At 37.6% G+C, this 72089-nt stretch overlaps 2 protein-coding genes across 2 annotated transcripts in view; one reads left to right on the forward strand and one right to left on the reverse strand.

The window, feature by feature from the left end:
- Positions 1-32873: 32873 nt before the first annotated feature.
- alx4a (ALX homeobox 4a) lies at positions 32874-54687 on the forward strand. The gene is made up of 4 exons (XM_038283905.1): positions 32874-33553; positions 44780-45099; positions 50502-50630; positions 53742-54687. Exons 1-4 carry the CDS (start codon positions 33202-33204, stop codon positions 54057-54059), a joined length of 1119 nt encoding a protein of 372 aa, XP_038139833.1. The 5' UTR covers positions 32874-33201; the 3' UTR covers positions 54060-54687.
- A 6881-nt stretch (positions 54688-61568) lies between these two features.
- Positions 61569-72089, reverse strand: part of ext2 (exostosin glycosyltransferase 2) — a 19241-nt gene continuing 8720 nt past the window's right edge. The window contains exons 10-15 of the mRNA XM_038283824.1: positions 68036-68225; positions 66279-66445; positions 65519-65662; positions 64003-64131; positions 63368-63450; positions 61569-62794 (exon numbers count right to left, since the gene is read on the reverse strand). Coding sequence (XP_038139752.1) covers positions 62656-62794; positions 63368-63450; positions 64003-64131; positions 65519-65662; positions 66279-66445; positions 68036-68225 — 852 coding nt within the window. The 3' untranslated portion in view covers positions 61569-62655. The remainder of the gene's footprint in view (positions 62795-63367; positions 63451-64002; positions 64132-65518; positions 65663-66278; positions 66446-68035; positions 68226-72089) is intronic.

A 72089-nucleotide genomic window follows, 5' to 3' on the forward strand; every position in this document is an offset into this window, starting at 1 on the left:
ATCTATGCCCATCATCTCCTTAAGGCTGTATAAGAACATATTTAACTTACATGTAAAACTATGTGTATAAGCATGTCATCAGAACGTTTGTTCAATCTAAGGAACTATGTAGACCTGCTGGCCAGCTGTGCAACATACCCATAAGATGAAACAATCTATATGGTATTTTTTAAGTTGAAGCATGCAGGCTTAAACATAAGGGAAACTATAAGAGACTTTATGTGAAATGAATAGATACTGCAAATGTTATTCATTTAAAGCAACCTTGTGTAGCTTTAGCCAACAGGGATGCTAGACCAGTAAATTGAATTTTTAGCCCCTCAAAGGCCAATAGCAACGCTGCATGGCTGCAAAATTAAACATGTTTTGGATTCTGATAACAGACCAGCAGAGTTTGAAGTCATAGAGTTGCTTGTAAAGACAGGGCAATATTCATCCCTCTAGATCAGAGGCCATCAATCTTTACTTCACGGGTGCTGAGTCATAGGAAGGGCTACCAATACTGACCTATGAACTGGAGGAGTCAGCGTTCATCTAAACTTCATACATAATAAACATTTTTTATAGTTTCTTTTGATTTTTTATTTTCTATTATATATTGTCATTTGCAAATCTCTATAAATGATTAACAAAGAAGAGCAACAGAAGTAAATTAAATTTCAGATTTAGCACAATGGTGAGTTGTTTCAGAAGACGCTCCATGGGGTCCTCGAGATACCCTTGGTGGCCGAGGGCACAGTGTTGGTGACCCCTGCTCTAGATTAACTCGTAAATGAGAGAACCAAAAATATATCTGATCAAGTGCTGTATCTGTTGGTATGTAATGACAGCTTTTAGTTTGCTAACTCTTGTGCTTGACGGCAGCTCAGACTGCTGTACAACATGGTGCATCGCCAAATGCACATTAAACTGGAAAATCATGAAATATATATGAACTTAAGGTCATACGTAGATTAAATGTTACACCGTGTTGCTGTTACCAATATAATGAATTTAGTCCATTGCACCTCCTTAAACCTCCCCCATTGATTTGCACCCCGATTATGACACGTTTTACAGTAATTACAGACTATAGGCATAGTTTCAAAGTTTTTTTACTTCTGCTCTGACCTCAATTAGAGGAAGAATAATGAAAAGTCATTAGCTTGTTGCTTTCTGCATGCTGCACTTTCTGGAGTTATGAAAGATTAATCCAAATTCTTTCACTTAAGGAGCATTCTCTCTTTTTTTTCATTCGTATTTTTGAAGGACGACTAATTGAGGTATGTGTCAAACCATCCCTTGAGAAGGCAATTAAAACTTTTAAGTATATATAAAAAAACACCTTTACGTTTATTTTCAAGTACCATTGTATGCCAAAAACTGTGGCACTGATGATCTTTATAATATGAAAGAATTAATTATCATAAATGAGGCATAATTATTTAGCTTGCTACATAACTGTAAATAACATAAAGTTGAGTGTTCTTTTAAATATTTTGGTGTCAGATAATGCAGATAATTTTTTTTTTTTTCCACCTGGGTTGCCAATACATGGGAAGGTTGTAGTAAAATCTGTTGCATTTACATTTTTTGTTTGTTTTCATTGCTCCTGTAGTTCATGTTCATGATCTGTGTATGATTATCATGATCAGTATGATGACCTTAGTGAGTTTCAAGTCTTTTAACGTTGCCGTGTCTTTAAGTAATTTTACCTACCTATTTTACCTGTTAGATCATTATGTACCACAAAAAGAGGTTAAGTAAAGTAATCTCATTGTTAAATCTGGAAATATACATCTCAATCCAAATCACAAGCTGGCTTAGTTCCTATTAAAGGCCCAAACAAAGCAATTTGTCAGGGATATCAAAAAATGGTTTTTATGCCACAACATATTCTTGAGGTTCTGTTTGCTGAAAAGCTACCGTATCTATTATTGCCATGAATCCTTGAGATAGCTTCCTGCTGTTATAGCATGTGTGAAAAAGAGGAACATGAGCCACTCACGTTAGAAATTCCACTCCACACCAGAGAGGAACTGGAAAATGTCTGTTTTGAAACATAAATCCAGAGCTTATCTTTTGAGTGAATCAAAGGGATGTTTTGAACATTATGCTGCAATTATTATCTACAGACCTCGGAGCTATCCAGCTATTTTGCAACTCTTTTTTTTAAACAGCCAGACACTCTGTATCCCGACCTTTTTTTTTTTTTTTACTCCGCCTGAGCTTAGCTTGTAATGTAACTGCAATCAACCACAACAAGATTTTAGAGGCCCAGCGTCCATCTTTCAGAAATCCCACCAAACATGAGTCGTATTTGAATTCCGGAGCACCATGCCAACCGTGAAGCCTCCCTGCCTCTGTGTGGAGGGGCAATTTTCCTCCGGCTGAACTTTTCAAAGCTGCCTCACCTGGAACCAATCTGTAACACAATCGAAGGGTCCTGACTTGAAAGCCTGTTTCTTCCCTTTGATAGTCTCTTCTTAGTAGCCTGCATGGTGCTTGAAACTGGCTCTTTTGTAATCTGCAGATACAAAAGAGCCAAGGATTGAGACAAGCATTTACCCATCATAGTGCATTATTCAAATAATCCAGAAACAGCTCAGATGCTCTTTTTTCTGTCTTTTTTTCCTCTGGGATGATAGAGACATTGGATTAGTGTTTGGAAATATCTACTTTTATTGTCAGTTTCTGTTTTCTGGTTTACCTCATATGTTAACTCCTTGGTATTAAATACAGTAAATGGAAATTATGGCACAAGTATAAATATGCCCTTGAATGTGAGTCGGGCACTTTTATTTTTTTAGAATCATATAAACTGCTCTTTTTACTTGCATTCTTGTAGGTAAGGATGTCTGAAATGTTAAAGCTGTTCCTTTCAATTCTTTGGGAATTTTTGTCTGAAGTCAACATTTAAAACATTACAGTAAAACTTAGTTAACTTTTACTTTTTTCAGGCACAAGTTTGTTTAAGTGAAAAAGCTTCACACAACACATTGCAACTCTATGTTTGCACATAAAGGAACCTGTTAATCCTCTTTCTTAAGGAACAAGCACATCAGTTATAACTCACAATACTAGTTCTTATAAAAGTAAATGAAGCAACAGTTGCCTTTGTGCTCATATCTTTGAAAAAGCCATTCGCTCATTCTTACATGTGATTTTAATTGAACGATTAGCTCAAATTGAATCAGAGGCAGAGGAGCCGAGCGATTAAAAGCATGAAATGAAAAGAGACATTTGTTCAGGGAGTCCTTGTTCTCCTAAGTTCTGAAGTTTTAAATTGACAAATATGTGTCCTTGAAAAGCTTAGAGTCTTTTTTTTTTCCTGAGCAACATGAAGTTTGACCCCAAAATAAGCAATCTTTTGCTTTTAGTATTTTCAGTTGCATCCCGAAGTAATTTTTTTTCTGTTCAACTTGTTATTTAGCTTAAACTACAAGTAAAAGTTTTGTCTTTATTTACTTTTATTTTATAGCAAGCATAACATCTGTCATGTTAGACTTTAATCATGGAAGAAGAATATTGCTGTTCTTTAATCCTCAAAGGATTTTGTGCTTTTTGCTTTTTTTGAACCCATGTTTTTGTAATATACTTCAAATATCTAACCTTTTGGAAATTAATTCAACCCGTCTAATTTTAATGACTCTGTAAAACAGTCATTTGGAAAAAAACGGAAAGAACACAAATAATTGATTTCATGTTTGTTCTTATTTTATGTGTTTTTTTTGTGAAGCATTTCAGTTATTTCCTTGTTTAATGATTTTCTTCGATTCAGTTATAAGCTTTGAAATGTTTTATCACACTACATTAGAGTTGGACATTTTTTATTTTTTTTTATCTAAGGAACAAATAGTCACAATGTTACGAAAGATAAGAAATATTATGCAGCCAAATTTTCTCTCAGAGTTTTTTTGAGCTCTATTCTTTGATGCTGTGCATGTTTCTGACCTCAGGCTCTTCGGTTTCTTCATTCATCTTTTCCTTCCTCTGCCCTCTAACACTGGCCGGCTTCTCTGACAGTCAGCGGATGTCATTTTTTACTTCATACAAATCGATTTGTCTTGCTTTACTCTGCATGCCCACACTGTGGCCAGATAAACAAATTTATAAACCGAACTTAGTTTCCTTTTGTCTTTTTTTGCTTATTTCAAAAGATGCATGGACTGTTATCAGTTGTAGCTGTGGTTATGACTTCATGTTTAAAAATTAGAATATGATTAAAAAGTTACAATGGGACAGATGTTATAAAGTCTCTATATATATTAAAATTACGATAATTTTTGGTTTATAGCTCATAAAAAAAAACATGACATTTAAAGTTAGAGTATTACATCAGATTAATAAGAAAGTTAAATCAGAAAAGTGGCCTTAAAGTGTTTTTAAATAGTATGTAGAATACCTGTCTAAAGCTTGTTATATTCATAAGGTACCTTAAATCAATCCGTAAAACAAGCGTCAAACATAAAATGGGGCCAGAGAAATGATTTAAGATAGAATTCTTCAATCACCTGTTGAAAAGAAATAGAAGGGAGACAAAAAAAACAAAAAAACATCCTTTGTATCTCTGAGCAGACTGAGGTCACAGTGTTTCAATGTTCTCCTCTTTACTTCTGAGATCACTCTCCTTTGTGCTTGACTTACACGACCCCAGCCTTGGTAAACAACACATGCAGCTTTAATTGGAATCACTTGGTCACCCTGAAGCTGGATGAACGGAGCTTTGTTGCCGGCATGGCAGCTTCCCTCTGAGGAAGCTTGACCATACAAACCATGAGTATATATATATTTGAGTGTATATATATATATATATATATATATATATATATATATATATATATATATATATATATATATATATATATATATATATAGATAGATAGATAGATAGATAGATAGATAGATAGATAGATAGATAGATATAGATATATGTGCTTCAGTTTCATTTGTCATGGGATTAAAAACTAGGCACAGCAATTGACAAAAAAGTAGTTTTTGGCTTTTGTAAATATGTTGGATACTTCGTGTTTCTAATTAATCAAATTATCAAGAGAACTTAATGACTTGATTGTAGTTCCTGCACCGGTAATCAATTTAATGAACCTTCAATTGGAGGATTTTACTTAGCATGAATAATTCCTGATAAGGGTAGTAAAGCAACGTTGCCACATGCATGAATTGGTGCCAGATGAAGCTTTGACAAAATCTTTCTTTTGGTAGGTAAAGGAATAATGCTCTGAAGTGTTTCATGAAAACAATATACAGTAAATGGTGTTACTTGTGTCCCTTTTCCCTTTTCTCTTGATTAATGATATGATGAATAAACAGAGTCTGGTGAGTTTTTAAGAAAACTGCTGACAAGCTTTTGTTATGTTACTTTTCAAGACAGGCGCCAAGTTATTTCTCACTGAAACACTATATTCTGTATTTGGATTAAATCCCATTGGTAAAATATTATAACATGAACAAGACTCAGTTATGTGAAAAGAATTCAAAAAGAAAACCACAGGGAAAGCAAGTTGGTTTACAAACTCAAGGCAAACTGCAGATGAACACAAAATTAAGACTTTGAGAAGTTTTTGTGGCTACAACAGTTTTGATAAAAAAAATTTTTTGCTTATTCTATGATACATTTTTAATGACATCCAAAACATTTTGTTCTAATTATATCAAAAGCATTTTCTTCTTTTTGCCAAACAGTGATTGCTTATGAAATATATATGAGTCATATCTGTATGTACTTACCAATTTAAAGAGATTAAATTCTGCTCTGATCGTCAGTGCTTTAGTCTATGTCTATGAAGTTACAACAGCCAAAAGGTTTTGGGAGTATTTAACACATTGAAGTAAGATTTCAGTGTTTTTTTCAAAATATACTTTCAATATGACAAATGAGCCTCATCTGCAGGCATCTTGTAATAAGTTGAATAGCAAGTATTATTTGTGCATGGGGTCTCAAACCCCTCAAGTAATTTAAAAGTTAAAGGGAATTTTCTGTCAAATTAAGAGAAAATCATGACTCCCATTAGGATTCTGTTGAGAGTTGAGTTTTTTTTGTCTTGTTTTTTTTTTTTTACTTTCACCATTCAGGACATTCCAGGATATTAAAGCAGTGACTGAACCCTTTGTTTCCTCTTGGCGTTGACCTTAGCTGGAGAGGTTACTCTGGTTTTAAAGATGGACAGCACTAGTTATTGTTTTGCAAGCCCAACATTGGAGAATGATCCATTATCGTCATGAACCTCTACTATAGATAAGCTGTTTTAAGACCAACATCAAAACCTGAAATCATAAACAACAGTCCTTAAAGGGGAACCCCAGTTTGTAGTTTGTGAGTTTGTGAGTAGAACATCATGTTCTACTCACCAATATGAGTTTTGTGTCATTTTGAGCTGTTCTGAAGATATTCCGTCATAAACGCACCGCTTTGTTTTAAAAAAAATATACATATAAAAAATATAACCGCGGATGTCTGGGGGACAGTGATTCGCCTGCATGGTATGAATGCTGGCGTCCCATAAAGAAGAACTTATGAACAGTTTAGTTTGTGCCTTCAACTCCTTGCCCATAGGAAGACGTTACTTGGATAACCTAACGAAATATATCTCCAGAACAGCTCCAAATGACAAAACTAATATGGGTGAGTAGAAAATGATGTAATAACGTAAAATCAAGGGCCCAATGTAAAAAAACGGCGTTCCCCTTTAAGAACCTGTTGCATTCTAAAATTCCACAATTCATCATGCCCTAAGTGTATAGGTAACTGGGATATTAAATGTATAAATCAAATATATTTTGCTTATCTTTGTATATTTGACCGAGTGTGCAAGATTTCTCTTTATGTTGAAATAAATCTAAACATTACATGTGATGTCTGTGCTTACCTTTGGTCTATTTTGGATGAATTTTCTAAATTTCTAAGCAGCACTGAAGAGGATTCTTCCTTGAAGAGGACAGATGGTGAGGCTTCAAATACTATAACCAAATTAAGTATTTCCTGAGGCAGCCTTTAGCAAAGGATGTCTCAGACTTACTTTTGAACTGACAGTTTTATTACTCAACATGATCCCCATAAGTGTTTTCAGATACCAACTTTAATCCTTCACTGATATGAACTGTATGCCTTTACTAAATCCTTATTCTTTAATGGGATTTCAAAATGGTCTTCTGGTTTTAAATGTTGGAATACAGAGATGCATTTAATCCGCATGTGTTCAATTCAGAAATGTATTTTTTATCTAAAACAACAGTAATTTACTGTCACATGACAGAATAATAGAAAGGCTTAAAATTACAGGATTTCTTTCTTTTTTCTTGTATGGAGCTCTGCCCTATTACACAATGAAGATCAGGCTTAATGTTAAATACAATGATTGTGGAAATGGATTTCACAATCTGTCTGAGCTTCCAAATATGCATGAATAAGAGCTGAGTCTAAAGGCTTGATATTATAATTTAACCTGGAACACAGCTATAAATGCACATTCAAATATATACACAACTTCATTTTTGTTTAATGTTCCTTGGTAAGTTGCATCGTGATCAAAGCCTTTTTATAGTCTAGGAGCTTTTGGAATAAGTATGTGGAATACTTGATTTCTCATGTTGGTGGACATAGTCCAAGTCATTTAAAGCAGTTCATTTCCTGTGACTGACCTTATTCAAGAATAAAAACCCAAGAACAACCAAAAGCTCTGACACTGGACACCAATATCATATGATGAAACAAATTTTAGATCACTATGATCTGAGAGACTGTTGTCCAAGAAAGAGAACATGTCTCTTATATTGTAGTCTGAAATCTGTGCAATGCGAATGATGGCTATGGTTAATCCTGTCAGCAAGGCCGCTCCAAGCAAAAAGCCTTTCGATTTACAAGCACCAATGTAAAATCAGTCCAAGGAGGTTATGTAGCACCAGAACTACTGCAGAAAGCACTTCAGGCACAATCTAAAGTGGCAAGACAATGACAATGAAAATTTAGTCTTTTTTTGTTCGGCACATGGCTAATATTTTTCCTTATAATATATACTGATCAAACTACACAAACATATAATCATTTTTAAGAAGTAAAGGTTTCTGAGCACAGATTATTTGAAAGAAAGTGTGAGGCAAAGTTAGCTAGCTAGACTGGTGCATATCCTACCATGTGTCTCTGCCAATTTTATTCCCCAGTTTGCTGCATAGAAAGGTCTCAAGTCTAAAAAAAAAAATAGGAAAGCATTTTCACTAATCCAATTTTAGGGTTTTATGGTAGGACCAATGTGCAGAATAGTATTCAAAAGCAGCATGACTAATGAAAGGTTTTAATAGAAACAGAAATAGCCCAATTACTTACAGTATTGCTCTACAAAATCAATAAAAATTGATGGAGCAACAGCCTTGGGAATGTGTAGAAGAAACAGGTAAGAAAAGGACCAACTTCCAAAAAACTATGGAAGGATGGCTTGGGAAATGATGAGAACCAATGACCATATATATATACAATCTTTATGCCTCAGTTACTGAATACATAATTATATGAACACTACAGCACATATAAGTTTGCCTCTAATCCAAGTATTTAGGTTATTTAACTAAGGATTAGTTTAAAGTAATAATAATTTAGCTTTTTTTTTGTTAAAAGTCCTGATATTTTATAAATTTCAATAAAGGATCATAACAGCAAATGTTTACATCATGAGCAAAGTTTGGGATCTATAATAGGAGGGCTGCTCCATGGCTGCAAAACAAACATTCACTTATTCACTACAGCACAGTATAAGGTATCTGTGCTGACATACTCTCTATGCTGTTTTTTCATTTATTTTTGATGGAAAGTTTTTATATAATGACATAGCAATGTTATATGCAAATCAATGTTTTTGTGTCTGAGATATACTTGGTGAGTTTGATACTACGATTCTGTTACTGCATATTTGATCTTTGCCGAATTTGTGAATTTGCTGAGATTTTTGCTAATGGAAAAGTTGGAAATGGTCTCATAATCTTTCTAAGCATAGAAAGAGTAAAAAGAGTCGAACGTCTTTGAAAATTGCTTTATAGCCCTTCTCAGATTGATGGTCAGCAACAACTGTTTGAAAACACCTGCAATACTTAAAACAACTACCAGGACTAGGGATGAAATTTATAGATTAATGAATTATGTTATGTTATTAATGACTAATTTGATAAGCTACCATTTTCTCAAAAACATGAGTTTTCTCTTGTATTAAGATACTAGTTAAAAAATATATATATTTTTTTACAATATGCTGAATTAAAACAAAACAAAAAATACTATCTTAACCATTTATCCTGCCAGCTGTATTAAATTCTCGCTGTCTTACGCATTATTAAACTTGTTTATAAGATATAGCTAAACAGGAACCTATTAGGTTACTGAATCAAAAATGATTAATATACTATGTGAAACCCTGTAGAACTAAATCATTAAAAGCAAAGTACACTCACCGGCCACTTTATTAGGTACACCTGTCCCACTGCTCGTTAACACTTAATTTCTAAGCAGCCAATCACATGGCGGCAACTCAGTGCATTTAAGCATGTAGACATGGTCAAGACAATCTCCTGCAGTTCAAACCGAGCATCAGTATGGGGAAGAAAGGTGATTTGAGTGACTTTGAACGTGGCATGATTGTTGGTGCCAGAAGGGCTGGTCTGAGTATTTCAGAAACTGCTGATCTACTGGGATTTTCACGCACAACCATCTCTAGTGTTTACAGAGAATGGTCCGAAAAAGAAAAAAACATCCAGTGAGCGGCAGTTCTGTGGGCGGAAATGCCTTGTTGATGCCAGAGGTCAGAGGAGAATGGCCAGACTGGTTCCAGCTGATAGAAGGGCAACAGTGACTCAAATAACCACCCGTTACAACCAAGGTGGGCAGAAGAGCATCTCTGAATGCACAGTACGTAGAACTTTGAGGCACATGGGCTACAGCAGCAGAAGACCACACCGGGTGCCACTCCTTTCAGCTAAGAACAGGAAACTGAGGCTACAATTTGCACAAGCTCATCGAAATTGGACAATAGAAGATTGGAAAAACGTTGCCTGGTCTGATGAGTCTCGATTTCTGCTGCGACATTCGGATGGTAGGGTCAGAATTTGGCATCTACAACATGAAAGCATGGATCCATCCTGCCTTGTATCAACGGTTCAGGCTGGTGGTGGTGGTGTCATGGTGTGGGGAATATTTTCTTGGCACTCTTTGGGCCCCTTGGTACCAATTGAGCATCATTGCAACGCCACAGCCTACATGAGTATTGTTGCTGACCATGTCCATCCCTTTATGACCACAATGTACCCAACTTCTGATGGCTACTTTCAGCAGGATAATGCGCCATGTCATAAAGGTGGAATCATCTCAGACTGGTTTCTTGAACATGACAATGAGTTCACTGTACTCAAATGGCCTCCACAGTCACCAGATCTCAATCCAATAGAGCATCTTTGGGATGTAGTGGAACAGGAGATTCGCATCATGAATGTGCAGCCGACAAATTTGCGGCAACTGTGTGATGCCATCATGTCAATATGGAACAAACTCCCTGAGTAATGCTTCCAGCACCTTGTTGAATCTATGCCACGAAGAATTGAGGCAGTTCTGAAGGCAAAAGGGGGTCCAACCCATTACTAGCATGGGGTACCTAATAAAGTGGCCGGTGAGTGTATGTTACTCTGACATCCCGTCAGACTACTTGCCACTTTGTTTCAATTAAGCAGATGCTAACTTAGTGTGACGGGGCAGCGCGGTCCCTCCCGCTGATACGCATGCACGCACACATACATACACAGAGAAATGCACGTGCGCACACACCCATTCAACTGCGAGTCCCTTCCCGTGTATGATAGTTACAGATCAATCGCTTTACTCACTTACATTTGCCTCTTGTGTGATGTGGCACGACCAAGGGTGCACACTTGGTGATGCTCATTAATCGGAACTCATACATTTACACTTAAACACATACACACGTTTGCACTTACCCATGGAGCGTTGTTTGAGAGAAAGTGGGCAGGGCATTTTCAGGGTTTTTCTTTCCTGTTTGTTTTTCCTCATAAAGGAAGTCAGTGATTTCCGCTGGCAAATTTAATTGTATTTTTTTTTAAGATAGTAACTTCAGAATGGAAACAGAAAATTATTATTATTATTTTTTTTCCCTAGGAATAAATGTTTTTTTTATTTTTATTTTTTATTTTTTTCCCTTATTATTAAAACCAATACTCAATTGTTTGCTGAGCTAATTGTAGGGCGGGGCTTAGGATTTATAAGGAGAGCTGCTGACCTTACTGAGTCAGTCTGGCCTGGTTACAGAGAAGGTAACATTGCTGTGCAGCACAAAAGGTATTTTTGTCTCAAATGATGTAAATACTACATTTGTTTCCATTTAATTTTTTTTGCATTTTCCCCTGCTACTCTGCTCTTATTTTTTGGGAGGTGTGAAATAAATATGATAAACTGAAGACGTCGACATGCCCTCCATGATTTTTTTCCTCATGATTTTGGAGTCAAGTTGACCGTATCGAGGTCTAATACAGAGGCTGTTAGGAAGAACCCACGACAGATGGTGTCAGAAGTGGGATGGCATGTCGAAGGAAAACCATCCGCCTCCCAAAGCAGAGGACTGGACTGCGCTCTCAGCAGCAAGAGGAAGCTTCCACAGAAACAGCATGGGAAACTCAACAGTCTACATCTGCAGATGAGAAGATGGAGCAGCCACAGACTTAATTTGGTGAGTCAGGAAAGGAAATCGTGTCTCTGCTGCAAAACTTCATGGAAGCACAGCAGAAAAAGGAGGACTCATTGATAAACATTCTTCAAGACCTGAAAAGGTCTATTCAGCCAACAGTACAGAAACCTCCATCGAGTACTGGCTCAGTAAGTAGTCCAAGATATCATCTGCCAACTCCAGCCTCACGTCGACCGCTTGATTCAAGCTCATCATCATCATCATCCTCCTCTTCTTCAACCCCAACTGAGTCCAGAAATACTCGGTCAAGACAAAGGTTTCTTTGGGAGGGTCATTCGGATCCAAAGATGCTCCCATATGCAGCTGGTGAGGATATAGAGGACTATTTAATGCGATTTGAACGTATTGCCAAAACTTGGAAATGGCCAGAGACAGAATGGGCATGCCGACTTGTTCCCTTGCTTTCTGGTAAGGCGTTAGCAGCCTACACAGCAATGGATGAAGACAGGGCCCACTGCTATAATGAACTGAAAGCAGCATTATTGGCAAAATTTGACATATCTCCAGAGAACTACAGGCAGCGGTTCCGGTCAACTGTGGTTCCACCTGATGAAAGCCCGGCAGAAACCTACTCCCGACTGAAGGGGCTTTTCCGACGCTGGATTCGACCTACACAGCACACTAAGGAGCAGATTGGAGAGGCCATCATTCTGGAGCAGTTCCTGCGAGTTCTACCGCCTGAGATGAGGACATGGGTGAAGGAACACGAGCCGAAAGATGGACAGCATGCAGCAAAACTGGCGACACAGTTCCTGAATGCCCGCAACGGAGGCGGCGGTTCAAACTTCATCAACAGGAACCGCAGGGTTACAGCGCAGCCGGTCCAACTGAAAGCTACAATAGAACGAAGCAACCGGGACTTTCCAGGTAACTTCTCCAGGGAACCAGACCACCACCAGCTGGGTAAGAACCTTGTTTGTTATTATTGCCAACAACCGGGCCACAAAGCTTCTGTGTGTCCAGTGCGCAAAGCTAAGGTCAGCGGGGCCTGTTATCCACCCCGGCTTGAAGAGGGGATTGTTGGGACTGAAAATATTGGCAGACACTATCAACAAATAACTGTTAATGGACAAAATGTGACTGCTCTTTTGGACACTGGAAGTTTCATCTCGCTCATAAAGCAGAGTCTGGTACCAGTGGGCCAGACAGATTATGGAAGAAAAGGGGACATTTTGTGTGTCCATGGTGACAAACATACATACCCAAAAGCAGACTTAACAGTTGTTATTGATGAACAACCATATCTGTTGACATTTGGTGTTACTGAAAACTTGCCAGTAGATGTAATTTTCGGTCGGGATTTACCAGTGCTTTTTGACTTGTTGAAGGAAAAGCAGTCCAATCAGATGGATTTTGATAAGGAGGGCAATACCCAAGTAAATGTTAAAATCTCTTGTCCAGTGGTCACCAGAGCCCAAGTAAAGGCCGGTGTCCAACCATTACCAGACCTAGACAGTAGTTTATGTGAGGGTGGCACAAAAGGGCCGAGAAAAACTCGAAGCCAACGGCGTTTTGAAAAAAAGCTAAGGTTAAAAGAACCTGATCAGATAGATGCATTGTGGGACATACCAGAAAACATTTCTCTGTTACAACAAGAGGATGAGAGTTTGAAACCACTATTCCTTAAGGCTCAAAAAGAAAAAACTGGAAATTGTGTGGTTGAACCAAGGTATGTTGTTGAACGTGATGTGTTGTATAACATTGAAAATAAGCACAAACGTTTGGTAATCCCCGCTAGATGTAGACCTCTCATTATGTATTTGGCACACACATTGCCATGGGCGGGACATCTGGGTCGCCATAAAACATATCTACGTGCAGGTGCGCGCTTTTACTGGCCAACAATGTACACCGATATTCAGACTTATTGCGCCACCTGCCCGGTATGTCAAAAAACATGTGCCACCCACAAAGCTGATAGGGCATTTCTTCAACCCCTGCCTGTCATTTCTACACCATTTCGCAGGATTGCCATGGACATTGTGGGCCCACTAATAAAAAGCAGCAGCGGCCATCAGTACATCTTGGTTGTGTCGGATTATGCTACGCGGTTTCCTGAGGCTTTTCCACTTCGTACCATCTCTGCTCCCATGGTTCTCCGGGCTTTAATGCAGCTGTTTTCTAGGGTTGGGATCCCAGATGAAATCATAACCGACCAAGGTACAAACTTTACCTCCAAGCTTATGCAACTGTTTTACAAACAGCTTGGTATTTCTCCAATAAAAACCACACCATATCACCCACAAACTGACGGTCTTGTTGAAAGATTTAATCAAACATTAAAAAGGATGCTCCAGAAGTTTGTGGATGACACTGGTAAGGACTGGGACCGGTGGCTGCCTTACCTTCTGTTTGCTTACAGAGAGGTTCCCCAGGCATCAACTGGCTTCTCACCCTTCGAATTGCTGTATGGCTGGGATGTCCAGGGGCCTTTGGACTTGCTCCGAAAAGGCTGGGAGTCACCATCTGCAGGTGAAGACAATAAAGGGATTGTCCAGTTTGTGCTGGAGATGCGGGAACGACTTTCCAGGTACCAGGAAGAAGCAGGACTCAACTTACGGGAGGCACAGAAGAACCAAAAGGCTTGGTATGACAAGTATGCCCGTCATCGTGAGTTCCAACCTGGGCAGAAGGTTTTGTTGCTTCTTCCTACCTCCAGCAATAAACTTCTAGCAAGGTGGCAGGGACCATACACAATCAGCCGGAAGATGGGTCCTGTTACCTATGAGGTACACCATCCAGACAAGAAAAAGAATCACCAGACTTACCATGTCAACTTATTGAAAGAATGGAAGGAGTCACCATTTCACCACAGTACCAAAGTTCTGATGGTCCATAAAGTTGACCTAGAGGACGATGAGGACACCGATCCAGAAGGTCTGATGACAACTGCTCCTCCTAAACTGGCACATCTGCAAGCAGAACAAGTCCTACAGCTCCAAGGTGTGTTTAAAGAAGTTTCCTCTCTTTTTTCACCCATTCCAGGCAAAACCACCCTGGCTCAACATGACATCAGGCTGAAGGATAAAACACCTGTTCGCCAGCGCCCTTACAGGGTTCCCCAGCAACTGGTGGGAAAATTGCAACTTGAAATAAAAGAAATGTTAAAACTTGGAGTGATTGAGCCTTCTAATTCAGAATGGTGCAGCCCAGTTGTCATTACCTTTAAGAAGGATGGGTCACTGCGTATATGTATCGACTTCAGAAAAATCAACGCAATTTCCGAGTTTGATGCTTATCCAATGCCTCGAGTGGATGAATTGCTGGAGAAGATTGGTACTGCCAAATATATCACCACGCTTGACCTATGTAAAGGCTACTGGCAGATTCCTCTTGAGAAGAGTTCCAGGCCTTATACAGCTTTCAGAGTGCCAGCTGGGTTGTTCCAGTTTACTGTGATGCCATTTGGGCTACATGGGGCGCCAGCCACCTTTCAGAGGCTGATGGACAAAGTTCTTCAGGGCTGTGATCATTGCAGTGCAGCCTACCTTGACGATGTGGTGGTCTTTAGCAATTCGTGGGAAGACCATGTCCAACATTTGTCCCTGATCTTAGGAAAGATCCAGGAAGCGGGATTAACCCTCAACCCTTCAAAGTGCGAGTGGGCACAAAAAGAGGCCCGATACTTGGGCTATTGTCTGGGAGGAGGAGAGATTCGACCACAAGTGGATAAAGTGGAAGCCATCAAGAACTGTCCTAGACCTCGAACCAAAAAAGAAGTCCGGTCCTTTCTGGGGCTGGCTGGTTGGTACAGACGTTTTGTACCTCACTTTGCAACTATTGCAGCTCCACTAACATCACTGACAGGAAAGGACAAAAGGAACCCTGTAACTTGGTCAGATGAATGTGAAAAGGCATTCAGCATCCTGAAGACACTGCTTTGTTCTTTTCCTGTGTTAAAGAGCCCAGACTTTGATAAAAGGTTCCTAGTACGGGTTGATGCCTCTGCAGTTGGCTTGGGAGCAGTTCTGGTCCAAGGAAACCCAGGAGATGAACATCCACTGCTGTATCTTAGCCGCAAGTTACACCCACGGGAGACCAGGTATTCTACTGTAGAAAAAGAGGGCCTGGCCATCAAGTGGGCACTAGAAAGCTTGAGATACTATTTGCTGGGACGTGAATTTGACTTGGAAACTGAGCACAGAGCCCTAACCTGGATAAACTCCATGAAGGACCATAATAGTAGGCTCACCCGATGGTACCTTTCACTACAACCATTTAGATTTAATGTTCAGCATCGATCTGGCAAAACCAATGTAGTGGCTGATTACCTGTCCAGGTTGCCGCACATCGTCAACCTTGGGGAGGAGGAAGATAATGTGACGGGGCAGCGCGGTCCCTCCCGCTGATACGCATGCACGCACACATACATACACAGAGAAATGCACGTGCGCACACACCCATTCAACTGCGAGTCCCTTCCCGTGTATGATAGTTACAGATCAATCGCTTTACTCACTTACATTTGCCTCTTGTGTGATGTGGCACGACCAAGGGTGCACACTTGGTGATGCTCATTAATCGGAACTCATACATTTACACTTAAACACATACACACGTTTGCACTTACCCATGGAGCGTTGTTTGAGAGAAAGTGGGCAGGGCATTTTCAGGGTTTTTCTTTCCTGTTTGTTTTTCCTCATAAAGGAAGTCAGTGATTTCCGCTGGCAAATTTAATTGTATTTTTTTTTAAGATAGTAACTTCAGAATGGAAACAGAAAATTATTATTATTATTTTTTTTCCCTAGGAATAAATGTTTTTTTTATTTTTATTTTTTTTTTTTTTCCCTTATTATTAAAACCAATACTCAATTGTTTGCTGAGCTAATTGTAGGGCGGGGCTTAGGATTTATAAGGAGAGCTGCTGACCTTACTGAGTCAGTCTGGCCTGGTTACAGAGAAGGTAACATTGCTGTGCAGCACAAAAGGTATTTTTGTCTCAAATGATGTAAATACTACATTTGTTTCCATTTAATTTTTTTTGCATTTTCCCCTGCTACTCTGCTCTTATTTTTTGGGAGGTGTGAAATAAATATGATAAACTGAAGACGTCGACATGCCCTCCATGATTTTTTTCCTCATGATTTTGGAGTCAAGTTGACCGTATCGAGGTCTAATACAGAGGCTGTTAGGAAGAACCCACGACACTTAGATATAGTACTCTGTTTTTAGTGTACACGTTCATTCAGTGCTAGAAGAAAAGTGTTGTTAGTAAGACTTTTAGACGAGGAGTTCTAGTTGCTCTCAGAGGAATGATAAACTTTGCTCTTTAGTGCATTCACTCATAAAAGCTTTCCCATCCACAGTGCTTATTGCTAGCTTGACTCAACAACTAGACACAACAGAGAAGTTATGCTGCAATACCATGCAGCACATCTAAAGGGGAGCTATTTAGGTGGTAACTTAAGCAGTTTATGAAGTGTCTATATTTACAAACAGAACCACTTAAAGTGCATGCTACCTCTTTGTCACCTTTTAAACAGTGTAAATAATCCTGACTGAACTCTAAATTGATCAGTCTTTCTGTTTCCCTCCGTTCTGGCAATACTTCTCTTGCAAATAGCAGGTAAGGGCTGGTTATACTCCCCGCAGCAGTGTGTCGCAGTGAGCTCGACGCAGATATTTTTGATTTATGCTCAAGTTTTGAAGTGTGGTCTGCGCCATGCCACAACACAATCATGAACTAGCTGTGGGTCTAGATACGGCCGAGGTGGTGAGCAAGTGGGGGCAAGTTCATCAGACAACTGAGGGACATGAGGGCGTAAAAGAACGGGGATCCGGGTGGAAAAAGGGTCCCAACGTTCTGGCGCACCACGCTTTTCTAGCTGGTCCAACTTCACGAGTCAGTAAGCAGATGTAGAATTGACAAATCACATGCCTCCATTCTGTGGCAATGTCTGCGGTCATCTACACGTTGGGAGAGGTGCAGCAGAGTGTCTGCAGAAGGGATGGGGACGTCTTTGCATTCACTGCAACAGCTACGCACTCAACCTGGTTTCGAAGTATAAATCAGCCTTTAGTCTCCACTTAAAAATCAACAGTGGTGTCCTCTAGTGGAGGATGGTAACATTACAATATTGAAAGAAATTCCTTTTAAGTGGACTTTATTTAAATTCTATTTCTTTTGAAAGAAAAAATTAAAATTTTAATTTTTGAAAGAAATTAATTTTAAGTGTACTTAATGAATAATTGAATGTAAGAAATTTCTAATCCAATAAACATTTAATCGACAATTAATTGTAAGTCATTTATTTTTTTTACATCTCTAACAAAAACAACTTTTTTAAATCTGTGATTTCACTTATTTAGAATCTTTTACAAGCACTTAAGCAACTTGTAGCGCCTCTTTGCTATTCACTTGCAAATAATAATTGAAGCAGCAAGAATGTACTGTGATATGTGGTTGTACCTGCATTCTCAGATTTTGTATGAAATTCAGTCAAAAAACATCTGTATGCCTGCTGAGCAGTGGCCCTGTCCTTTGACCTCCTGAACGGGTGTTCCACATGATGCTGTGGCCCTGGTCTCTAGAGTCAAAGTGACGTCCAGCACTCTGAGTTCGTAGGTCACAGTGATGACAGCGAGCACCTTGCTGCGAGACTTCTATCTGCCCACTAAAATAAACACTGAAAAGCCTGCTCCAACCCTCTGACAACACACCCTGTCTAACTCTGACTGAGCGTCTGAGATTAAACACTAAGGATGGACAGGATCCTGGCTTCTCTAATCAAAATACTGTCAGGGTCGAAGGTTGAGGCGGCAGATCACAGCCAACTTTTATCCCAGTGACATAGTTTCAGAGGATGTGGCTTTACCCCAGCAGTGGGGGTAGAATCTGTCTGTTTTCTTTGCTGCTATCCTGTTTTAGGAGGCTCTTACCACCACCTGTTTTCTTTTCTCTGATTACACATCAGCAGGTGTGATCCAGAGAAAGACCAAAAAATGTAAGTAATATCTAGTGACATAAATGACAGCTCATGTAATTGCCCAGTTCTTAAAATCCTAACATGCTCTAAGATATTCTTGGTTTATTACGCTTATGAGAATATAATAGAATATTTAATCAATGCAATGACGTCAAAACTGATAAACTAAAATAGTAACTGGTTTAATTTAGACAATGATTAAACAATGTGTAAAATAACTGCACGATTGCACATCTACAAAAATGTTCTTAATATGTGTGTGGAAATTATTTACAGCTCTTCCATTTTCCTATTTTGTCATTAAAAATGCTTTAAGTAACTTTTTTACACAAACTTTCTTATAAAATCAAATTTTAGAACATTTTACAGGTCAGAAACAAAAAGAAATCACATGTTAAAAAAATGTCATAGCTGTTTGTTGCCATTTACAAAGTTGTCTCGAAGCGACTCCTTTGATATCCTGTCTGTGTACTGGGGTGATTGTCCTTCTCAATAATCCTTAATTGCTCCATTTGTTTTTCTTTCAATCCTGCAGTTGTGCCTGAAACATTCCCATAGTATAACACTACCACCACCCTGCTTCACTTTAAGGATGGTGGTAAAGTGACAATTCCCTATTTCCTCACATAAGAATGCCTGGTATTTATCCAAAGCTTTAATCCTTGTCTCATCAGGAGAGAAATTGATAGCTCTTCATGATTTCCTGCAGTCTAATAAAAAGTAATCTGATGAAATTACAGTGCTGAATTTTATCATGTGATTAATTCTACCAGTGACAGAGAGCTTAGTCATGTCATTTATGCTCTGTGGCAGTTTGTAAAACTTTGTGCAAATTGCATACAATGCATAAAGTGCAGTAACTTACAATGTTAAAAAAGACAATGCATTGTAGAAAAGCTGTGACTCTAATCATCAAGGATAAAAGGCATGAAGTAAGAGGGATGTAAAACCAAAAATAACAAGAAAACAATATTAGCCACTTGTTTTAAAGGTGAAGCTCAATCCTTTAAATATTTTTAAAAGTTTTATTCCACCTTATATTTCTGTGTAACACACCTAATATTCTTCAATAATCATGAATGCTAGAATAATACTGCATTCTGTCATGTTTCAGAACAGAGGGACCCAGCATTCAGGAAAGACAGACAGTGGGATAACTTGAAAAGTGTTTATTTAGAAGTGGCGGATCCGAGTAGCAGCGGCTAGGGTGTCTGTGGCAGGAAACTCTGGAGAGAGGAAAACACAGGTTAGTGACCATGTAAATCTAACAGAAAGATTATGAACATGAGTCACTAACCTGGTTTGCAAGTTTAGTCCATGCCCAGAGAACAAGGTAGAATCCAGCCAGTGGGAGCCAACTACATGCGGCGGGTGCTGGTCATAGTGTCCCAGAAGCTACGGCCCCGGAGAACAAGCAGGAGTCTGAAGACAGGACAGGTAAAATGTTCAGATGGAAACAGACAGGCTCAGTGATCAGGTAATCAGAAGCACTAAGGTAATGCTAAAAACACTCTCACCACTGAGATCAGACGGGAAAAGGCAGGCTCAGTGGTTGAGAGGCAGAACAGGTCAGGATCAGGAAATCAGAAACACCAAGGAACTCTAAAAACACTCTCATCACTGGTAAGAGAACAAGAACAATCTGCCCTTAATGACTGGTTGCAAGCCCCTTAAATAGTGATAGGAGCAGGTGGATCAGATTAGCAGTGATTCGAAACAGGGCAGTGTTAGACAGGTGAATGGAATGAGAAATTAAGCCAGTCATCAGTGTAGTATGTCAACTTTTTCTTCTTTTATTTCTGCATTTCCACTTCTTATGTTGAGCAATGTCTATCTGGGTTACATTCATCTAATGTTAGTTTTAAAAGTTAACACCACACACTAGTGTAAACATATCATGATGTTTGTGCAAATATGATTGGGTATCATCAGCATAGCAGTGGTAATTAATTCTATATAGAATGAAATTACATTTTATATAAAGTAGGTGTGTACAAAATGACAATAAAGTCATTGCCACCAGAGCAAGTCAGGCATCTTACGCAAGGACACAACAAGTTCAGCAACCCTCCAGTTGCAGGACAAACTTTTGCATATGCCACAACTCCAAAGTCCAATGATATCGGCATATGTGTTTTAACATATAAGAGATCCTAGATAAACTAGCTTTCTGGGAAAAGTTCTGCTAAAATCCCCTCCTAACAGAGTTGCTTTAATTGAACTCCATGTATTAACACCAACGTTTTGGAGGAACTAACTCTCGCATAGTTGAATTAGACTAAACAAGTTTTGAGTTAACACAATTATTTTAACATACAACACCAATGAAAATTTAACTCTTTTGATTTTGCTGCGTAGGTTTTTAATAAAACTGGTCGATTCAATTCAGTTCAATTTTATATAGGGTCTTTGGCATATAATTTATGGGAAAGAACCTATTTTTTTCCAAAACTTATGTAGAGCAATAGAACATGACGATAATTAAAGTGTGAATTTTGCAATAGAGTAAAATCGAGAATAAACAAAAAGTAGCCTACATAATCCAGCAAGTTGCATCTAGAAACAAATGAATGGCGAGGGAGGGAGGCTAAAAATTATCGGACATTTGTGTAATTTATTCAGAATAGAATACACTCCAGGTTACAGCCTGCAACCTATTTGCACAGTGTGTCTCAGAAGTGGTTCAGCTGAATGAGGGGGCAGAAAGTGTCTTCATATTGACTCGGTTTTATCTTTTTTTTTCTCTGCGTTGTCTTTTTTTAAAGTTATGAAATACAGTTAATCCCTCAACTATATTATATGAAAGGAATCATGTTGCTGCACTATATAGTCAGTTATGATAATTGCCTTAATCACAGTTCTAACTGTAAAAACTTCAATGTGTTTGTATTATTTGCACTATTTCAGGTTTCTTTCAGCATGAAAAGTGCCACATAAATAAAGAAAAAACATGTTATTTCCTTGCTGTACAAATGATTGAAGATTTTTTTTTTTTTTTGTTTAGCAACCATTTTACATTAAGAAAATATGAAATGAAAAAATCCACAGTGGCTTAGTTTGTGTCATTGGAGCACTTACCACATCCATCCCACATTATCTTCTGTGGAGCTACAGTATGCGGACATATTTGTGGCTGTGGTTCGAAAACCAAAAGGATACATCGCTTTCAGCTTTCTGCCCATCAGAACCAGTACATATTCTTTTTGAGAATAAATTAGAGGTAGGGCACACACTAGTCAAGAGAGGATAACAAATATGTCAAGCATCAGGCACTTAAATGACCGCTGCATAGACAACATATCTAATTTATGGTTGCATCCTTTCTTTTCTGCGTCTGAAAAAATTCTTACATGTTGACTCAAGAGTGTCTGTAGAGGAGTTTTTTGTAAATAAATTGTATATAACGATTTAACTGGAAAAAAAAATATATAGGGCTGTTAAATATGTTTGCAACCTTACAGGTTTATGCTATTCAAGTCAACCTGGAACTAGTATTAAACAGTAATTGCCCCCTAGATGGAATGTCTGATCATTGGACCCGTGGCACCAACCACTGCCATCACAAAAGACAGTAAGTCTTTTGCATTTTTGTTGGGGGATTTTGTTCCGCTACTATTTACAGAACTGCTCTGATCCAACCAGAGCTTTAAAACATGACAGACCTGTTTCAGGTCACGCCCAAGTGTGACAGTTGAATTTATGTTTTCTTCGCCCTTTGCTTGTTTCACCAAAACTTAAGTTTTTATTCTGAGGTAGATTTGTCGCTTTGGATCATTAAAAACTATGGAAGCTAAACCTATTAATCTTGGAAGTCTGAAATATGTCAATTTTATCTATTCTTGGTTTTCTTCACATCAGGATATAATGTAATGTTTTGAAGATCTTTAAACCAACTTAATCTGAACTAATCTAATCTGTTCTACTTAAGTGAACAGTTAAATTATGAAATCATTATAATTGCTCATTTTATAGCAGCCTGATACTAAAATACTTTAATGTATAAATAAAATAATAAAACGAAGATGAAAAAGTAAAAACAGAAGAGCAAATAGCACTACTGCTTGAGAAGATCCATCTTAGACTTGTCTGTATGCTTATATGGTTCCATTAGCTCTCTACAGTGCATATAATTAAGGGAAACATATTCCAGGACATTACAACTGTTTTTCTTTTTTTATGCTTTTAGTATTATATTCACTCTGTTTATATTGTCTGTTTTTTTTTTTTATCTTTAATGACATCTTACTATAGCTCTTTGCACTCTATATAAGCTGCTGTAACCGGAATTTCCCTGAAGGACTAATCCCAAGGAATAAATAAAATTGAGTCTAAGTCTATCTCCAGCAGTCTTTGGGCATAAGGCAGGTATTAGGTAAAACCAAGAGGCAGAGTACAACATAAAAAAAAAAACAGATTAAAAAAAGTCAATGCAGAAAGACAGGTTCAAACTTAGGACATTGTCGCTGTACTACGGTACAAACTGTGCCATAATGCTTGAAAACAAAATCTATGAAACACTTTATTCTAAGGGAATTTATTCCACTTTTAAAGGAATAGTACACCCAAAACATGATTAGCCTTCATTTTCTACTCACCCCCATGCTGAACAACACCCTGGAGTACTTTTTTGATATCTCAAATGCATCTGGAGATCTGGGAGGCTTCTTGCTGTCTGCTGACATTCAAATAATGGAGGTCTATGGTGCCCGAGACAGAAAGGTCCATAAAAGTCCACAAAAAACGTGTCAATATTCCTCCATACTGGTCGTCCAATGTATTCCAAGTGTCCTGAGTGGGTAGCATCCAGAATTTACTCGACACGAAGTCATTTAGAATGTTTTTAGAGCATAAACAGTAGTGTATAGGATTTCCTGAAAGCGCGCACATGCGCAATCACGACGCTACGGAAGCCGGCAGACCAAACCAGATGAAAGTGCGCATTCAGCGTCTGCTCTTCCAATAATGCAACCGTAGAAGAAGAAATGTGCCGTTTACCTGTGCAAAGAAAGAAACAACGAAAGAAAAATGTCTGAGGACTTCAGTGTTGAGGAAGAGCATGAGTTCTTTGCCGAGCTGAATGCGCTGGTTTGGTCTGCCGGCTTCCGTAGCGTCGTGATCGCGCATGTGCGCGCTTTCAGGAAATCCTATACACTACTGTTTATGCTCTAAAAACATTCTAAATGACTTCGTTTCGAGTAAATTCTGGATGCTACCCACTCAGGAAACTTGGAATACATTGGACGAGCAGTATGAAGGAATATTGAAACGTTTTTTGTGGACTTTTATGGACCTTTCTGCCTCGGGCGCTGGGCACCTCCATTATTTGAATGTCAGCAGACAGCAAGAAGCCTCCCAGATCTCCAGATGCATTTGAGATATCAAAAAAGTACTCCAGAGTGTTGTTCAGCATGGGGGTGAGTAGAAAATGAAGGCTAATCATGTTTTGGGTGTACTATTCCTTTAACTAAGCCAAATCACCTTATTTAAAAATAAATGAAATACATGTTTAATAATAAAAAAAAATTCACCGAATTTTTCTTAACTGCAATTAGGATGTCTGCTCTTTTCAGGTTTTACCTTGACAATAATTTATGTTTTTCTAAGATGCCATGGAAATTTTTTTTATCTACATAGCAGTATACATATTCTTTTCAGTACAGCCACACATAACGGGGTAGCAGACTGATGCTGGAAACAATAATAAACCATTTAAAGACAACAAGCTTGTAAAAGAAACTTTTCAATGGACTTAATAATCACTTCCAGAGGTTATTTAGTTAAAAGAAATTGCCAACTCTATCTTTAACACTTCTCACCAAACATACTTGATGACACACATCTTTCCATGCAGAGTCTTTTGTGTGCATGCTGGGTGTGCTCTGAATTTGATGAAGCAGGATTATTCTCTCCAAGTGATCATATCAGTGAGGGAGGATTCCCAAGATCAACACCAGACTCCAGAGGTAGTCACATATGGGACACATTTTTCCAGACCTTAAAAAACCTTCATCTGTGGGTTCTCTGTATAGCTGTGGGGCCCGATGGGTTGAGTACCCACTAAAAAGTCAAAATTCAAGGTGCTTTTACAGCAGACATATGAAAGATAAAAACAATACGATGAACACAAACCTTGATTTCTCAAGATATGGCTTTTGGACTCAAAGATTTTTTTAGCAATGGTGTATGAAACATCTAATACCACCTTATGTAATTCCTCAGCAGCCCTCCAACTATTTTATGGGGCACTAAACTATTTACAACTAAAAAATAAATCTAGTCACTTGTCCTGCATAAAGGGTAATTTGATCAATTTTAAGAATAATATTGAGTAAGATCCAATTCAGTGTTTTGATTTAGTTCCATTTGACAACAAATGGATAAATTAATTCACAATACCATTCAGTCTGAGTAATAATAAACCAGTCCTATTTAAATGCAAATGAAATATAATAAAAAAAGAGGTTAATAAAAAAAAAGTTGAAGAAAACAGATTGCATTGCATCTTAAGTTTGCTATACACTGCAAAACTTATTTTTAAGAAGATTAAAACACCTTAGGCCTTCTTTCTTAATTTATGTCTAAAAAGAAAATATATTCAGAAAATGCAAGTTTTTTTATTGTATGAATACATGTCAAACCTCCATCTTGAGCTTCTCCTTTATTTAAATTAGTTATAAGGTATGGCAATTGTTTGTTCGAAATTGCAGAATAATAATAATGTTTATGTTGCTTTAGGAGTACAACATCTTATATAAATCCTTAATTTAGCAATTGGATTTCTTTTTAGAAAATTTGGTTGATTTCAAATAGTGCATTTTTGCAGTGCATTCCCACATCCTGACCGTTCATCAGTGGTCACAAATAGAAAAGCATCAGTTTTCAGGTTGATGATGGGTGACAGGAGGAAGACACACAGTTTTATAGATGTATGTAGAGAAAAGCAACAATAGAACATTAGCAGCAGTAACACCAAAATTTATAAGGGGAGAGTGAAGTGAGTAGAGGGAGGAAAAATGTAACTGCTTCTTCCAACAATTAGATCAAAAGCAGCATAACTATAGAGATAGATATATAATATATTAGAATTTATCAGTTTGGTTTGGGCAGGCCAGTGAGGTCCAAATTTTAAACAAAACTTCTGAATGTTCTGACCCAGAAACTCATGCTTTAATTTCAAATGTAGTTCTCAGAAGCAGAAACAGGCTAACAATTCTCTTACCTGCTATATTTGAACATGACGGTGGAGCCAGATATTCAAAGCTCCACCACAGGAAGTGAAATTAATATTTCCCTAGTACTTTAGCAAGATTGATTCAAACAGTGTACATCAATCACGCACAAACACATATCCAAGCTATGTTCTCTGTCATGATTTCCTCTATTTCACCCAATTTAATCATACAAATGTTTTGATGTAGAACGGTCCCCTGCTCAAGTGAAAGAACGAAAGAAGAGTCATCAAAGGATAAGGTTATCTTCAGAGAAAGACTTTTAACTGGGCAGAGATGTGGATCATGTGAATTAAAATAGCTTTTCACCAAAAATGCAGTCAAAAAGCTTATATTTCTAACTCTATAAGCTATAGCTATTTTCATATATTGCAAATTCACAAAAATATCACCACTTTCCAAAATAAATCAATTTGTAAACCAAATCTAGTATCCAACTTAGTTTAAATCAGTGCAGTCCATTCTATTAAAAACAATCATACAATCAGATGACAGTTCTGGTATGAACACATCAGTTCAATCCAAATTATGATAAAAATCAAATAAATCAAGTTGCCGATTTAATCCCAGATGGTAAAAAGCTATTTGTCAAAATAAGCCAATCAAAGTGGAGAGAAACCACTCCATCCTAAAAAGAAGAAATTCTCTACAAAGGACTCAATATAGAAAGTGTTTAATTTGCTTTAAACACATCAATAGTTTCAATTGTCTAGTTTGAATGCCCCAATACACTACACTTTTGTTCAACATTACACTTTGAAATTAATAAGAAACAGATAAATAGTGAAATCCTGACTTGGACAGTCCTTTTCTTTATATTTCTGAAGATTGAAACCATGTTTCAACCCAGAAATATGAAAGAGAAGACAAAGCATTAAATAGAAATGAAAGACAATATACTCACTAAAGTTCTTGTTGAATTTGAGCTTTATATAGCTTGTTTTCCTTTTTTGTTCAATTTTAAGAATAGAAACAGGCTGTGTATAATCCAATCTTTATTAAAGACAATTGTCCTTTGCATCTCTCAAAAGTATTTTTTTTTTTACAATTTTTTTTTCAACTTTTAGAAAAATGCCAAATGTCTTGACATTTTTCAGTCAAAATTATTAAAACATTAGAAACTAATTGTATACCTGAAAAAGACCTCAGTGAAAATAAACAAAATTCCCTGATATGATTTAACTTCCACCTTGTCCGTGACACTGTTGCTGAGTGATTCATGGCTTCAGTGAGTATCTAAGATATCACTGTTGCTGTGGCCATTAGGATTCATGAACACCTGAGATATAGGTCTATGCACTAAACCGAGACTCAACGGAACTGCTCTAAAATCCTACATCAGGAGATAAATATTGTGAAGAAAGGTCATTATGGAAAAACTGAACCCCATCTACAGTAAATGCAGCTCTTGTGCAGACGGATATGCAACTCTGTCTGCCTGAGTCTCAGATGTCATAATATGATTCATACAACCCAGCCACAATGTGAAGAAACATCTGCCGCTTGGTTAGATTTAGATCTGTTTTTTACCCCCCACCCCTCTACCACCAAAAAAATCAGTATAAACATTATGCCACATCCTCCTCAAGCCTTTATGTTCAAACTTCTTGGGGAACTGCGTTGAGTTCAGTAAAGCTTCCCTCACCCTGGCTTCATCCTCTGCAATGACAGAATGGAGCAAAATAAGGGACCATCAGAACAGCCTCCAGGGAAGAAGCAACAATGTAAAATGTTTGACTCGGTTGTTTAGACCAGATGCACTAATCTGCTTCACATATTGTTTTTATTAGCTGTTTTTATTATGTTCTGTTTTTATTATGCTCTTTGTTTTATATTTAGCTTAGATCTGCATGGATTTTACTAGCACTTTGTAAAGCATTTTGGAATTTACATTTGTAAAAGGTGCTATATAAATAAATTATACTTACTCACTTAGTTCATCTGTTGGTAACGACTTGCCTTCATTCCAATTTTGCATGTGTTCCTTTGGTGTTTGATAAAGTTTTGATCCATACCATTTTCTACATTTGTATAGATTATTTTTATACACTCATACTTTCTATAATACCTGCGGAAGTATTTAAGTAGTATTTGGGTATTTATGGGCCCCATCCAAGTAAACAACAACAAAAAATGTTTATTTTATTCACGAAGGAGCAACTGAAACAAAAAAAAGCTAAATCTCTCATAGAAATGTAAGTATATCAAGTACAAGGTCCAATGTATGCTGTAAAATAAGAGTGTATTTTCCAAAAATGAAGAACAAACAGACACAAAGGCAAGCAATCATATAAAAAAAGACAACCAAAACTAATTGGAGAAAAACAGGAAACTGATGATAAGCCATGTCAGTAAAACTGAAAATAGACTACTCTTTCAGTCAGCCTGAATGGATGGAGATATTAGGTTAAATATAATACAGTGGAGCTTTGCTCAATGTATTTCTCATTCTATTTGGCTTCTGCTGGAAGATCTGGAGGAGGTATCTGGGGATAGGGAAGTCTGGAATCTGCTGTCACCGTGATAAAATGACGAGCATTAATTATTTAGATTGGACCCAGCGTTAGTACTGGACCAATTATTGATGTACAGAATACCTCTCAAATCTCAGAGGTTTTTAGCTCATGTAACAGGAATTTGCTTCTTTGCCTTGTAGGTTGTCCAGATTTATGTCTAAGTCTCCCACATTGATAGACAGTTGTAGTCAACACTTATCAAAAACAGAATATTACTGAAAATATTTTAAAACAGCCACTAAAGCATCTAATTTTATCAAAGATTTTTTTCCGTATTTGTCTTTTTTAAGGGATAAATTTCACCTTTTATGCTGATGATATTCTGCTATTTTAATCTATGAATACCAAGAACCTGGACAGGTCCACAGTCTGTTGAAGGGCAACACAGAGAAACAACCATGCACACACTCACACCTGAGAACAATTTAAAGAAGCCAATTAACCTAACAGTCATGTTTTTGGACTGCGGGAGGAAGCCGGAGTACCCAGAGAGAACCCATGCATGCACAGGGAGAGCATGCAAACTCCATGCAGAAAGAAAGGTCACAAAATTTGTTAGAAATAACACATTACTAAGACCCTCAATCAAGGTGGAAAACATTTTGCCCTGCTAGATAAAGCTAAACATTTACTAAATGCGCTATAAATATTATTTACTGTTCCCCTATTATACTGTATCTTAGTTAGTGTTTATTGATCTTGGGTAAAATGTCAAGAAAGTCAAAAAGTCATATAAATAGAGATTGGTCAGAATGCAGAACAAAGCTATTAGAATTGCCATAACCTTGGATATATAGATCATACCAATATTCTATTCCTTCAATCACGTATTTTTATGAATTGGTGCAGTTTAAGACAAGTTCGATGCAAGAAATAAGTTACTTCCAGAAAAATATTTAAAAAAAATGTTTGGCGAGTTATAATTTTTTTTTTAAATAGCATTTTTTCCTTTCACTAAACAGAAATGTACTAATTTGTGTTGGTTTATAAAATAAAATTAATGATTGATGATACGATTACACCAGTAAAGTGATAAAATGTGAACAGTTAAAGTATTATACATACAGTATATTTGCTGTATAGTTGTATGTATAGTTTGTTAGATTAGAGGAAGATGCAGCCTGCTTAGAACGTGCTCTCGGACACAATGTTATGGTCCCTAGTGTATGGAGAAAGTCTGTGTTTTCATTGTCAGGGGTGCGTAAACAGACCTCATGGAGATGGAATGACTCTTTTATGTGAAATTAAATAAGATCAACTTGTGGGCCTCTCTCCTTCCTGTTCCGCCTTCAGTTTTATGTTCGTTTCCACTCTTGAACAAAGCTGTCTCTCCACGGTGTATTAATGCCCATCAAAGGCCTCAATCAAGCCTCTTTGCCACAGGCTAAAGTCAGACTGGAGAGGCTAAAGTTTAACGTTGTCGGAGCAGTGAGGGTGGGGGCTTATGTCTCTTCTATGCCCTTGAGTTTTTGTTTTTTTAACCGCCACATTCATAAATATCCCCAAAGCATGTTTAGTGGCAGAGAAAATCAGAAAACGAACCACAATAAAAGGTCAAGTGAGGGGCCCTGATTGTGACAATAGTCTTATTCATTGAGCCATTCGGACAATGTATTTATATGTTCTACTGAGGAGGCGAAAAATGCATGACATAAAACATAATTAGGCCGGGTTTCCTAAAGAATTAGTTACGGCTGAGTCAATTGAGACATAGTTTTGGAGAATCCGGTGATGAGAACGGTTTTAGAAGAAGCTGCCGACTGTCTGCTGACATTTTCTCTTCCTGAGTGAGAATATGTGCTTTGTATTAGGCTTAATTAAACTTCCTTAATGTTTTTGGCCTCAACTATTGGCCATTTGTATGGAAGGAATATCAAGAAAAAATATTGATTCAATTACAAAGCAACACAAGTTATTTGGAACTGAAAGGGAATTTTATAATTAAATGTGCTTGAATAAGCGGTTGTCCTGCATGTTTGCTTTTTCCATGAGTTAATCTCTTATTAAAAACCTGTAAAATACAAACATGTTTCTTAAAAGGGGATGAATGTTTTATCTTATTCTTAATAGATTCAGTTAAATGGTTTAAATGTTAAACCTCTGCCATCAGTAATGACCTCTTTTTAAAGGAATTCGGCTGAAAATTTCACTTTTTCAAAACAGATAAACATGTGTTTACTGTCGCTAAACTTAAAGTTTATTTTCTTTTAGTAACCGAGGGCACAAAACCCTCTTATCTTGTTTGAATGTGTATCTGTGTGTGTCTATGTTTGTTCTATTATTCCCTGCAGATGGACCTTCTGTCAGGAGGGAAGCTTTTATGCTCCGCGCCAGAAAACTGACACATCAATAATTTTTAAGCAGTGACGACCACAGTCCTTCCCACTCCCTCACTGACCATCCTTGGCTTTAAAAGAAAAACTCCGTGAATGGTTCTTATAACAAAGCAATTACAACTAGAAAGAAGCAGGATCTTTCCTCCTCCCGACATGAAAGAGTTTTCTCGTGACCATTGTGTGAACCGACCTCAGAATATGCAAAGGGAAATAAATACCACACTGTTTTCCACCATAATTTCCAGAGTTGCAGACATCTTGGAGCTACCTTGCTGGTAAACAACAACAAAACCCAGCTCTGTGTATGTGTACTCGCATTTTCTATTTACTGCTCAGTTTTTATTTCCTTTCAGATCACAAAAAAAAACGTCTTCAGATATTAATAACATGTGGCAGAGTGCTGAAAACATAAATGTTTCATTTCAGCTGCCATCCACTAACATCTCACTCCTATGAATAGCACAGACAGATAGAAAAGCAGCCCTGCAGGTTGAAATTCGGTCCAGCGATTATTAAGTCTGGTTCTGTGCCATAAATCACACTGCTGACATACAGATGGACAGAGCTGAGAGTAATTAGATATATGTTTTAGTGTAAGAGATGAAACCTAAGTGCTGTAAAGTAATTGGGCCAACCTCTCCCAAGAGTTACACACACACTGCTGTATGTGCGTGTTTTTTTATATATATATATATATAATTTTTTGTTTTGCCATTTTTTTTAGATGAAGAAGAGATGCCTCTCAGTCTCAGGGGCTCAATTTGAAAACCAATCAGCAGTTTTTAACTCTTCTTTCGCTCACTTACGTTTTCTCCTTTTTTTTTTCTTACTCACACATGTGCATATAAGAGTGCATGTGTGCACCATGTGTGCATGACTATGTGAATACATTTGTGTCTTCAGTGCAGTGTGCCGGCATATAGATTTTACTTTGAGGGTGTCATTTTTTGCACTTTGCTTTTTGGCTGGAGATCCTTTCAGGAATGTATCAGTGCGATGTTTGTATTTCAGTTTTATATTCAAGATTTTTTTTATTTCAATAATAGTATACATGCAAAAACATACTCTGATATATATTATAGACCACCATCTAACAAAAAAAGCATGCACATTATTGTTATTATCTTTTCATCTTATTTTATATATACTATTTTGTTTTATCCATTTATATTTAATAGCTTGTGCAAGTGAATGTATTTTAGTAAGTTGAAACCTCATTCGACTGTGCAAAATGACTATAGGTATAAAAAGAAATACATTTATCAGAATAGTGTGCATTGTGTGTATGCTCTGTATTATCTGTAGCTTATTTAAGTTTTGCTAAAAATCTTAACTTTTTACAAACGAAAAAAAAAACTCTGATGGTAAAAATATAATCCACGTGCAAGATAAAGAAAAAAGCAATTTTAGAGAGTGTTTTCCCGATTAAATGTATGTTCCATTAAAAGACAGAGATTTATGTTTCAAGTATTTTAAATGGGAATTTTATTGTCGCTCCTAAAATGTTCTAAAATAAATGCGCATAGTTCTGACTGCTGCGCACTGGATAGCAAGCTTTTTATATTGGTGTCATGAAATTCTTCAATATTCCCATTTCTAAAGACTGTTTTTTTTTTTTTTTTTTTTTGCCTTTTTCTATTTTTTGTTTGTTTTTTGTCGTTTTTTGTGCAAATTTCAGAGTTTTAAATTTAATTACATGCGTATTTTTAACCAGATTTAATGTATATTTTTTATAATAATTTCAAATTTTATTAACAACAATTTCGTTGTTATCCCTTGATGTCAGGTTTAATGATTAATTATTTTTTTATGTTAGGGTTAGGGTTAACATGGTCAGTAAAATTCCTCTTTTTTTTATCCTTTAGCGCACCCATGTTTTTGTCTCTCTATAATAATATCATTAGGCAGCGAATGACTAAAATCCCTTTTGAACCATGAAAGGCTTCTTTCACACTTTAAAAGACACACTTTCTCCCTCTCTCTCCGCCCCGGTGCTATCCGTCACCCATCGCTTTTTATTCATCTCCAAATTACATTAATGTCATGTGTTGAGCCCCACGCCCCTGTTTTCCCATTTTTTTCCTTTCTTTTTTAGCAAATAAGTGACCTTACTCGTTCATGTCACCAACATAATCACTTGGGAGAGATCCTGAGGCCGGGAGATCTGGCTCCAATCCTCTGAGGGGAGACGGAGGTTTGTGTAACTTTACTCAAACCTGAGGGGGAGTTCGGAGTGTTTGGTCAACGGCAGAGGTTCCTGGAAAAGATCTGAATCGTTTCATAACCAAACCCAGCTGCGGTTCTGCTGCGAGCTGTGTTCTCTGCCTGCGTGCGTGTGTGCGCGTTTTTATCTCAATGAGGTAGGAGTAAAAAAAAAAAGTCTCAGGAGGAGAGATAGATAGAGTGGGAGGGAAAAGGAAAAAAAAAATCTTTTTTCCTCTTGACTATTTTTTTTTTTAAGCATGAACGCAGAGACCTGTGTCCCATACAGCAACATGACATCTATGGATTCATATTATAGTCCTTCTGTTGCTCAAGGTAGGGATCACCAGACGGACCACTTTAGGACATTTCCAGCTAGTGACACCAAATACAGCCCCACCGCCTTCTTGTCCGGCAAAGGTCAGGCTTACGGAGAGAAGTCCCGGAGCCCCTTCCAGCAGGAGTGCCAATCATTGGATGCCTCTGCAGCTGGGCAAGGCTCTTTCAGCAAATACCACCTCTTCTTGCAGAGGTCGTCCAGCAAAACACCGCCCGCGGAGGACAAGCTGCATCCAGAGAGAGGACACAACGGAGGACTCGTCCCGTGCTATGGTGAGTGGGAATAAAAAAAAAAATATATATATATATATATATATATATATATATATATATATATATATATATATATATATATATATATATATATATATATATATATATATATAAAACAGAAAAGTGGATCTTAAAAAAATAAATAAAAGACATGGAGCATCCTTCTAAGCTGCGCACAGGACAGCGGCGCGCAAAAAGATGAGCCTGCAGCTGCAGCAGTCTGGATGAACCTCCCTGTCCTCCAACTATTAAATTCTCTGTTTGGACATCAAAATCAAATTAGGGCGCCATTAATGCGCTAATCTGCATTACAATCCTTAAAATTGAAACTGAGTCGGACAATTGAATTAACGGGTTTTCAGATGGGAGTTTTAAACTGGTAATATTTGTGTAATTGCGCGGCCTAATTGGGCCCTGTTTGATTCATGTTGCGCCGGGAAGGCAAGTCAAATTGATGACTTTATAAGATTAGGAATAAAACTTTGGTTTCTTAAGTTTAAGGTTTAGTACAAATCATAATAAATGACAGAAGTTAGATATTTTCATTATGGGGAAAAATGCAGAGATGCATGAAAATTGCCTTAAAATAATTAAAAAGAATAATATAGATATTTTTTTGTTTAGAGTGTTCTGCTTTAAATGATTAAACAATGAATACAGTTTGATCCAGCATCAATGGAAAAACTGCGCTCAGGTGTTATTCTCGCAAGACTTTTAACATGATAGGAACTTCCTGATGAACTTATTTGGGCTTCATAGATAGCTTAGATTCTTTTATGTAAAAAAAATGAAAGAAAGATAAACGGATAATGCTCTAAATTTCCAGTACTTTTAAAAATGATGTTGATGTTTAAATGACAAAATAATTAATCATATCATATCCTTTTTAGGATATGATATGGAGCATTTTACGCATGAGGCGCATCTTTATATTTCGCTGCAACTGTTGAACGTGTATATCCATCATTGCAGCATTGAATAGGAAAATGATTTCAAAGTTATTTAGAAAGCTTCTGGTAACTCCTTTATGGGTCCATCTCGTCAGGAACAGCGAGACAGTTTGGTTTTTTTTTGTCATTCTTTCTTGTTTAGCCCATGTGGGTCTCCTCAACCAGGCTATTACGTTTTTACCACCCATTAAGCCTGACATAGATCCGGCGAAAGAAGATGAAATAAAATTTTATATTATGTTGTAAACGAGGCACGCTTGTTAGGCTGAGCTTAAAAACCGTAAACACTTAGCTCAGGAAACGGGATGGGGCGAAATATATAGGATATATATAAATACACTGAAAAAAAATAATGCAACATGTTTTTGGCATTTCAGATTTAGCTACTTTAAAACAATTGTTTCATGTTAGCAGGGTAGGACAAAAAAACAATTGTGTTAAATTAACTAAACATGATTAAGTAAATGCCAAAATATTTATTTCAGTGATAAATATACATACATATATATATATATATATATATATATATATATATATATATATATATATATATATATATATATATATATATATATATATATATACACATATATATATTTAAATGTATTAAGTAAAATGGAATGGAATGCGCCCTTGTGTTCTTATGTTATAGCAAAGAGGTTTAATGGTCAGATTCACTGTGAAGTAAAGACAGGGGAAAAAACATCTCGGCCCTAAAACAGAGGAACTGCGCCATTAATATGACTCAGATGTCAAACTTCTCTGTTTGCTCCTATTCTCCCCCCTGCTCACTTCGACTTGACCCCGCACCTACTAAAAAAAGTACCTCCTCGAGCTCAGGATCAGAGCTGTTTCTGCTTTAATCGTGTTTAAGATCATTTCACTGAAGCCCAGGAGAAATTAATAACGACTCGCGTGATGTATCAGACTGAGAGCCAGTTTGGAGGCTGGTTTAACTCCTGATTATCTCTGATTGAAGGGGTTTTACTGACTTCTGACTGAGCTGAACTAAAGTAAAAATATTCTGAACTTACTATTAGACGGGGGGAAAAAGATCTATGATTCTTCCTGGAGGTTTAAATTCTCAAAAATGTGCTCAGTTTTGTCATTTATAGCCTGATATTCTCAGGTGGTTGCATTTACTGATCTCTGATCTGTGTAATATAAAAGTTGTAAGCCTTACCTGAAGAACCTTTGTCTGACAGAAAGCAGTATGATCCTGTAATAAACATATACCTACATTTGAATCATTAAAGATTGTGTTTGCAGCCAGCAGGATGTCAGTCATGCTGCTGTGTGAAAATGAGGAGAGGGAAGAGCTCAGTGAGCTGACACACTGACTGAATTATGAAGAGAGTAAGAGGAAATACACGGAGAAGAGGACACCGATTTAATGCTATGATGTAGGGATGCAGGTCTAAAAACTTGAAAACATAATCAACTATTAAAGAACTGCAGAACAAGTGCAAAAATTAGCTATAGTAGAAATACTGACACAAAAAAGAAAGTATTCCAAAAGAACCCAGTGGGTTCCCCCTAAAATAGAGATAAGCGCCACTGATAATTCTGGCCAGGTGAAATAAAAACCTACGACTAAAGTTCAGGAATTTTAGAGACAGGAAGGAAAGTCCGATGTTTTATATGTGTATCTATACATCTAGACATAGTTATACAGGGAAAGATACAATAAAGACATCAGAATAAATAGATAAGTATGCTACTACTCTCAGATAAAAAGTAATGTCCATTCCTTAATTCATATTATTAGAAAAAATATTGCACACATAACAAATGATAGCGGGATTGTCCTCCGTTGGTACTGCCACTGATATCCCAGGTTTTTCCGTAAATGTTTAGTTATAAAAATCATCATCTTTAGTCTTACGTCTTAGAAGCATAAACACTGTCAGACACGTCTCCCGCGGCGACATCCCCCCGTCAAGAAAAACATTTCTAAAATCACCCAAAGATCCTTGACAGATTACAAGAAAGTCTGCTGCTTAGAAGGGAAATATAAAGGAAAGAGTAAATGATTAAACACAGTTGCCTGCTGGTTTGGAAATCAAATGACATTGTGAATAGAAAAATATTGGAAATGCTTAACAGTAGAAATCACAAAGAGAATTATTAGAGAAAAAGCTTTTCAAGCTTAAACATCCGTGGATGGATGGATGGATGGATGGATGGATGGATGGATGGATGGATGGATGGATAATCAGAGTAAGCATGAAAAATATATATAGTCGGTCTCCCTGCAGGCTACTTGGGGTCCCTGTGAATCTCCAGAGACTTCCTCTTTTGATGTCTTAGTGTCTTCCCTCAGTATCTGCGGGTGCTGACCTTTAACTTGGCTTCTCTGCCTTTTGTCTGTTTGGAGAAGAGGGTGAGTCCTTCTCGCTTCATATAGCAGAAAATCTTCCAAATCCCCAAGCTGAAAGTCTTTCGTGTCAAAGAAAAACTACCTGTAGTATTCAGCATTGGACATCAGTTTAATGGGCCCTATTGTAACAGGTTTATGCTTGTGATGGTTTGTCATATTAGACCTGTAGCAAACTAAACACATTAAAGCTCATTCTTTGCTTATTTAGCCATTATAATTCTGCAAGCTGGAGATGTTGTTCTTCGTGGCCCTCAGAGGTGATTAAACACTTTAGGTATGATTTCAACACCCAGTGAGATTTTGTCACTCCTCTTGGTTTTCGGTTTCTTTTACAGTTTTTGAACAACACAACCACTTTAGTCTCTGATAACAGTCGTCTGTACAGATTGGTTGGAGCAGGGCGTAATGAGAACCAGCCCGCAGCCCGGAAGGTCGAGGAACGCTTCAGCAAGTCCCTGACATGAGTGGAGGTGACAAGGACTCAGGATCGTTTTACCATTTGCTCTAAAGTTTGGCAGGATAATTTACATTAGTCTGAGTTTGCATGGTCGAGTGAGAGCAGTGGGACAGAAAAAAGCTTGTGAAGTCCATGAGTTCTTTTGGTCTCGGCGAGGCTGTGTCATGTAAACTGAAGTCTCATACAGAAGCAGGACTGGATAAGACTGGATAAACAGAGCAAATTAAAGGTTTTTAATGCTCGGTGTAAAGCCAGGTCAAAATCTCAAAGGTTAGTATGTTGAGCATTATGAATTCTGTACAGTTTAATCATTTAAACGCAGTAAATTTTAAATGCTTGGCTGCAGAATTTAGCAAAATGTGTTAAGTTAATTGACAAAAATTAGACATATTACTTTTTAATTTTTTCTAATTTGTTTATGTGGTAAAAACTTGGTGTTACTGAATTGGTTTCACAGAGATTGCTTATACACTGCAAAAATGTCTTCTCTTGTACCCTTCATTTTAGTAGGTAAATCGGATGATATGCCAATGGAATGAATATTTTTAGTCTTAAATAAGATTACAGTATTAGATAATATGCACTTGAAATAAGACATTGCGGTTGCTTTTTCTTATTTTAAATGTAAATTGTCTTGTTCAATTGGCAAAATATCTCACTTACCTCCTCAATTCAAGAACAAATGCACTTATTTTAAGAAGAAATGACATATTTAGATATAAATTTTTTGCACAGTGTAGAGAGGATGTCTAGAGTTACCGTGCTGGAACAAAATTACAGGAGATTTCTATTTGTTTTTCTGGATTTTTACATATTTCTAGCCACAGTTCACAGAGATAACCTTGAGACAAATGCATTGAGGAAGTTGATACTTTTTGCTCCCTAAATTAGCACCTTAAAAACTAGATTTTTATGAACATATATGGAAATTTTCAGTCATCCGGGTCATGGCAACCAGAAACAGGCTGAAATTGGAAGGAAACTGGACTTTTGCTTAGTTTTTGTGAAGGCTTTTCGATACCTATCCACAGATCTTTGTGAATTCTGTTTTCTCGCAGCAGTGCAGTCTCTAGTTGGAGCACTGATGTGTTTATGCAGCGTGGGCATTCTTATTACCTTTAACCTCTGTATAAAGAAGTGGTCTTCTGGTTTGCGTTAATCCCAAATCCTTCTTTTCAATTTCATAAACATAAACCATTTAGGTGGTGAGCGGATTAACTACATATAGATGTTTAAAATATTGCTCTGCTATGATTACTGCATGGCCAAACATATTTTAAACTAAGCTGGTGTGACTTCTAGATAGAAAATAGTAAAAGATAGAATAAGTGTGTGCTAAGTGGGATTTTAATTCATCAAAATATTTTGGTTTCATATAGGGGTGTAAATAATAATCGTTTTGTATCGATGCATCGATCCAAAAGCCGACGATCCGCTGCATCGACGCGTCCGCAAGATAATCGATTCATGTTTGTTTTTTTCCTCCGGTCTATTTTTATCCATTTACTCCTGGGCGTAATTCTCCCTCCCGTGCTGCGGTGCCGCTAAACCTATTTTACCCTCCTACCGCGCTTCCTGGTTATACTCTTACAGCAGTTTGTTGCAGCAAGCTTGACACAGACATTTTTAAATTATGCTCAGTATTGAAGCGTGGTCTGGGCTACACGCTGTGGGTCTAGATACGGCCGAGGCGGAGAGGAAGTGGGGCGAGTTTAGTCCGACGACGAAGGGACAATGGGGCAAAAGTGGCGGAGATTCAGCTGGAAAAAGGGTCCCAGCGGTCTCGCGCACCTCGCTCATCTAGCGGGTCAAACTTCACGAGTTGTTTTCCGCAATTTCGGTCATAAAAACAAAACAAGCCGGCCTCCTGTCTGGTGCACTGTTTGCAATCAGCTACAATCTGGGAGAGGAGCAGCGGAGCGTCTCTCAAGGGGGCGGTGACGCAACACTCTGGAGCCTTCTTCTTCTTTTTTTTTAATGGCGGTTGGCAAACAACTTATAGGTGCATTACCGCCACCTTCCAGAATGGAGTATGGACCAGACAAACTATTATATTCTCCCTAAAATACCCGTTCTTTCTAGAAAATTAAAAATACTACCAAAAACTACATCCCCAGATGACCTTTGAAACAATTTCCTTATATGTAGTTTATTTTTATTCCTGTCTAACTCTCTACGCAACATCTCTCTTTCCTGAGTATATTTATTACATTCTAAAAAAATATGTTGGACAGTTTCTCTGGAGCCGAGGTATTGCATTGAACTCATTACACTGATATTGTGCAGTATTTTTGCAGTATTTTTTGATGCAACTTTTCTACTTCTGTTATTTGCTGTTGTTTCTAAAGAAAATGCATAATGATATTACAGCTTTCATTGATTTATTTCAAACTTGAAACTTTGTTTAGCCTGTAAGGTGTAAAAAAAATAATAATAATAATAAAAAGTAGCTAAAAAAATTTTTAAATCGATTAATCGAATCGAATCGAATCGTGGTGTATTCTTGAGTATCGAAAATAATCGAATCGTTGGGTCAGAAAAATCGATACTGAATCGAATCGCCATGATGGATGTGATTTACACCCCTAGTTTCATACAGTTATCATCCACAGTGCTTTTTGAAGCAGAGGAGGGATGTTTTCATAGCTTTTAAATGCAGGCATTTTAGTACGTGACGCTTGTAGGTCTTTTAAAAGTAAAAAAAAGCAAAAAATATGGTATTTTTTGTCTCCTGTTCATATTTGAAAACTGTCAGGTCAAAAACGTTGATATGAACTAGTGGTTAAAGACATTTAAACCTTTTTAAATTCTTACAATATTCTTTTCAAGCAGAGTCATACAATTGTGGATTTATTTAATGAAATACTCAAAGAATCGGGGGGTTTTGTGTGTGATTATATGCACAGATAGAGTTTGTGCAGACCAGCACTGTCTTCACATAGATTTGTTGAAGAATAAACAGGGACGCACAGGCAGATTAGATTTAAACTCTACAGTTTTATTTTTCATGTGCTAATAACTCAGCTAAGTGATGATAATTACTCAATTTATAATCAAATGTTTTTACAGTTTTTTTTTTTTTTTTTTTGTATATGATAATTTTATCAGTTCTGTGTTCTGTTTGCTGATTGCAACCAGCTTCTGTCGCCCTCAAGTGGCCAACATTGCCAAATTTTTTTATTTTTTTTTTACAGTGTAAGTAAAATCATAATAACAGTAATTCAGATTCATGCATTTCCTCTTTTTGGTTTTTATCTTCTTTAGGTCCTACTTTGAATATCTCCCCCTCTGTTTAACAAGCATGTTGTTAATCTCTCATCCTGACAATATTTGGTGTTATTTATCATGTTTCCTTTTAAACACTGTTAGCTGACCCCGGTCAGGGCAGTCAGTAAAGAGCCAGGGATGTTGCCCTGTCGCTTTACGGCCTGTTAAAATTACACTTTGATGTTGCAGCAGTGATATCTGTCCTAGCCGCTTTGGCCGACCGGCTTATAAGGACATTCACACAAACTCACCTCATTAGATTGTGGTTTAGTAAACATAAAACTGTTGCTTTTAGAAACAGGCAGGGTTAGCCTTTACACCGTTAGGGTAAATTTTCTATAACAGGTATTTTATCATCACTTTTAAATCCTCTCTTTGGGCAAGTAACTACAGGGACACGGATTGTCTTTAACTGTCAGCTGAACACTGAAAACAGAACTTCATGCTTCTACAGAGGAAGACGATTTGCAACATTTTTTGTCAGGTTAAAATTGAAAATTAGATGTTCCCCTGCTGATGCCTCTGCCTCATGGTGCTGGGTTACCTGCATTTATTGTTTCATGTTTAGAAATCAAAAGCAAAGCATACAGACTCCTCAAGTCATTGACGGAGGTTGCATCTTGACCCTGTCTATGCATACCGCGTTCCTTCACAAGAAGTTGGCTTTGATATGTGCCTCACCTGTTAAAGATTTGGTTGGATTAAAAGCAGGAGACTGTTACAATATCATATTCATGCCAAAAAACTTAAGAGATGCTATTTAAGCAAAATCCTTTGATCAAAACAGGGTCTTGTTATTTCTGACAGGCTAGAACCTGTGCTTTATTGGAACCACCAGTCCCAATAAAGAAAATATGACGTAACAGCAGTGTGACATTTGGCTCCTTTCAAGCACAACAGGAAGAGATGTCAGGTGCAACATGACGGTATCACAAACTGTGTTGTTCATGTTTCTCATAGAAGCTTGAGTTTGGATTTTAGCCTCCTTCTGAAAGGTTAAAATCAAGAGCAATTCCTGTTAAATCAGAGGTCTGTATGCCCAGCTATATCCCTTCAGAAAGAGCACCTCCAGATGATATATAACGTGTGCCTAGAATGAGGGATGGTGATCATTTAGGGTTGGTGCACCTAAACCTCTTAATTAGAAAAACAAATAGTTGTTTCGTTGGAGCAGTAATTTGGACATACATCTGATTCTATGACGCAAAAAGAAGAACAACATCCACACTTTATATAGCCCCAACCTCATTCCCTGCTAGTGGTGCTTAATGTGCTGACGGACACAGTCCATACCTGAAAAGGAAGAATATATGGAGTCAGCATTGTACCAAAAAATGTGTTGTTATACATCAGCATCATGTCATTATTGGTTAATTTAAATTAAATAAGATATAAATAATAATTTCATAAATTAGCACCTGCATTTATAGTTGAAGCCCTACGTGGAATAAAGAATAATTATAATAGGATTAAACTGGTCTACCCAGATCAAGTTTTTAAAAGTTTTATAAACTTATGAAATAGAATATCGTGCTATGCAATAGAAAAACATTATATTAGTAATAATATAATGAGTAAAATCCAAATACGATGTGAGCAAATAGTTTTTATTATAATAGGTTTGCTTCTATTTTTCAGTATAAAGTGAGGCTGAAAACAGAAGTACAAAATTATTATTCAGGTTTTTGTGTTTTGACAAATTCACACCAACTGCAGATGGTTTCTCTCAAACACCTTCTCAATTAGTAAGGTGTTTTATTTTTAATTTTTTTTTTTGCTGAAATCAGGCTTGCTGTTAGATGAATGACACCCTGGGTGAGCCTCTCCTTTAGATGCCTGTTCTCTCTTAGAACCACAACAGCTTTACACCATTGTGTTTCTCTATCAATACCATTTTCTTTTACCTATTGGTGAATTATTTTATTCTAAATGCTTTTTACAGCAGCCATCGCAGGTTGTGTAAATATAGTTGCAGTTGGACAAGGTTAAATGTAACATTCAGACGCTCAGGCTAAAAGAAATACACATCTCATTGTTTGTTTGGTTTCCTTAAATACTATGTAAAACAACTGCAGTTCAGTTCCAATGCGGCCCTCAGCAATTGCAAATAGTGTCCACATAAAATAAACTACTGCAGTTGCAATGTGTGCAGTAAAAAAAATAAAATAAAATAAAAGCAAATAACTTTTTTCCTTTTTCAGTTGGAGGAATGAAAGTTAACAAGTTTCTAGTTTGATGAGCAAGAGGAGTTATATAATCAGATCAGTGATACAAGATTGAACCAATCCATGTAAAGCCCTTGAGGACCAAAATAAACCCCAACATTTCAGAATGAATTGTAATGAAGAATAAATCTTACAGTTAGGGCAGCCAGTGTTAAATATGATGCATTTCTATGATTATCTCAATTTGATTCATCAGAAAACTGCAGCTGAATTCAGAATTCAACTTCTTTAGAAAGAGCTGCCATCTTAACGTTACAGTCATTTTTATGTGTGAAGACAAACCGTGAAATACTGTCATAAATTAAGCCACACAGCACTTATCCTACTTCCATGGTGTTTGTAAGATAAAAAAATAAGTTTTCCTATTGAGTTTTAGACCTACTAAGACTGGTTTAATGGCAGGGATGGTACTGCCTGATGCAATAATTTAGTTTATTTCATTTCCAAAATTAGCTGCAGTTATATTTGCTCCACTACCTATAAGCCAGGAAGGTAATTACGGAGGACTATTTAGGGGCATTTTAATGAAGCTGCTGAATGACATCAGTGAAGAGATCACAATAAAGGTAGATCTAGCCTAATAAAAAAGTAGAAAGTAGTATAAAGTAACAACAGATATAGGCCCCAAAGCAGCACCTTGAGGTACTCCACGATACTCTGCATACTCTCAATTAAGATTTAAAATTAGTTTCTTTCCACTGAAACTTAAAGAATACTATTTTTTTTAAACATAAATTTTCAGTTTATATATCAATTTAAATGGCTTTTCAGAAATGATTATGCACTTCTCAATAATTAGTTGACATTAGTTTACTGACATTGCAACAATCCAATCCTTTTTATTCACTCTGATCACTTTTTGTATGTTTCGACTGGTGTGTTGGTGTTTTGTCCCTTTTGGTCACTTTGTTTAAAATAGAGGAGAAGTCACAGGCGGCAGTTGAGTGAGATATTGTCAGTACTTTAGAAGCTTGTGTACATCTGATAAATTCTCAGTTGAGCAGATAAGTGTTATATCTCAGCAGTCCTAGAAAATAACTTTGTGAAATACTGAAACTTGTGAGACACCTCTAGCTGAGTAGACTGTTCCCATGTCCATTGCTTTTCCTAGCTGATGCCTTAGCAGTGTTTTTATTTCGCCTGGATCAGACTATATTTAAAAATGAGTACAGAAATCAATAGGGAAACCTGTCGAAATTTAGGATGAGAAATCTGTCTGATTTTTTACAGTTAAACTGTAGCCATGAAGAGATCAAGTACGAGTACAGCTGAAGGAGAAAAAAAAAAATCAAATTTTTTTTTCTTCTTGAATCCCTGGAAACAAGCTGACAGCAATTAATTTGTTTTAATCCTGTGGCAGATTTGACTTGTCAGATACATTCAATTCTCCAAAACATTTGGCACAAATAGCAACTAAATATGGAGAAACAAAGAAGAGGTGTTTATGAGTCTGCTTGATGTGGACAAATCCAGTGGCTTAGAAGTCTTTAATCGTGTCAGGAATTCTGCAACTTTAAGTTCCATAGAAAATAGAACGGCCCTACGGTGTAAGCATCCAGTTTTCTGAGCGTATACATTTCACAACAACATTTTTTATCACACAGAGTGAAAAATTTCTTTGTTCCACCCCACTAAACCTCATAAATCAAAATATTGATCACACAAAGAAATCCTCAGTTCTAGAGGCCAGATAATGGAAGTTTAGACAAAAGGGCCTCTTGTTTTCTTCTGCTTGATGCTTAGATGGCATTAATAGGATGATACATGTTTATTCCTAGGAGGAAAATCTTCTTTGATGGCCTCAGATCAAAAAATATCATACTAAGATTTTAATGGGGAGATTTTTCTTGGATTAAGTAGTGACAAATTCCCAAAGAGCTTTTTTGCTAAATTTATTGGCCGTAACAAGCCCCTTTTAAGAGTTTCACACACTTCCTGTCTCTGCAGGTAAGGACAGTTCTGGTCTGACAGACTCTGATTTGGCCCCGGACTCAGATCCTCCTGGAATGGACTCCAGATATCTGGCGGTCAAGGATCAGGGTGTCAAGTCGGCCCCTGAAAGGTCGTCTAGCAACAACTTGGCAAGTCCTCTGGAAAAATCTGACAGTGGTGAAAGCAACAAGGGCAAGAAACGACGTAATCGCACCACGTTTACCAGCTACCAGCTGGAGGAGCTGGAAAAGGTTTTCCAAAAGACGCACTATCCCGATGTTTACGCCCGGGAGCAGCTTGCTTTGAGGACCGACCTGACCGAAGCCAGAGTCCAGGTAAGACTAGGCAGCCAACACAACTAAGTGGACAAAACCTCCTGAATCCTTCAGTATCTGCAAAGATAAAGTCACTCACAGAACACCATGAGAGATTTATCTGGTAATGTGGGAGTGGAGAAAAAGAGTGTGGGGGAGTGGGAGCTTACAGAGGCCAGGGGCCCAGAGGGGCTGAGGTTTGAGCTGCCTGGGCCTCATATGTGCACTTTAAAGAGAGAGCAGACTTTCATCAACACATGGCTCTGCTGGGTTTTTTTCTTAGGATCTTCTTGGTGGCTTTATCCTTTACATTATCAATGTTTTGATTATTTTTTTCTTGAATCGTGAGTTTCTCTCTGGTCTGGGACCTACAGCGTCCCTCTGACCTTTTATGCACAATCAGCTTAGAGACTGGTTACAACTGTTGCAATGCATTCCAGCATCAGAGAGCAGTGACAGACCTCCATCAGATCTACACCGTGCCCTTGTGAGGTACATGTGGATGAGGACAAAAGCCCCTGGATTTTCCTTGTTTTTCTTTCATTAAGGTCCCGTTCAGACAAGAATGTGTCCCTGCTGTGGTCTCTGGGAGGTGTGAAACCTTTCCCATGGTTTTCTATTGGTTAGGCCTGACTCTTATAAGAATACTTAGGCTTGCTTTAGCCAGAAGTCACATTTTTACATTTTTGGTTCTGTTCTTTTGATGAACGTCAACTCAGACAGCATAGGAGACTGACTAAAACACAATCCTCCACATGATGACCTGAGGCAGTGAGTGGAAAAAACAGGAAATCAGTGGAGGCCTCCAGGGCTGTAACTCAACCCAGAGTCTGAAGGCAACCGGTCTCCAGTTCGTGCTATCACTGACCCGCCAGATGCAGATGGATGAAGCTTTACAGCCATCGGCTCGTCCAGCAGTCCTCTTAAATACTCAGGTTAAACAGATAAAAGACACCAAACGCCTTGTCAGTAAGAGGAAGGTTTTTTGTGCACCACTCTGGAAATTCACACACAGCAGGATAAACCACTGCTCATCAGGTCTTCATCTGGAGTAAAATAAATAGAAAGAAAACAGAACTGCTGGTAAAGAGGATACTTCAAAACATACAGATTTTGTACATGCAAACCAAATTACAGGGGGCTTTCTTGTAAACAAAGCCGGGGCCAGGAGTTGTTTGCTTTTTCAGTCTCAGGTTTTCAAAGGAAGTGGGCGAGTTTAGATCAGAATCTCATACACTACATGTGAAGGTCAGGGGTCATGGGTCAAAGGTTTCCATAGCATCACATCTCTTAGAGTTACTGCTCTGATAAACCAGAAAACTGAGATGGAATCTGATGTGGAGTTCATTGGGAAAACGCAGGTGTGTGCATAAGTATACAGGTAAAGTACGCTGAGCCTACTGACAGAAAGACAGAGACGGGATACTAAGAGCACATCTTAAAGATTTAAGAAATTTCTGCATTCTTATACTTTATCATGTGAAGTTGTCTTCATTTTAAATTCAAGTTGTTTTCAGATCAAACATTTTAATCTTGCAGTATCAAGCTCCCTTTGTCTGTCTGACAGTAGATCGGACTAATAAATGTATGTGTTTAAGCACATTTAGGATTTGCACTATCAAAATGATTTGCTAAATGCCAGAATAAGTGCAGGATTATATTTTAACATTACCTTGAATCTTTGCGAGAAAGAGAAGACCATGTTTATTGAAAGTTTCTAAGTTTATGATAGATAGGGCTGCATTTAAGGATTAAAAAAAAAAAATTAATCTGTCGAATATTTTTTCGATTAATTGTTTAATGATCGGATAGGCAACGGTTCCTTAAAGAAGACTTTTTGAGAAATAAAACCAGTTGAATTTAAAACGTTCTGTTTTTTTGTTTCCGTTCTGGATATTAACAGACGAAAAAGATTTTTATCTTTAATGCAAAATATTTATTTTTTATTTTTGGTGTAATCGCTACTCTAAGTGGGTCCCTCTGACAGCTACAGGCATGTTTGAGAGTCTCTTAACTGCAGTTAACTATTAATCAATGACTAAATTAGCTGACATTTATTTCAATAATCTTTTATCAGGTTTCATCCAATTCATTGTTTCAGCCCTTATGGTTATTAAAAAAAAACAACTTATAGTTAAATGGAGCCACTTCTTTACAAGGACTTTAAGCCAACCCATCAAAAATTAACAAAATAAAAGAAATCAGGCTAAAAAACAGGAAGAGGTTTGTGGAGCAATAAAATGCCTGGTTCGTCCGATCGATTGAAGATAGTACCTTTCTCTATTTACACAGCTATATACAAGCGTTAAGACTTTAGAAATGTTGAGCCTTCATTTCATCTACATGGAGACAGGTTCAGTATCTCAGAGATAAATATGTGAAATGTTCAATTTCAAACTGATGCTGAAGCAGTTAGGATATTTATCCACAGTCAAATAAGTCCTGAAGGAAACCCAGCAGGAGGAAATCTGTAACTGTAACCAGAGGCAGGTAGACTACGCAAATCTTTACTTAAGTAAGAATATACACTACTTTACTCATTCCCCCCCCCCCGAGTAGAAGTAGGAAGTTATCATCCAAGAAATTACTCAAGTAAGCATAAAACAGTACTTGGTAAAATGGCTAGTCTACTGAGTAATTGCTGGCTAAAAATATCTGCTTTCATGTTTAAACTTTTGTAATCAGACAGAAAGTTTTTCACAAATTATTATTTATTTAAGTATGAAATACAATTGAAACTAATTTTGGCAAAAGAAACACTTTTCCAATTCATGTTTTTCAACATAAGCTTTAAAAAACACTTTAATTTCACTTTTGGGATCACTATTATTTTTTAATTGAATAGATTACCATTCTGAGAGTGATACATGTAATGAATTTATACTAGGAAGGATAAAGACATTTCAATGACAATATCTACAGTTTTCTGCATATTCCCCTGCTACGAAAGTTACGCACAATTGGTTGAGTAACCATAAAATTTACTCAGGTAATAGAAAAAAGTAATACAACCCCTCCTTTAAGGTACATTTCGTTCTGAAACTTACTCAAGCAAATGTAACTTGTTACTATCCAACTGTTTGCATATTTAATCTGCAATACAAGCTATACTTTTGGAGACATCCTGTGGACAGATGAAACTAAAACTCAAAAGGTTTTACCATAATGACAGATGCTCCACTTGAAAACAAAGGAGGGAACTTTTAAGCCTGAGGAGCCAAAAACAAGTGCACTTTCTAAAACTGACTAAGCAATTAAGTAGAAACGTGGTATTTAAACGCTGATGCAACTTCCAAGATCAGAGAAGTGAAGGCCTGGATTCATACCTGCTTTCCGAACTGGACAATGATCCTGGTCACACCTCCAGATTAGTTACAAAGCCACTTTAAAACAACACAGCTGTTATTCAAGAGTGGCCATCACAAGGTTATTATGGGCAGAGCTAAATAGATGGGATTTAAAATGAGCTGCACCAGTCCTGTTGAAAGGGATTGAGCAAACCTATATTTATTTTTTAACCCAAAATAACTGCTTACAAATCAGTCCTACAAAACCAATGAAAACATTTCAGTTTACAAGAGAAAGAACAAATAAAAAAAAACTAACAAAACAACAAAGTCTCCATCTGTCATTCAGCTTTTAGAAATAACAGATTTCCAGCATGAAAAAGGAATCAAACAATGGAAGAAACAAAATGATTTATCACTAGGAAGGGTAAATGTACTTTACCTTTGCCATTGTGTTCTGAGATTTAGCTGCACAAATAAATACTTTACCTCAGATTTATCGCTGATGGGAAAGAAAAGTTGTGCAATTTATTATGGCGATAAAAATTTATTACAGTCATGAAAGCAGTAGAGAAAGGTTTGCTGTATTTAAGAATTTTCAGAGTTTTATATGAGAACAGATAACAGTTTCAAGTTATACCTTTTTTTTAACATGGTCCCCTGGTTTTATATATTCCCTGTACTTACTTCACAGGGAATACAGTATATACCCCTCCATGCAGAGATATTTAGAGTAAAATAAGAGCAAAACTTTCCTATGATGGCTGTAAACATTGGTCAGAGCATCACTGTAATATTATTAGAGTTTTATGGGAGTCCAAGCTTAGCAGCCCCTTTTCTTTTTCCTCCTTCTTTGTTTTGAAGGTGAAATGAGTGACAGCGGAGGCCGGTTATCAATCCTCTGAGCCTCGCTCTCACTTCAAAGTGCTTTCAGCCCCCGTACAGCCCTCCTGCTGAGGCCAGTTTGGTATTTCTCTGCTCTTTCTCTCTGGGGCAGTAACATAAATAAAGCCTCATTGAGAGTCTACCAGCTACTTAAGCTGTCAAGGTCTTTACCAATTACTGTCACAAGGCGGTGTGTGCAACACAGAAATATGTTAGAGCTGCATAATAGCCAACAGATTCAGAGCCAGGCAAACACTGAGATGTTAAGGTATTCAGGATTTGAGGAAGAGCGTGGCGAGCACAATTATTACAATAAATCCATAAAGTAACCCTTTCAGAGAGGTGCTCAGACTGGGTGGTGATGACTGAGCTCAAAAGAAGACGTATCAAACATCAAGGAAGGAAGGATTATGGTCTCAAATCTGTGTGCTTCTTTAATTTAGAAGGAGACAGTGTCTGAAAGCCTTCAGGAAATTAAAAGGGAAAATCCAAACAAACACCAATTATAAACCCATCTCACTTTTCAATTTCCCCTTTTGCCCCGTCCGTGAGGCATGTGAGCAAAGGGCAGATGCTTTGTATCCGATGAGCACCACACAGAAAAGTTAGGCTGGTTTGATTTGTATCCAGAAAGGTACAGATCAGTAGGGACCAAACGATTCTCAGGAGGGAATACAAACAAATGTTACACTTAGATGTTTAGATTTGCTTGAAAAAAAAAATGTAAATGGTGATTACAAGGCAGGAGAAAAAAAAATGCATTTTGATTACCTTCAGATTCTCTAATGGAAAGTCAAACACATTCAAGTTAACCGTAAACACATTCAGATTTAGATGTCAAAGAGAATTATGGAAGAGAAGAAGCAGATGTTGTGGTCAACAATAAATAAGCAAAGGTGAGATGATTGCAAAGTCATAAACACCTCATTTTAATGCCTGTGGCTCATTGTTTACATGTCAACCAGCTGATCTGTCAGCCTCTCAGAAACACTCATGCTGCTTTAATTGCCTCTTAGTTACACTAAGGAAGATGGCTTTATTTTTGATGGATCTGGTTTCCGGCTTAAACATTTTGATAAAAGAATTTCCTTTAGATGTCAAAGTGTGTTTAGCTGTGGTAGCACTTTTATTTCTGCTAAAACAGTCACATTTAACCAGATAACATACACCTGAAAGCTGGGCTCCTAATGGCCTTTCAAATTTTGTATTTTAGCTGTTATTTTTTAACGTTTGGTTAATTTTTCTTCCCAGGTGTGGTTCCAGAACCGGAGAGCAAAGTGGAGAAAGCGAGAACGATTTGGTCAGATGCAGCAGGTCCGAACACATTTCTCAACTGCTTACGAGCTCCCTCTTCTAACGCGTCCTGAGAGCTACGCACAGGTACAGGAACACCCCCCAACCAAGGGCCTCAAACTATGATCCTCAAGGGCCCAATTTTGAGTTAGAGACCAAGGCCGTAACCTGCTTGAAATGAAAAAATCTGAATATATAATTATTTAGTTTTTCTTTCTTCTTTTTGTTGATTTTTTTTATAGTACCAATGCAATAGTAGTCAGCAGCAGTAGTGTAAAGATAACTAAATTCCTTTAATTTAGTTAATCATTTACATTTAAAAATCTAAAACATGTAAAGTGGTCAAAGTTGAGTTGAATAATTTTCCAGTAAAAGTTTTTATCTTAAAAGTTATGAACTTTCATTCTAGCTGTAAAAACAGAAAACTGTTTTTCAGAGCTTGTTCATGTTTACACATTTTGTTCATTTGTTTTTTATTAGGCAAATCGTGATCTCAAATACTATTTCAGTTGCTTTCCACTAACAAAGAACAGAACCTGCAACCCAAATGTGAAGTTTGTTTTGAGTTGTAGATGATAAAACTGGCTGATTAAACTGATATCAGGGTAGATTTATGCTCTAGATTTTAAATGAAATCATCCGGGATAATACAGGAGGGTGTTAAATTCTGCTTGGCATTTCTGTTGTCGCACCTCCTCCGGTGCCCATGGCTGCAGCTGCAGGGTCCAGGAACCACCATTCACCCCTTTAATCCTGGAATGTCTCCTGGTGGCGGGGCAGGGACAGATTAATGATGTGCAATATTAATCAAAAGTATTCAATCACTTCCTATACTCAAATTTGTGCTTATTAGACATTAGATAAGATTAGCTTTATATTGGTAAATGTACGTTACAAAAAAAAAAAGAAACAACATACAGTACCATGTAGAAACCAACAATTTAGTGGAAAAGGAGTAGGCCAATGCGAAGGCTTATACTTTCCTACCCATTCCTAATCCATAGGGGTTCAATATGACGTCGGTCCACCCTTTGCAGATGGAACAGCTTCAGCTCTTCTGGGAAGACTGTCCACAAAGTGTAGGAATGTTTATATGGGAATTTTTGACCATTCTTCCAGAAGTGCATTTGTTAGGTCACACACTGATATTGGACAAGATGGCCTCGCTCTCAGTATCCGATCTGTTTCATCCAACAGTGTTCTATAGGGTTGAGTTCAGGACTCAGTGCAGATGAGTCACGTTCATCCACACCAGACATCCATGTCTTTATGGACCTTGCTTTGTGCTCTGGTGCCAAGTCATGTTGGAAGAGGACGCGGTCAGCTCCAAACTGTTCCCACAATGTTTGAACCATGGAATTGTCCAAAATGTCTTTTTATGCTGAAGCATTCAGAGTTCATTTTATTGGATCTAAGGGGCCAGGCCCAGCTTCTGATAGAAATAAACCCATACAATAATCCTGCTTCCACCAAACTTTACACTTGGCACAATGCAGTCAGATAAGTATCATTCTCATGGCAACCGCCAAACCCATACTCATCCATCAGATTTCTAGATTGAGTAGCTTGATTCGCAACTCCTGAAAATGTGTCACCACTGTTCTGATGTCCAACGGCGTTTTACTTTACACAACGGCATCTGCTTTCCATTGCACCTGTTGATGTATGGCTTGAATGCACCTACCTGGTCATGGAACCCTATCTCCTGAAGCCTTCTGTTCTTGAACTAATCTGAAGTGATCGACTTTGCAGAAAGTTGGCAACCTCTTATCACTATGCGTTCAGTATCTGCTTACCCAGCTCAGTCAGTTTATGTGGCCTACGACTTTGTGGCTGAGTTGCTGTCATTCCCAAACACTTCAATTTTCTTATGATACAGCTGACAGATGACCGTGGAATATTTAGGAGAAAGGGCATTTTACGACTGCATTTGTCGCACAGGTGGCTTCTATCATAGTTTGATGCTGGAATTCACAGAGTTGCTGAGAACGAACCATTCTCTCATAAATGTTTGCAACAGCAGTCAGCATATGTTGTCCTTAACCAAGGAAGTGATTGAAACACCTGATCCCAATCATTTGGATAGATGAGCAAATACTTTAGACAATATAGTGTAGCTTGATATGATTAATAAAATGTGAGATTGATCTTTCATTTTGATTGATTACAAAGAGTAAAACACTTCAAATACATTAGTAGCCATTCAAAATTTCCCCTTTTCCTTGGCTGGTCCCCTAAGATTCATTTTTAAAAATCAATCTTTGTACTAAAATATTCATTGTGTCATGATCTGTGGACTTTAAGATCTAAAGAGAAGTGTAATTTCCTGGTCAGACCGTGTAATTCAGTGAAAGGGGGGAGTCAGAATAAAGGAATATGCATGCCCAGGAGAAGAAGGGGGTTACTCCAGTGGCTGGAAGTTGGCTGCCATCCGGCTGGCATTTTCTGGGAAGGGCCAGAATGGCTACTACTGTATTTTGAAAAGTTTTAGAAGATCAATTAAAATATATATATATTTTTAATAGGGAAACATTTGAATTTCTTTAAAATTTAAAGTGGAACATTAGAACTTTTGATCTAGCAGCAAGAAGTCCTTGGTATGATGACCATTTTTATACAAGTGGAGGTTGCTTTTTCTCCATGTTTATTCATGACCATGTACCTCACCTCTCGTCCAATGAGCACAGCCCCATGTGATCCTGCATGTATAATTTAGTTTGGACAATTGATGGATAAGGAAAACCACTGATCACAGACAAACTGCATATTCCTTTTTCAGGTGGGATGTTTCTGATAATCGTTGTGGCTTATTGCAAGGAATGTAATAGTTATACTTCATTTCACAGATGGGCTGATCTGCATGTAGTGGCTTCTGAAACCTTGACTCTAGACATCGTCTATGCCTAATGAATCTCCCCAGAAGTCTTTGCTTCTAAATCGTCTCAGGGCTAAGGTTCTCCCTGTTGCATTATTATCAGGTCCATAATATAATATTGCTGTATCAAAAAAACAAAATAGTTTTTCGGGGTTGTGTAAATCAAACGATTGGAAAAACTGAGTTATTTTTTTAATAGCTTTAATATATATTTTAAATTTTGGCTTTCTGCAGAGAAGTGGACTACACAACCATTAAAGATATTTCATCCACAAAAAACACCTCTTTACCTACTTAAAGGAGTTTACTTCTTAATGTTTCAGATCCAGAACCCGTCCTGGATAGGCGCCAACAGTGCAGCATCTCCCGTCCCTGGCTGCGTCGTGCCCTGCGACACCGTCACCACCTGCATGACCCCCCACCCCCACTCTGCCAGCGGGGTCTCCGATTTCCTGGGTGTCCCGAGCCCCGGAGGACACGTTGGGCCTCACATGGGCAGCCTGTTTGGAGGATCTCCCGGCATGTCTGCAAGCATCAACTCATATGATCTCAACATGGATCCAGACCGCAAATCCTCCAGTATTGCAGCTTTGCGTATGAAAGCCAAAGAGCACAGTGCTGCCATTTCTTGGGCAACATGATGTGTCGATGCACACTGGAAAGCGGGATCTTATACAAACCCAGCAAAGAGTTTGGGGCAATTGACTTTAAACTCAGAGGGAAAATATGACTACCTTAATAAATGCTGCAACAAAGGTATTATGAATTTAGGAGAAGGATATCAGACTGTACCTGTTTTTAATGCTTTAGCTGGAACAAAAATCACCACTGTGTGAAAGTTTGATAGAAAGAGATGTTGTGTAGTCCTAAAGAGAGACGAAAGAGGAGGATTTCCCATGCACTTATTTGCCCAAGTTCATTGATTGTTGTTTGTACATTGCTTTCAGTGTATGCTGTTTGTGGTTTGGTGCTGTTTTATATCTACTTTATTTAATTTCTCGTGTTTTTTTTTCTTTCATTTCTTTGTGGTTTTGCTTTTGCCTGTGCAAATAATTCAACAAGAAACTAAAACTCAGTATTAACATTTTTAAGCCAAATTTTTATTTTTTCTTTTGCAATATTTTAAGCAAGGGCACACCTTTTATCCTAGATACTGGGGATGTAATAGGAAAATTAAAAAAACAAAACATCTGGCACATCCATTGAGTTAAGATGCTCCTCACTTTCAGCACGACTGTTAAAGCAACTCTGAGGGAGAGTTTTGTTTTTTTTTTTTCAGGAGAGAAAACTCAGGAGTGATTCAGCTCCCTCCAGTTGAAATGTGGTTAGTTTGAGAATGATCCAGATGGGAGATCCACCTGATGCCATGCCTCGGCCTGCCAATGCCCACAGTGAGGAGGTTAAGGAGGAGGAGGTGTGGAGATGCACAGCAGGCCTGTTGCTCCCCGGTCCGGAGAGCCTGAGAGAGCAGGCCACAAAACAGACTCACCTTTGTTTTCAAAAAGGACAGTTTCTCTAGACCGAAATGTGCCCCTTGCTTTGCTGAAAAAAATGTGCCAACTTCTCAACCAGACTGCCAGGAAAAACACAGAAACAAGCTGTCGTCTCGTCAATGAAGGAAGACTGGCGCAGAGAATGGAGTGTGTGTGTTGATGCTTTGAAGCCTTGAAAGGCTGTCATTGTTGAACAGCCTTTTTCTGGATATTTAACAAGAATGTGTTTGGTTGTCAAAGAAGAGAAGTCATTAAAAAAACAGCTGCAGCAGTATGAAGTGGAATTATTTGTTCTAGATACTCCATTTAAAGTCCCTGTTGGAAGGTTTTTTTTAATCAAAATGAGATAATTGTAAAACAGTGTGTAAAGATGCGTGCAGCAGCCAGCTTTACCGTCAAATCTGTATAACAATGGTTTCGGGATTTCACACATTTTCTTGCAGAAATGCAACAGTGCTCAAAACTGCATCGCTGTGCAGCCCCATCAACAGTCAAAAGCACAGTAAGGCATCAGTAGCATTCCTTTCTCTTTCAAAATTATTCTATTAAATTTATAATTTTACCATATTTTGTATATTGTTCTACAAGGGTCTGCTTACCTTCATTTGTTTTCCAAACTGCTTTAAAAAATGTTCATTTTTGTAGGCAAAGGAAAAGAGAATGGACAGGTAAAAACAGCTTGATCCAATCAGATGTTTTATACAATTATGTTATTTATCAAAAACAAAAAATTTACCAGTTTCTCGAGAATCTAGTATCATTAAAGTTGTACATATTTCATGTGAATGAAAAGCTTGATTTTGGTTCAGAGTGAAGCAAATCTTTTCAAAGTCTCAAAAGTGAATCAGAAGCACTTGACCAGTTCAGGATTTCCCTAAACTGCCCCTATTTAGTTTTTTGGTTGGTTGGTCAAAACAGTTACATGCAGGCCATAACCTTTACGCAGATCACATCTTAAATCACTACTATTATCTAAAACTGCAATCCAGATACAATGCATGTGTTTGGAGGAAGACAAAGTGTATTATTTCTGAGATTGGGCGCCTTAGGTTGTAGCTGAAGGGTTGGACGGAGGGCGAGTTTTGAGGGCGTCTTTGTGTTCCGTTCCGGTGTTCTGAGAAAAGGACAGTGCACACAGCTGCACTGAAGGGGGTAAATGCAAAATAAACATGCCGCACACATGCTTCTACCCTCAGCTGTCATGGCTCTGCTTTCAAACGATTGACCCCCTGTAACACACAACAGGCCGCGCCCCTTCATGGGCTTCCACCTCATCCACCAGTCCCAAAGCTGCAGCCCCCCATCAGCTGCAGGGTCCAGCCAGATCTGCCAGATCAGGGAGACTCTTTAATTAACACAGAGCCATGTGGAGGCTGCAGACCATAGTATTGGGTGTCAGGATGGGCAGGACAGTCTGTCTCTGGTTTAATGAACGCTGCCCATCTGCACAAAGCATGGAAAAAACCAGCACTGAGCTGCATGGTTTACAGAACACATACTCAGTGTAGCTTTCTGTAAAAATTAAGGCTTCTTCCTTTGTGCTGCATTCATTTTTCTATGAAAAACAGCATTTCCCAATTTTCTAAGTTTCTGATACTACTGAAATAGAGTAATCAGTATAAGAGTAATAACTATATGAAAAATATATGTGCTGGTGCTTTGTTGTACACGCACAATGGATTGATTTGTGTAAAAAGTCTTGGGGATTTTAAGTTAAGAGTCAGTTTATCAAGTGTTTGAATGTGCTTCCAAATACATTCAATACATACTTTTTTGGAACGTTTGGAGGTATATAATAGTATTTTTCTGCAAATGTTCTTTAAACGTTTATTTTTCACTTTTGTGGCTTTAAGCTGCCGTTTGAGTTAAAAAAAAATCTACTCCTGCTTGTTTTGGTTGATTAAAGTACTATAACTTATTGTACCTTGGTTGAGAGTTCATTGTTGTGTACAGTACAACAGTAATTTTTTGCATCTTTGGAAGTTGATGGTTTACTTTCACAGGCTTGGAAATTTCATGCTAGTAAATACCCCAGAAACTAATTATGGAAATGTAACGCAGCAAACTTGAAATCACTGATATTTTTGATTCACTTCAGTTTATTTACCGGTATATAGCGCCAATTCACAACACATTTCATCTCAAGGCACTTTTCAGTTCACCAGATAACTGATTCAAATTTTTTTAACTAAGGAAAACCGGTCGATTGCATGGACTCGTTTACTCCATTGCAGTCCCTCACACCAAGCATGCGTGTAGTGACAGTGGAGAGGAAACACTCCCCTTTAACAGGAAGGAACCTCCAGCTGAGCCAGGCTCAGTTTGAGCAGCTATCTGCCGACAGGGGTTCAAGGAGACAGAAGCAGTCTTAGAAGAAGAAGCAGAGATACAAAAGGCAACTGCCAACCAGCTCCACAGGCAGCCCTGTCCAGGAAACACACAACCAGGCAGACGAGCTCCGGGCCAGCTCCGATGTCAGAGGATGAAAGAGAGCACTTCCAGCCAGTCACAGTCAGATAAACAGGACTACACTGAAAAACAGGCCAAGCTCCAACATCCATAAACAAAGGTGTTGATGGCAGCAGCACAGCAGACAACCCTGTACAGAATAGTGTCACAGCCAAACAGGAACAGAACAGATTAACCTACTATGAGAAAAAGCAGAGAGCATATCATTGGAGATTTTGCAGAGCTGGAAAATAGAGATAGAATGAAGCAAAATAATGAAAAAGGGTCCCTATGTCCTCCAGCAGTCTAAGCCTATAGCAGCATAGCTATAGAGATAGCTCAGGATAACCTGAGCCACTAACTATAAGCTTTATAAAAAGGGAAAGTTTTAAGCCTTGTCTCAAAAGTAGACAGGGTGTCTGCCTCATGGGCTAAAACTGGTAGTTGGTTCCACAAGAGAGGAGCCTGATAACTAAAATATCTTCCTCGTATTCCACATTTTTTAAATTCTAAAAGATTGAGCTTTGCTATTTAAGGCTTATTAAGTGAGGAGGAGGATTTTATAGTCACATTATTTTGTTTTTATTATTTTGAAAAAGTTTTTTTTGTTGTTCTACAACAGGAATGTCCGAAATTTGGTCCAAGGCACATTTTAACCCTTTGAATGATTTTGACCCACAGATAGGATGCTACAGTGGTGTAAAATTTGCTTACAAGCACACGTAGCACATGAATACTTTGTAAAAACAACAAAAAAATGTTGGTTTAATAAAAAGACAATTTTATTTATAAATTAAAGATTTACTTAGCTTTAATTATACAGACCATAGTCCTTTCACTCATTAAAATAAGCAAAATATGACAGTGTTTGTAAATAAAGAGACCTATATTCGATTCATCTAGCTGGCAATAGACAAAGACCCCCTTCACCATCAGCAGGTCTTTGAAAGGGCCATTTCCAGCTGTATGTCAGTTTTATTTGGTTTGCAAAGAGCACACTGGTCTGATACTATGAGTCTACTTTGTGATATATGTCTTTTTTTGGCTGTGAAAGGTGAGATTAATGGCAGTGAAAGGCCAGATTTGGACCTTGAGGTTAAACTCAAGCTCTATACATGTGATTGGAACATACGCCTTTGATACAGTGAGGGAATGTATAAAATATTCCATGTATGGCATATTCTGGTCCTTAAAAAAAATCTTAATGAAAACTTCAAGTTTTTTTCAACATACTGTGGTTGTTGAGATTTATTACATTGTGAGTGTTGGTAAAAAACAAAAAACAAAACTAAAATTCCTTGTTTGTACAAACTTTGCCAATGCTGTTGCAATTACTGTCTTTTAAACTCAGCTTAAAATATAATTTTTTAAACTCAAATTTAGAATAGCATGTTCAGCATCTACTTTACCAGTATGCTGATGAAGATTCTCAGTCAATCCAGGTCATAGTCATTCTGTAAAAGGTTAAAAAACAATCCACTGGACTTGATTTCCAAGATTTGTTCAAATCTTGGAAACCAAGTCCAGTGGATTGTTTTTTAAACTTTTACGGAAATACTTTACCAGTATTAATTTCCAGATTTTTGTTTTTCATAAAAACCCATTGAAATCTTTGCAGTTCTAGAGTTCAAAGTGTTTCACCTCATGTCCGACCTACAGTCTACTGGGCAGCCACTGCAAGTTCACATAAAACTCAACTTTTAAAAACCTAAAAAAAAAAAAATCAGCGAAATTTTATAGAACTGCTTTTATGCAGTAATTGCAATTAATCCTCTGTGCACTTAAGTGGAAACCATGAGGCAGACGAAATGAGTCACACTAAATGACCAACAATACTCATCGGCGTCGCCAGACCCCATTTACTGGGGCACGTGCCCCAGTATAAATGAGCTGTGCCCCAGTATAAATCTCATGAATATTTGCAACAGTATTACATTTTTTAACGCATCAATTTAGATAATTCCAACGCGCAGCAAGTGTGTTGTTAACTCCAAATTGAGGATGAATTAGCGCCCCCACGTCAGCGCATGTCACTGCATGAACTGCAGGTAAACTAACACACTGCTCTCAACTGTTTTGGATGGGACACTGTGCGGCGCATTTTTAGTTCTGGTAATGTTTCTTACCTGTCAATTTTAATATTTTCCCAGTGAAACCACATGATTTATAGGCTATTAACTGAAAATGACTGCATTGGTTTGTAGATGGATATGAGGAAATTCCTCACACGAAGCAGAGACAGGGAAGCAGTAAAACAAGATGAGAGAGAGGGAGGTAAGGTCCCGTGATGAATTAGTGATTTAAGCTAAGCAGTTACATTAGGGACGTTATAAGCAATATGATAGATATTTACATAATTATAGATTTACGTTTTTTTAATGTTTGCTGTAGAGGATGAGAATGAAGGTGCTGGAGTAGGAAAGGGAGGATGAGGCGAGACTGACAGGCAAGGGACAGGTGAGAGACAGGAGATACAGGACCATGAAGGTGATGAGGATGTAACAACCAGCCTCCAAAAATAAGAAGGGGACATTAGTGACTTAGGGGGAAAGCATGATGGTCCTAAACAAGTGAAGTTATCCCACTATCCCCAGCACAAATTTGGAGTAAAAAAAAACGTTTGTTTAATTCAAAATGGTTTGAAAGCTTTTTATGATTGAAAAAGAAAGCCTTGTCATCAAGGATATGCAGTGTGTTTTCAACTTGCTTGATAACATCATATTCCCAAGACTAACACAGGTCATCCAGATCTCCCTCACAATCCCAGTCAAAAGCTGTAGTTATGTAAGGTCATTCAGTGTGTTGAGAAGGTTCCACACTTGGCTGAGGTGCACAATGGGACAAGATAGGCTCCATCATCTTGCTATTTTATCAGTTGAAAAGGAAGAACTTTCTAAGCTGAGTCACAGTCAAGTGATTGACCGCTTTGCAAAAATGAAAAATAGGAGGTACACTTTAATGCTCAAAAAATTAGTTAACATTTCCCCCGAACTAAAACTCTGAAACCTAGAAATTAATGATTACTTCAGAATGTGTATAAGGAAACGTTTTATTTTTAAAGTTGGTAATGTCTTATTTTTTATAGCTGCAATGTTGAAAATGTTCATGTTTGTTAAAACAAATATGCTCTTACACTTATTAATATCTCAACTGGTAATTTTGGTTGGAATGTATCAGGGTTGGGCAGTGTGCTTGTCTGTATTTGTGTATGGAAGGAGGGGCATATGCGGTAGGGGGTCAGTGCCCCAGTAAAGCTTTGTGCCTAGCAACGCCCCTGACAATACTGAAAATGGATGCCGTCAGCTTTTTCTGCAGGGGGGGGGGATAGAAAGGGTCTGAAGAGCAAAGACAAACAGCTAAAAGAAAAAACTAGATTTGAAAGGATGATTTGTTTATTTTATCCTTACACTAAAACATATTGGGAAAGGATAGTTTTTGCATCCCTTTAATGTACATCAGGATTTTAAAATGTGACAATACTAGTACTGCTGCCTATTGAAGAAAAGTCAGCGCACAAAAAAAAAAAAAATTACATTTAGGGAAATAATTTTCATGGCTATAGTTTATAAACTAAACACTTTACTTTAGTAAAAAAAAAAAAAAAAAAAAAGTTATACCAAAAGGTTGTGTTGTTCCAAACTACAAATACTTGCAGTACCAGTCTGGTTGCCTAGTGAACCAAATACAACACAAATCAGAATGAAATCATACAGTGGACAATAAAAGACCAGCATTTCTCCTATTAGCATTCTGAGATCACTTGTCACTACTAGTTTTAACAGAAGACCCTCAGTAATAATAATAATGTAGGTTGGGTGCCATTTGTGAAAAACCGGTCTAAATTATTTAAAGACCTTTGAATTTGCTCCATCATGCTGCTGTGCCAAAAAGTGGTGTCATCCCTCTGGTCACATCCTGAAATCTCTCCACATTTTAGTCCCTTTGAAGGGAAACAAGCACTGAAATTAGAGCTCACAACCAGCCTGGAGAGTCCCGTTAATTGAAGCTGACAAAAATATGAACCGCACCCTTTTGAACTGCTGACATTGAACGAGGTGGATTAGGCTGCATAATAAGAGCAGGTGATGGACTGCGAGGAACGGCGTAGCGGCCTTGCACAAGATGCTGCTCCAAAAATAAATACTGTCATGCATCGTTCTCTTGAAGTGCTCAAAAGGAAAAATAATCTCAAATAAACCACACATTAACTTTTTTTTTTTTACTGTATTAAAAAGACATACATAACACACAAACTCCCATGGAAACACTTGATGGCATTGATAAAGAAATAAAAACGGAGCCCGTTGTGTTATAAAAAACTGCAAAGTTCTCAGAGTTACCGTCTACAAACTGAGCAATAAAAAAGAAAACATGTTACACGAATTAAAGAAAGATAATAGAAATAATCTCAAAATTGTTTATCAATTAACACCTAATATGTTTTTGACTGTAAGGCAGAGAGTTACCGATATGCAGTGATCAAACATGACTGAAAGGTTTTGGTGCATAATTAAAGCAACATTTTCATAGATCTATATTCAGACAGATATATATATATACACAGAGAATGAAATGTTTGCTTCTGCAATAAAAAAAGTACATTTTAAATAAATTCCAGTAGCACAGAGACTTTTACCCCCAAAAACCAGCAGTTACTCCCTCTAAATATTAGATTTACGATGCCAGCTTTGTCTAACGGTCCGACATGATTGTGTAATACAGAACGCATTATGAAACCTTTACTGTGCAACATCTGCATGTCATCACAATCCATCACGCTGTGAATAAAGCCTACATAGAAATGTCCAAATCATTTATTTAAAACTCTTTTTTTTCTTCCATTGCAGCTAAAAACAATCAAGTTTGTTCCCATTTTTGGAAAATGAAACGAGAACAGGGTAACAAAAGAAAACGTTTGTTAAAGAGTTATAAATTATACAGCATCGCTGCGAAATATAAATACGTTCAACATGGTGGCTGAATCCAGAGCAGCTGGAGGCTCAAGTGTTCAGCTCCGGAAAAGAAACAGTGAGACCGAGTTAAGCTGACTGATCGCTGAACCCCCAGCAGCGCTTTATGCAACGTTGGTAAAGTTTTAACATCGTGTTCTCATTATACAAGGCAATATTTACGAGGAAACAGTGTTTACAAATAAGAAGATTGAGGATTATTATTCAAACTAAAAATTCGAATTCAGTCATACGTTGAATGTAGATTTAAGGTGTCTTAACATGACACATGAAGTCGATGAGGATTCTTGCAGTGCTGAGGCTGTGAACTGTCTCTACGCTTGCTGTCACAGGCTGCCGATGTTGGGGAAGCTTTTCAGTTTCTCTGGAAAATCGTCTTTATAGAGCACAGGATCTGCACGGTGTTCCACCACCTTCAGAGGCATCGTTCCAAAAACAGATGCAAACTTGTTGATGCACTCAGACCTAAGAGGAAGAAGAAGAGGAATTTTTCTTACAATCAGGGATTAACAACCTAGATCGAGTTTATTATTATGAGCTTCAGGAAACAATATCAATAAAAAGTTTATTTAAAACTTTGAATTTAAATATCTGCACCTTTTTGTTGCTCTTGCTTGCTTATAAAGTGTCTCTAATCAGTTTGATTTTAAGCAATGCACCAAAAGAAAAACAATATCACTATAGTGTGAACAGAAAAATTTGTCACAAGGCTGAAGAAAAGCTTGATTGATAAGAGCATTGTCTAAAATGTTTCTCTCTACATCTTGTCCAGACAATCATTCCTGTGTTTAAGTGGCTTATCTGCCAATTTTACTTTATCAAAAAAGTAGAGAGAAGAAAAAAAGCAAACACAAGTTAATTTATGTTTAAAACAACCCGGGCGTTTTATGATCAATAACCCAAAATCTCAATGGATTTTTTTTTTTTGCTGATCAATTAAAATTGTTTTAGTTTCTAAATACAGTCTGTTAGCATCCAAGACAAAAAATAAAATAAACAGATCAGAAATGAAGTGTACATTTGTAAAAACCACCGTACCTCTCCACCATGTGTGTCTGGTCTAGAGACAGTCCATCAATGGCAGTACATTCAGGACACTTGAACTTTTTCCTTGGGGTCACCTAAGCAGAAACACAGCAGTGAAGCAGTGATATTTGCACACTTCAGTGATTTGTTGGTGACCTGACGGCCTGACAGAAGCTACTTCTTATTATATTGGACTGGTCTGGCCAGAATAAGCATCCAGGGCCTTTAACTTGTGAATGTATGACCGTTCAGAGGAAAGTGAGAGAGACGCAGGGGTTGGGGGTGAAGGTGCAAGGGGTGATAGGAATGACATAGCGTCTTCTTGAGAAACCCGTTAGAAGATGCAGTAGGAGGAGGGCTGTGTGTGCAGGTGTAGAGAAGTGTGGATCCAGGGATTTGACAGAAGGGTATGCTAAAGCCCCGGTGAGGCTGACTAAACATACTCAGAGGGGGAGTGTCAGTGAGTGACACGCAGATAAGGGAGGTTAAGGTCGGGCTTAAGCTCAGGGCCCCTGCACCTGGGGGGAGTCTGTATACGGAGGGAAAGGGAGGAGAGGCAGTTATGTTGAAGGGTGAGAGCTGATCAGACCCAGAAATGCCTCTCTGCCGGTGCAAGCTTCAGCCTCCCTCTGCAGAAGTCGACTCACCTTTATTGGGGCTTTGCCTGTGATGTTTGCCACAAGGAAGTTCATTGCAATATCTTCACAGTTCATGTGTGCGTCCACCCAGTTCTTGATGTCTCCTGGCATCTTGTAAGTGTATAAATAATTGAAGTACTGAAACACAAACATATTCAAAACTTTGGTCACTGAGAAAAGTTTGAGCAAAAAAAAAAAGAAAAAAAAAAGGCAGCAGTGGAACATCGCTCTTTAATAAGAATTTAGACAGAATTTGGTGGACAAAAAAAGTCAATGTAAATATAAAAAAAAAATTATTCTAAAATGCTGTACTGAAAAAAATCTGTTTAGTTTTAACAGACAAAACTATCTTTTAAATATAAATTACAAATATATATATATATTCAATCTAAAGCAGGTGAAGCTGCTCATCCTTTTCAACCAGGACAATCGTTCTGCACATTACACTTAAAATAAATCTTCCATTTATCCTTTTTTTTCTGGGAAAAAAAAATCTATATAAAGGAGTAACAGTAGCAGGCAGTTTCTTTCATGATTCTTTCATTGTGCAGAACTTAACATTTAAGTTATTATTAAGTTAGATTGAAACCAATCCTCTACAAAGAAAAGGAAAAAAGAAAAGTTGTCCTCAACAGTCAGAAATCCTTTTCAATATCTTTTGGCATTAAATTTAGAGCTTCATGTTAAATGTGATGAATCTGTGATGAATAAGGCTAACCTCTTGGCTAACTTGCCAGGACTGCTCCTGTTGGGGAGGGCCAACATAACACAGAGCTGCAGCAGCTAAAGTAGAGCACAGGCTATCAAATGGCCTTTCTTTCACTATGAACATTATTGATTAGTGTAAATATAGTTAAGTGATTTTCTTTTTCTCCAACTATCAGAGAGATGATTCCATAGCAAAATATATTTACTAAGTACTTTAAGATGAACCAGGGTTCACAAAGTGGTGTTCATATTTTAGATAAAAAAAGAAAGGCAGGAAAAAAAACAAACAAAAAAAACATGTTTAAACCAACACCAAGTAACTTTTCAACCTGCATAATATATTCTCAAAACTTTTTCTAGTTGAATGGCACCTCTGTCATTGCCTGAGTGGTCTGTATCTCTTTCATCAGCACTAAGCAACTCTGAGGAGGGAGGCAGTAACCCTGCCACAAAAGCAACTACAAATGTGCAGCCTGGTTTATGTTATACGTCACTTCCACCAGAATTGGGGGTGGTGGCCTGTGTGGTTAGGGCATAGAGCTTGGAATCCAGAGGTTCTGAGTTCGAGCCCCACTCCCACAGACTGCCACTCTGGGTCTCTGAGCAAAGACCCTTAACCCCACACTGCACAATGGCAGCCCACTGCTCCCCAAGGGGAAGGGTTAAATGCAGAGGTAAATTTCTCCAATGTGAGATCAATAAAGTTAAATTATTATTAAGTCAATATGACAGAATTTCGCTGAAAGACTGTAATACATTAAGAAACCAAAGTTTAAAAGCCCAATTCCAATTCCAGTTTCTAGTTTGAACCATTTACCTTGTGGTAAAAAGCAGCTCCGGTCAGAACCATGGAAACCTCATTGGTCCACTCCGACTCATACTTCCACTTCCCCATCTCATGGTCCCAAAGGTGCAGCCGCCCCGGATAACCCACCAGCCTGTCGGGGAACTCCCGCCACACCTGGAGGAAATCGCAGGATAGTAGATGGATCGTCTGACAATTTCAGCTCAAGTGAAGCACAGCAGTGAAAAGATGAATGATCCCGACTCTAAAAGAGTTTAAAAGCTCAGAATGAACAGTTTAGCCTCAATCTACCATATGTCAGTGTCTGCTTTTTCATCTCTCAGCCAAAAATCACAATGGAAAGTAAATGAAAGTAAGGCTTAGGAGAGCATATGCTTGAGCAGAGAAAAGCTCTCTGACTGACTAACTATCTGAGCAGCAGCAGAATATCTGATCCGGTTACTAAAAGCGGGATGCCTTGTCACCAATTTAACCGGCAATTTCATGTAATTACCCTTAAACTGAGCACAATTTGATCAAATAACATCTAAATGCATTCAGGTGAACATGCGGCAGAGAGTAGGTATGTGGATATGGAAAGCATCAGCAGCAGATCTGTCATCCTTCTTTCCACATGAAACACATTTAGCAGCCCGTCAAATCTCCCAAACAGAACAAAGCTCTGCAGGATTTCTGAGTGACTTGAAGAGAATTACTGTCAAATCTGCTGTTGGTAAAATGATAACAGGAATTTATGAAGAAAAAATGATGGGGAGGAGGGGCCATGTCTCACCTCGTAACCAAATTGCAATTCATCGGATGTTAGCATGATGATGTCATCATCAATTGCAAGCACGGCTTCTGTTTCAATCTCGTCATAAGGGAAGAAACGGTTGCTCAGCTTGTTCTCCTTGGTGCGTACAACTTTCAGAGGGACACCAACCTTTGGCCAAAGAGACTCTAAAACAAAAAAGTTAATATTAGTTATATTTGGCTTGTTTATAATTTTTTAAGTCATTTAAAAATATATTAACCAGTGAAAAAACAAAAGAGTTAACAGGTGCTTTTATGCACTTTAAAACTATAAATCTATAAGTATCAGCGGTGCGTGAATATGGGTTATTTATCACTGACAGATTACTGGCAGTACAAAGACGTAATATTAGAGCTCACATTTTTGCACTGACTCATTATTACGCAAAGCTCAAGCATGTGCACATCTAACCACACTACAATCCCTCATGGGATGGATCAGCAACACTTTTTCCCCGTATGTGTTTTGTTCATGTTTGCAAAGATCTTGGGCAGTGTCCACGGCACGGACTGAAGCAGAGACAGATGACACAGAATGTGTCCCCTCATTAATGGAGTGACTGGAGCCTGGCAGCTGATGAGAGAAGCCCCAGGTCCGTCTAACCACGTCTGAGGTCTCCTGTCAAAAACTATTGTCAGTAGAGCCGAAATGTTAAAGAGTTTCTGAGTTTCTCCTTTCATTTTTCCCTTGTCACTATGATTACTTCTTTCATTTCCAAGGCAGGACTGAGACGGTTGGGCTGAGGGAATTGTGGGAAATAATGTGATTTTGTTAACATCTCAGCTAAAAACCTCTGTATAAAATCCAACAAACCCAAACTTCATGTTCGGAGGATTTGGCTCCGATTTTCATTTGGGGCTCCTGCTCATAAATACTGAAGCCGGTTAAAATCAGCAGCTGCGCAGATGTAAAGAAAAAAATCAACATAGAGAATATAGATTAAATATGTGGAAAGAAACATGATCTTAAAACAAAACAACAAACGAAACTGGAACTTGTAAACACATCAGATCATGGCTTGTTGTTAACAGTGAAGAAAAGGGTTTCGGTGCTGGCCCGTGTCCCGTGGGTGGGACCTGTCAACAGCTTTATTCTGATTCTAAAGGGACACAAAAATCCAGCCAGGCGCCGGTGATGCCTCCAATAAAAACCAGTTAACACCACGACAAGGGAACACTTCAAAGCTGTTGTTCTACTGACGCACTTTCTGATTCATAGATTTTGTTTGTGGTTTCTAAAGTCATTCTTAGAGTTAAGCTAACTTTAATAACAGATAATACACTGTTTTATGGAAATTTAGCTGAACTTTAATCTTATTGTTTAATACAATAGTGCAGGAAGTGAGAAAAACAACTGATAAAGAATGAACTAACCAACATTCGATATGAAAAAAGCAATCTAAGGGAGAGATTAAGAGTTGAATAGATGGTGCCATTTTAAGGATCTTGATGTCTTTGATCTTTTCTGTGTTTAACGTCCATTAGAATTCTTAGCTAAACCTGACCTTTTACATTCCATGATCGCAGACTTAAGGGGTAACAAAAATCGATCCATACGTAATAAGTTGAGAAAATGTATGGGATCTTCTTCACACAGAAGAAAAACATTTTTGAAATAGCTAATCTCACTTCTAATAAGCTCATTGCGATACGAAAACTCTGAACCAAAGGTAAGGAACCTTAACCAAAAGGTAGAATTTATGTTAAAACAACTTTTAAGGATCCCAATTTGCTCACCTTCAGGAGGACTTTTGTTCTGATTATTCCAAACTACCAACAATTTAGCCAAGCTTGGCACTTTGGAAATCTCTGTGATGACCCGGAAAAGGCTCTCCACGCGATCATAGGTTAGCACCACTGCTGTGAACCCTGGAGCTCTTGGTGGGATAAGTGGAAGGAAAAGTGGGCTGTTGACACTGGACCACTTCTGCACAAGACAAAGAGAAAAGATAAGAAAAGTAGAAAGGTGTTAGCTACATTTCTTTCATCCAACAAAAACATGTTTGTCTTCTATTTTGTGACTTTTTTTTTGTAAACCCGATTATCTATACTTTTACTTACATTGAGAATGAAATCTATGGTGTATGACAGCATACATGTGAGGCTAAGACACAACTTTAAAGAAATAAACCAAATCAAAACAATAAGAGGCATGTGAAACACAGAGGCACTGCTCACTGATTATCTCCTTAATACGCTGCAGTTTTTGTTCAGATACCACAAGGAGCCTCTTGCTACTGGACTTTGACCACTAAGTACTAAACTACAAGGGTATATTTTCCACTTAATCAATTTCTAACAATATGGATATAAATGTTTTTTTAAGGGTATAAAACTGGACACAAACAGCAACATCTGGGTAAACAATGGAGTTCCCACTTCATTAATAAGTAAACAGACCAGAGCACAGAAAAGCTACTGTTGAGAAATAACGTGTGAAGCCAACTCCAAGTCCAACTTAATTATCATAAAAAAATAAAATAAAGGAACAAACCCAACTGGGCTTGGCATTCAAGGGGCCCCAGACAAACAGAGCGTTAAGAGACACCCCAGGAGTCTTCATAGTAGACATTTAAACATAAAAAGTGGTTTTAAACAAACGCTGAAAGTCATAAAGCCAAATGATATGGTTTCCTCTAGTCAGCATTTACCTAGTTAATTGCAGAAACTTTATATTAGTATGAATCTTAATTGAAGCTAAAAGAGTCCTGCAAAAATCAAAAGCAGGAGTAAACATGTGAATTTTAGTAGAATTCAGTAGCATGCTGAGCTGCACATCAGACTTTTATAGTAGCTAAATTTCTTTCTTTCCACAAGGTTATTGTATATTTAGAGATTGCTAATATAACAAATACAATGACTATAATGGTTCCTTATAAATGTATTTTACATCCGTTTAGCACTAAAAATGTGTTCAAAATATTTTTTTTCCAAAACAATGTCATAAATCTATTGTCATTAACGCCTTGCTCATTCTCTAAATGAGTAAAAACAGTTTCTACAGGTCCAAAGGCAATCACTATTAATATTTTATTCTTAATGAAGCCACCATTTAGTTTTTATACTTAAGTTTAGCTCAAATCCCACCAGAAACTCCAGGAAACCATCTAGTAAAAACCAAATGAAACATCTGGGACATAAGATCAGGAGGGACCTTTTAAACAAGCAAATTATATTATTTATGTGTACCTACTGTTATGCTACTGTTATACTATTGTTACGCTAACAAATAAGAAGAGTAAAAGAGTGGAGTTCATCTGGCTGTGACTTCCAGCTATCAGAATGAAGCTTGTTTTTTCTGTTTTTATTGCTGCGCTTTAAATCCTAAAAGTCACACTGACTCCAGGTTAGATCGAATAACACAGTAAAACAGGATGCAATAGGAGCTTGCTGATGATAAAACTAACCTCTACGGCAGGGGTCACCAATTAAAAATTAGTGTTGTCCAAATAAAGAAAATCAACAACCAGTAAAGGTCCTGAGACATTTTTAATTATAATCTGTTACTTTAAACAGAATTTAACACTGAAATAAAAGAGGTTTTTATGCATCCATGCTATACACTGATTTTTTAAATAAAGAAATGTAAAAAAAAAAAAAAAAAAAATTCTGTTTTTTTTTTTTTTAAGTAGAGAACAATCTTTCAGTTTGGTATATAGACAATTTCATGATTCACATATTTTATAAACCACCTAAACTGACCATTTATTTTATTTATTTACTTTTTATGGCTTAATGAGAGAAGTGGGCTTTACACTGCCCTGCAAGGCTTTAAACCTGGGTTTGAATGGAGACAAAGCCGTTCTCAAGCACATATCAAGGTGCTCATTTTGAGCCTGGATCGATATTTATTTTTGATGATGTTCATGGTGGAAAATCCTGGTTCACAGCAGTAGGTTGAGCCAAACAAAATGAAAATGTGCAGGGTCATTTTTGAGCACGCCATTGCACTTTTCTGTCACCAGTTCAGCACAGTTCTTGCAGCACTCCACTCTTTTTCACTTTTTCTAATCTTCTCATTCTTACCCACCGCCCGGCTTGCCGCAGATTTGCCTTCTCTGCCTAAACTGGAGCCTGTATCCATTGGTCAAGGTGGCAACCACCCATGGATCTACAGTATGAGCAGCTCAGAAATTCAGCTGCTGATGGGAAAAATGTCAGACAGCTGGCCGGGTGGCATAATTTTCTTTCCCCCCGGCCCCTGGGGGCCCTGGGGCGAGGGCGTCCAGGATCTGAGGCCCGGGTGTGTCTAACTGGGCGGCGGACTGGTTCACTAAAGTCCCTGCTTGGCCTCTTCTGCACATCATTGGGACAGGAACCAACCGGTCTACCACTAGTCTGACCACCACTCTCACCCTCAATGGATCCATTAACACTGCATCAAAGGCTCAAACTCGTTTTCAATATCATTTGATCATATACAAAAGAAAAAATTAAACAACTAAAGCTTCCTATAAGTTCTTATGGATCCTGGTTATCCTCTGGTCTCCTTTATTTATAAAGTGATAATGTGGCTCTTTTCATAACATCAACATAAGTCTGTCAACACAGATGCAATCACTCACTTTTACACAACATCAGTCACTCCACCACTAATAAAGTTTCACTTAACTTACAAGTGGAAACTTTCCTGTGGTCGTTGTCACATTGTCATACAGAAAGAGGGTGGAAATAATTAAAGCAACATATATAGAGATACATAAAAGCAAAGTGGAACAGACTGAGAACAGTCTAGTCATTTGTCAAACACAATGAAAAGAAATCCACAGTTCAATAAGTCACCATAGAGTTGCCACAGTATGTCTTTTTTTTCCTAACACCTTTAAAGAGCCTCAAAGAGGATTTTCATTTGTTAAAGTGCTTCTTCCTTCTCATGCCAGAAACATTCAAAGGAAAAGAAATTAGAGATGATAACATGCAGTGGGATTACATCTCAAAACATCCATGTTGGCCTTGGATACTTAACTTTAAACAGTGCATAAATATTTGAAACATTCTGATTTACTGTTTGTGTAATCGGATAAAATGACAGGAGCTTTAATGCTTACTTTTAAAGTACTTTCACAAGCTGAAGCAATTTAGTTAATTTCTGTGGCATTTTACATTAAGCAAAAAATATATATATGTAATGTGATCCTGCATCAATGAAATAAAAAAAACTGACATTTCTAGTAGAGATATACTGAGCTCAGCATGGCTACATTTCCTTTAGGTTTAATGATTTTGAACTTTTTTTCTAGTAAGAACCCTAACACCTAAACAAACACCTAAACATTAAACCGTAAACATAAAAATATACTGCAGGTTCAAAGTTTTTTGGGTTGCATAAAATAATCAAAGAACTACAATATGTATGGAGCCATAAATGGAGATGAAAAGTTTTAAAAGATAAGTAATAAACACAAAAAAGTGCAGCAAGATGTTCTGCTGGTTCAGCTTGGTTTTGTTAAAGTATTTGAACTGCCTATCAATGTGTTTTTATGACACATGAGGAAACTGCCCGACTGATTTTTGCACTTTTCTGAGGTCAAATCATTTACTTTGAGGAGATTTTGCATAATCTTGCTCCTCCAACCCCACAAATATCAAACATTCATACAGCAGTTTTTCCCATATTTTGAAAACTCTCCACTCCAAAAGCACCCACAATACTACAAATGTGTTTATAATCATTACTCCAAAAACTTGAAGGGGGAGAGAAAAAAAAATATCTCTCTGATTTATATAGTTCTGTTTGCAAGTTCTTCTCACTGCCCATTCACTGAATCCATCAAGAAAACACTTCATCTCC

The sequence above is a fragment of the Cyprinodon tularosa genome, unplaced genomic scaffold (genome assembly GCF_016077235.1).
Source record: "Cyprinodon tularosa strain WSP-4 unplaced genomic scaffold, ASM1607723v1 ctg197, whole genome shotgun sequence".
Lineage (NCBI taxonomy): Eukaryota > Metazoa > Chordata > Actinopteri > Cyprinodontiformes > Cyprinodontidae > Cyprinodon > Cyprinodon tularosa.

What these genes read in the sequence shown, in the direction of transcription:
- alx4a (XM_038283905.1), top strand. Translation starts at nt 33,202, where the DNA reads ATGAACGCAGAGACCTGTGTCCCATACAGCAACATGACATCTATGGAT. An exon ending in TGACCGAAGCCAGAGTCCAG is followed by an intron (nt 45,100 to 50,501) that starts GTAAGACTAGGC and finishes TTTTCTTCCCAG; the next exon opens with GTGTGGTTCCAGAACCGGAG. An exon ending in GTCCTGAGAGCTACGCACAG is followed by an intron (nt 50,631 to 53,741) that starts GTACAGGAACAC and finishes TTAATGTTTCAG; the next exon opens with ATCCAGAACCCGTCCTGGAT.